We start from the raw sequence: 72089 nt of genomic DNA, 5'->3' as shown, positions 1-72089 counted from the left end.
TCTGAATACAGTCGAGTGGCAGAATACATAGATTAACTTTATTAACCCCTTATCACAAAAACACCCCAGGCATGTTAGGGATACGTATGATTTTGTGCATAAACTCAAAGATTTACAGGTTTTACCTTCAACACTCTTTTTTTTCCATAGACATAAGCTCATTATATAAAAACATAAATTCTAACCTGGGCCTACAGGTTATTAAAAGGGTATTTCAGATGTACCCAGACCCTACAAGGCCAGATAAAGAGATCTTGCAGTACCTGTAGGGGTAATTTTATTTATAAATATTTGCAAACATTGGAGTATTGGTGGAAGGAGGAGGAGAGACCACAGAACAGGGGTTATTTAAATTATATTTTTAACCCCCTACCCACTCTTTTCCTAAACCCAAACCCCTGAAATCCCAATGTTTAATATTTTTTTAACACCCCACCCACTTATCCCCTAAACCCACCTTTAAGGTCTTTTTGTTCCCAAAGAACATTAATTATCTTTATTTTAAATTTGTATTTTTTTGCCCTATCACCTTTTTTCTCCCCCACACCCCTCTTTTTTTAAAACCCAATTCATGACAGTCCAAAAAGAATGCCTCCCTATTTTAATTCTGACTTTTAACTTTGCCCGTCCTGTTTCTGTCCGTCTTTTTAAACCAGAGTTGAATGTTATAGAGATTTTTCTTATTATGATGGTGATTTGATTTTACATTTCTTTGTACATTTTATTTCCCTCATTTTATCCCAAATATTATGTTTTAAAGTGTACCTGTGCCTGAGCCAGCCTAGTTCAGTTCCCCTAACCTTAACCACTAGGAATCACTTTGCGATATTAGAGAACCAAAGGATATAGGTGAGTCGCTAAGTAATCAACAGGATGTAAAGAAACAATTCACTGTAAGCAAATCCTATTTTAACCAAGTATTTTAAATTATAGCAGGCAGCCACTGTGAGATATAAGCTGCCACTTCACCTTCTAGGCCCTACCTAACAGGGATGTTCAAACGGGTGACAAAGCTGACCACTTTCGTTAAACGCTCTTTGCCAGATGAAATCATTCTAGAACAGGTCAAACTGAATACATTAAATTAAATTATCAGGAACATGACCATTCTGAAGGAACATTATGACAGAGTTTTAGCTACAATACTATCTGAAGTAGGGAAATTTGAGATAGAAGAAAAGCCCTTATCAGAGCAGTGATTTGGGCAAAGTTGAGGTTCAGAAAGAAATTTACAAACACCTCAGTACAGACAATGAAGGAGATGTTCTCATCCGAAGCTGGAAAACAACTGGAGGGTGGGCCAAATGAATGCAGCATAGGCCAGATTCTTTCACCCCGGTAAGACCAGTAACTAGATCAGGGAAAGACTTATGCAACAGTGGTTAAGAGTAGTGGGGAGAAACTGAAATTGGAGACAGGAACTGACACCTAAACTAGAAACTGAACTGAATTCCCAATTTAAACACAGATAAACAGATAATTTTAGAAATTGATCCAATTCCTCTGGAAAAAAAACGGATGTTGTCTTAAACCACATACTTTAAAACAAAGTAATGATGAGTAATTTGTAATTTTGTTAGTAGGCCTTAACAATTGTTTGGGCAAACAAACGCCATTGACCACACTGAAACAACTTCAACTTTTACTTAGAATCTCTAAAATAAAAGTTCTGAATGCAGAATGTATGTAACTCAGATTTGAGGGAGAGGTTAAAATACTTATCCAAAAACTACGGTGGCCTGGAAGTGCAAAAAAATTACAATGGTAAATTGCTTATAAGATTAAAAACAAATGTACAAGTTTAACAAATTTACAATGAGTGAATACATTTACAAGTGTTTAAACACATTTACAATGAGTGAACAAATGTACAAGTTTTTTTTAACAAATGTAGAATTTTTAACAAATTTACAAGTGTTTAAACACATTTACAATGAGAGAACAAATTCAAACAAATTTACGTTTTTTACAGAAAGGGTAGTTACTAGGGATGGGCGAGTACAGCATTATCTGTATCTGTAAACCATATGAATTATCTGTATCTGTACTCGGAGTGGGTGTGGCCTACTCGGAAGTAGGCGGGGTTTGTCTTGAAATGGGCGGGGCTTTAACCGGTATGATATTTTAAGCATGCAATTAATATATGGGTTGATCAGAAATTGTTATATTTCTGTATCACTGATCATAAGAGGGAGAGAGAGTTTGTTTGTGTGTGTAGCTTAATTTGTAACATTATTTATTATTTATACCACTACTACCTTTATTTTTTATGAAATACAGCAAAAAAGTTTCAGAGAGAAAAAACTGACGAGAGAGAGAGAGAGAGAGAGAGAGAGAGAGAGAGAGAGAGAGAGAAGCTTAAATTAATTTGTAATATTTATATTATAGCTTAATAACTTTATTTTTGTATGTAATACAGCAAAGACGTGCCAGACACTCAGTGTCTGGTTACTGGTTAGAGACAGCTGAAGGTTTAAAAAAGAAAAAAATGATCCAACAGGCAGAGACGCGATGTGAGTTGCATTCACGTCTGAACGAACCCACGTTTACCAGAACTCTGCTGGTTAGTACGTATTAACGTTACAACCCGAAGTAAAAAGCTGAAGAAACCCTAAACGTTAATGGAAAAGAACCGTGAACCCGAGTGACTGAGGGAGAGAGACAGAAAGCTGTTCTGTGTGCGAGTGTGCAGAGCGGGACACAGTGGTTAGAGAAAGCTCCCAGCTGAAGTTTTTAAAAAAAGAAAAAAATCTCCGACAGGCAGAGACGCGATGCGCGTCGCATTCACGTCTGAATGAACCCACGTTTACCAGAACTCTGCTGGTTAGTACGTATTTGAACGTTACAACCCGAAGTAAAAAGCTAAAGAAACCCTAAACTTTAACGGAAAAGAACCGCGAACCCGAGTGACTGAGGGAGAGAGACAGAGAGCTTTTCTGTGTGTGAATGAGCAGAGCGGAGCTGCGGGACACACAGCAACACAATACATCTGTATTTGTGTAGGGGAGGGGCGGCGCTGTTACTACTAGCCTATCACAGAACGCTGACACAATCAGCTACCCAATGATGATTTTCATTTAATCCGAGCACAGATATTGACTCGTATTACTCGTATAATACTCGTACTCGGCAGAAGTGCTTTATCAGTACCAGATACTCGTTTCAGCCGAGTATCCGGCTCATCTCTAGTAGTTACAATATGCTGAGCCTCCGGTGGGAAGAAACCCGGAAGAATCGGATGTTGTGTGTTAGGCTGTACATCCTATTAAGGGAAAGAGAGTAATAATATATCCTTTCATTGCTTCCCGAGTGACTCAAAGGGATATTGGACCTTATTTTCAGGTAAGTGAAATAGCTTTAGTTAGCTTATGCTAGCTTTCCAAGTTGCACACAATTTGGATGGCAGTTATCAAAATAATTCACTGACTTTCTCATTAGATTACAGACAACACTAGAGGGTGCTCAAAACTTTTTTATCAGGACTGCATTGTTTGTTCGCTCCCGGGGTTACATAGACTGAAACGTGGAAGTGTGACGAGTTTGTTTACACGGTGCTGAAAACTCCAACCCAGGATTCCAACAACTCGTGTCAGTGTTTTTGTAAATTCATTAGATGTTCTTAGATGTAATTGCTTAGACAATCTTTTGTTTTCATCATAAGTCTTTTGTTTTCTTTGTAAGTGACAACTTATGTCTGTGATTTTTTTGTAAATTCAGGTTGTTTTATTTCTATAGGTTATGTAACATTTGTCAAACTCTTAAAAGTAGTACTAGTTGTTTAAAACAACACTGTAAAGTATGTTTTAGATTTACTTACTAAATCTTTCACAACGATACAGTGAGGATAGCAAAATGTTTGATGCTGTAAACTTGTAAATTAATCAGTATCATGGTGTACATAAAGTCTGCAACATAATAAAGATTGTTTAGGTTTTTATTTAGTAAACGTTTTAAACAAAGTGGAATGTCTGTTGTATGTAACAGCTTCGACACAATGAAACACATCAAAACAAGACAGGCTACGTTTGTTAAAACACGTAAATTAAGATGCAAACATCTACAACTTAGCAAAGTTTAAAATAGTTTGGACACGTAGCCTTTAAAATCAGTACCAATAGATTAAAACATCTATATAGTGGTAAAGGTTGTTTTGCAATGACTTAGTTTTAATATTTACAGCGAAGTGCTGTACCATTCCTTAAATGTCACTTCAGTCAGAGCAACTTTTTGACATGCACAATTGTTTACAGATTAGAGTAAACAGCTTGTGACTAAAATATGTCAACAAACACCTGCACACATGACATGTCATTTATACAACAGTTTATACAGTGTACTAGTTAAACATTATTAGGATATCTTGCTACTGTTTTTACTATAAAACTCATGTGCGTATATTTTTTAGTTTTCCAGATAGATGAAATCACTATGTTTTTTTTTTTAATGTTTCTAAACATTCAGGCTTGTGATATGATAAGAACTGTGTATTAGGTACAGGCAGGGAACTACACTGCAACCAAAATGGTCGCATATGCAACCTTTTGACCCGCCATTGCGACCCTAATTTTTAATGGGTCGCAAATGTATCACTGATTATTTTTGTAGCTACCTAATGTTTTAGACAATATGCTATGATTTACTATGAGCATTTATTAAAACAGAAATGTGTATTTTAAGAATACGTTTTATAACGTGCTCTGTGCCTTCAACACGTTGGCTTCATTATGCGTGAAAGCACGGCGTGTCTCTCCCTATGAGTGTGCGTTCCCGTGCTCTCTGTTTCTCAATGATGTGGGTGCGACGCGAAGCAAGCGCAGTGTCTTTTATGTTTCTGAACTTGAGCAGAGGTCTTTCTTCACTGAGGACGCAGGACCTGTATGGTTCCGGGTTTATATTTTAAATAGCCAGTCGGTCTGGTCAGGTCCTAGTTTAATTACTTTGGGTCCCAAGTCTGATTAATATTGTGTGTATAACCCGAGTCGATCGGAAAACGGCCATGAGCGCTACCGTGCTAAAGCTCGATTGCAGTTTCTGGTGCCTCCGGTTTTCTATGGCGATCACAACTGGCTCTGTTCTAAAACCATCTCTTTTCTAAAACCATATCTAAAAAGCTTGCACAGAGATTGTAGCAAAAAAACAATACTAATGTTAAGCCCATTGCACTGAACAAGCAAAGCTTAAGTTGACTCGGGATATAAAAAACGCAAAGCAATGTTAAGTCTGTCACCGGGACAGCAAGTAGACTTTTAAATCTGAAATAATGAGTGGATTAAGCTTTTTTTAATCGGCAAGAGAGAAATAGAAAGATAGGCACTTTTACTGCTTCTGCTCCTGCTCTATCTAATAGAAATTATAACCATTATAACATCAGTCACATTTACAATTTATAGACCTGCACTGTCTATTAATAAGTAGTATTGTATTATATTGAGTAAGTGTTTTTGTGATGCTTTGACAAACAGTGTCAGCTTTGTTAATGGCAAAGAAAGTTTGGGGTGGTTAGATTAATGAAATATAAATGTGAAATTAATATTAATTTTCAATAAATCAAAGTATTGTGTTGTGTCACACATTATTAGTTCTTCGTCACATGTATAGTAGACCATTATTTGTCAGTGGGTAATGATTGCCCTTTTCACTGGCTACCACCGCAAGTAAATTTCAGATCTGTGGGAAACACTGCAACGTTTAAGAAAACAAGGCGGCATGTGGTTTAAAAAGATGGCAAGTAAAATAAAAAAGCATATCTGTATGCAATAAAGTTTCATTATTGTTCATTATTATCCAGAGCGCCTTAATATAACTTGAAAAAAATATGTGCGACCAAATCATATTTTGCGCCAGTAACTGAAAAAGTTGGTAGCGCAAGTGCCACCAGTGGAAAAAAAGGTTAGTGTAGTTCCCTGGGTACAGGTACAGTTTGCTAGTTTACATAAAATCTTGAGCCCATATAAAAACTTTTATAAAGTTGGTGAGCCCATATAAAAAACTTGAATTAAAGTTGTTCTCTTTTGCAATATCATTTCTCTGAAATATCATTGTTATACTAATTTAGAACACGCACAACATATGTTTGATATAATTACGAACATAATATTCATGTTGTTTCCAAACAAATCAAAAGTGCTTGTCACACCAACGCTTACTCTTTGGGACACTTAAAAGCAGAGGTGGGGGGCTCGAGTCTGACTAGAGTCACATTTTTCAGGACTTGCTAGATTAAAGTATGAAAATTGTTGTTGTTAAGTAGTAAACGTATTCACGTTCAATTGCAGGACAGTATAGATTAAAAAAGAACCCCTTCACACACACACACACACATGCACTACAGGTGTGTGTACCAAAAAAACGGCACCACAGTGCAATCATATATAGGCAACTTGTAATCTGACATATTTTATTCAATAATAATAATAATAATCTCTGTCTTATTGGAGTTTAGCATAAGGAAGTTATTCTCTCTCACGCGAGTCAGACCGATCGCGCCATGCATATGCTTAAACTTTTATGTAGCCACGCAACAATAATTTCAGCATGCATTCACTGTATACAGCGGGACGTGATGATGATGTGATTTTTCGAACGGATTCTTAAAGGAACACACGCCCACATTTTGGGAACCCAGCTTACTCACCGCACCCCCCAGAGCCAGACAAGTCCATACACACCTCTCTCATCTCCGTGCGTGCTGTGGCTCTGTCTGACGCAGCCCCCGCTGGCTTGGCTTGGCACAAAGACTGGAAGTGGGTGGCTTTAGCTAGCATACTGCTCCCAATAAGTGACAAAATAACGCGATCATTTTCCTATTTATGTGTGTTGTGATTTGTATAGTCAAACCGTGTACAAATAACAAGGTGATATGAGACACAGCGATCTTTTAACAGTATACATACTGAGAACTATATTCTCTGAAGACGAAGCACTGCCGCATGGGCGGAGTGATCTGCTCGCAGCACACGAGAAGCCCCTGGTGAGGAGCAGAGAGTTCGGTCAGAATTGTGCGAATCACTCCGCCCATGCGGCAGTGCTTCGTCTTCAGAGAATATAGTTCTCAGTATGTATACTGTTAAAAGATCGCTGTGTCTCATATCACCTTGTTATTTGTACACGGTTTTTGACTATACAAATCAACACATAAATAGGAAAATGATCGCGTTATTTTGTCACTTATTGGAGCAGTATGCTAGCTAAAGCCACCCACTTCCAGTCTTTGTGCTAAGCTAAGCTAGCGGGGGGCTGCGTCAGACAGAGTTACAGCACGCACGGAGATGAGAGAGGTATGTATGGACTTATCTAACTCTGGGGGATACGGTGAATAAGCTAAATTCCCAAAATGTGGGCGTGTTCCTTTAAACCTAAAAATGCACCGCAATGCAAGTGATGCAAACCAAATGCAGCGTTCTATTGAAAATGAATGTATGTATTTCCGCAGTACCAAAATGGAATGAAGCAACTGAAACGTCTGACTGGGGTGTCACTCTTCCTCATGCCTCATGCACAGCACGTGTGCACACAGGTTGTTACCATAGCAAATAGGCTCACCCCAGAAATTATATATTATATGTTAAAAGCCTAATGGTAAATGCTGCAGGTGTAGAAATGTACATAAACCAGATATTTACTTTAATGTCAGGGCTAGATTACAGCATGAGACCTGTTGTGCATATTAATAAATTAAAGTGTTTAATTGTTGGCACTGGCACTTATAAACACTAAATGGGTAAAAAATTGAAATAAATAGGCTTATTTCTTGGAGCCAAATACCTCTGTTTTTTAGAAATAAAAGCCAAATGCCTTGAACATTTTACAGCCAAGTCATTTTCGTTATGCATTATTTGTTTTGGTTGTTTAAAAAACACACAAAAAAAATATCCGATTACTCGATTAATCGATCGATTCAGTGCTAGATTAATCGATTACAAAAAGAATCGATAGCTGCAGCCCTAAACCACAACGTCAACAACCATAAGGTAAGAAAGTCATCTCTTTATAGTCAGTTCTACTCTATAATGTTTACCAATGCAATACATTAACGTTAATCTTTCCTGTTTGTCATAATTTGGCCTTGGTTGCATATTATGCTTTTTCTTATTAGAAAAGTGACCATTATCATACGTCTCGTAAATATGTATTGGGGAATTTGGCTATAACAGTGGGGTAGCTCTATATTACATGTAGGATAATGTCTGTATTAAATGTGCACATTTTCAAGTGTTTGCAGACCTGCAAACTTGTCGCTTTTCGGCTACAATCGCCATTTTCTTGGTCAATTGGGTCATTCACGTGAATTGCGTAGAACAGGGAGAGTTTTTTTTTAGGTGGTGGGGGGGGGGGTCGGGAGCGCTGCCCCTTTATCTGAATGTCATGCGGGCTAGAATTGCCAAACATTATTGGATAATTCTTATAATTGGACACTTCTCTGGGGCCAATCGGAATATTAGCATTTGCTTTTCTCTGGGCAATCGGAATCTTAGGAATCTTAGCACTTCCTTCAGAATCTTGAAGACAGCGCAGTCCTTTGGATGAGAGACACACCTGGCTACCACGCGAGTCTGATGGACACTTTTAACGTGAATGAACCATCTTATTCAAGGTAAGTCAACTTTTTTGGACCAAAAACAACAACTTTTTGTTTGCTTGATTTAAATTAGCGTTAGCTACCGCTTATATTGTATTTTTAGGAACGAGTCTACGCCGAGTAATGAGTCTACGCCGAGTAATTGCATAAAGTTTGCCTATGCTTCGAGCAAAATGACTAATGTTAGCTAACTAAAGTAGCAGGACGATATGCTTCGAGCAAAATGACTTAATCGTTAGCTAACTTAGCAGGACGATTGTTAGCTAGGCTTATCGTTACCCGGGTGCTCTGCCCTGAGTTCCGATATATACGGCTACTACTCGAATTCTGAGCTAACGTTACCCTGAGTAACTTCATTACGGTGGCTGTGGTGCGCGCTTGCGCAGGCAGTCATTCGTGATGTGGGTAAATGTGACTGTTTACACAATAGCTGATGCGAGAGTAATGTTAAAGGGAAAACCCACCATTTTTCAACATTTTACCATGTTCCTACCTCAACTTAAACGAATTAATACATATCTATCTTTTTTTCAATGCATGCACGTAATCTTTGTACATCGCGTTGTGAATGTGTTAGGATTTAGCCTAGCCCCATTCATTCCTGGTGGCTGTATACCTGGTAAACAGTAATGTTTAACAACATAGGGCTGTTTAGACAAAACAATCTGGCGAGCGTGTTGTCCTAGGCTAATACACCAACAGCAAATTTCTGTATATAAAAGGGCTACATTTTGCATCAAAGTCTGTCAATTAAATCTTTACATTGTGTTGTCAGTTGAAATTTACATTATGAACACTAGCACTTTGAGATGTGTGTTATTCAATGCAAGGAGCCCTATTATGAACACTAGCACTTTGAGATTATTATAATTATTGAACAATGCAAGGAGCCCTTTATGGTAAGTGCATTCATTGATTATATCAGCCATACAGTATGGAGACACAGAAATTTTATGGTATATTAGTCCTATGCATGATCAGCCATACAGCAAGGTTAGACACGTTGTTAATTATCATATTAGTCCTATGTATGATAGTCAGGCAATGGTTCTGGGCACCAAGGGGCGTTACATTTTAATGATTTTTTTTTTACTTTCAGGGGGCACATGTGTGGGCACCAGGGGCGTCATGCACCATTTGTGCATATAAACCATACAATTTCTACACAGAGGAGGTTAACTACACATTACCGTACTGGGGATTTGGAAATGTTGTCAGAGTGTCTTAAACCACGTTTTAATTCCTAAATTTCTAGCCAAATGCAGCCAGGTTCAAGCAACAGCTAAGGTTGTGAGCGTACTGGGGACTGCAGCACCTGCCGCCAATGTTGTCAGAGTGTCTTACACGTTTTAATTCCTACGATAGCCAAATGCAAAACACTATCAAAACTCAGCTAAAGGTTGTGAGCGCGCAGACTGCAGCACCTGCCGCCGCCAGAATAAAGTAATGTACATTGACAATTTGGGCATATCAAAACTCTGAAAAGTGACATGGATGCAGCACAAAATTGATTAATGGACGCTTTGGGCATTTTAAACAGATTAAAAGATTAATGGACGCTTTTTTTATTTTTGAGGTTGCTTGCAAAATCCATTTGGCTCAAAAATCCGAGGGGGCACCTGCCCCCTCAGTTTCAATGGGCAATGACGCCTCTGCTGGGCACTCTGCTGGGCACTTTGGTGGAGCACTCACTGCCATTCACAATGGCCCGTCATCGTCAACCTTGCACAGATGCTGGCTGAGGACAAAGTGGCTCTGTCGCACGAAGCTTTCGCGAACATCAGCAAAATATATATATATTTTTTTATTTCTACCTCTTGTTATTTTGCTCATGATCATCCCTAGATCAGAAACTCTTGATGTGTAGACTAGAGAGAGAGTTGCGCTACTGTCTCTCACACTGTAGTCCATTAAAATACATTTGGCAAACAGAGCACAAAAAACAACAAAGTTTTTTTATGTGGAGGAGGGACTGTTATGCTGCGCCGTTTCGTCCTCCACATCTCAAGAGACGCGTTTCAAAAACAAGCGAACATAAAAGCTTTTTGTTCTTGACAGGGCACATACAAACAAAAATGATATCTACAGTATTCTTTTTCTAATAAAAACATTTGTTTATTTCTTAAATGTATATAGATTAGAGGCAGAAACCAGCCTGTGCTAAAGAGACAGTGACCTCAATTAACCTACTCAAGTCTGTGTTTCATTAATGTTAATCAAACAAAATCAAAATCAATTCTGTAGCTCTAAAAAAATATTGATATTTAATTCATACAATAAAGACTGTGTTATTATTCATTTGATTCGATTTTTTTTACCTAATGCTAATTTAAGACCTAATCGAAAAAAATGTAGGCCTACCCCTATTTATTTTAGTACTGTGACTTGACGTGAAACTTATCAGGACTCGACTTGACTTGGTTAGAGGGTAAACCCTTGACTTGACTTGCTTGATTTATCTGAATTGTGACTTGAGACTTGACCCAGACTTGATGGTTTAAGACCTGTTTGGACTTGACCATGTGTGACTTGTCCCCACCTCTGCTTAAAAGTAAAATGTTTCATCATTCTTGTAAATGTTAGCACCCCGACATGTTCTGAAGCTTTCTATAAAAATCTAGACTGAAATCAAACAACGTGTTTAAAAACGGAAGTAAAACAGGTTTGCACACTCTTATAGTAAAACATTTTGGTGATGATGATATAAACGAAGTAATAAATTGATGACATTAAGAAAAGAAGCCATAGGTTTTTCAATGTAAATGGGTTTTTTTATGAAACCAGAGCAAACACTCTGTGGGTAAGCCCTGAGCATGTAGATCTTAACAATCGTTACTTTGTAGATATTCTAGATAAATCAGAGAACAAGTTGAGACATTAAATCACAATGTGTTGTGCACATGAAATCCTGAAAACATAAAATCTAACAATTTCTGTTTGCAAAAATTAGTGTGATGAGTTAAACTAAAATAAACGAAAAACCTTTCGGAAAACTAAAAAGTGAATAATGTTTAATGATTCCCCTGTCATCTTTTGTGATCATGTCAGAAATTAATGATCTTAACAACACTTCTTAGCAGACAAATGTATTTAGGTTTACCTTTGTTTAGATTTAGAGTGGTGTGTACATGAAGCCAAAACTCCATCTGGAAAACGTAAAATCTGAACAATTTTGGAAACCACCTGTTGAAATCATGTTTGTTTTATAAAAAAATGTGTGTGTTGAACTATTCTTAAAATCATATGGACTAGTTGAAAGTCTTAAAAGCAAAAATGATCGCATAATTCAGTTTTAAAGCTCAGGATTCGTAAAGATATGGAGTATCTGATCTTTGTCTATGTGAGAAACATCAGGTAAAAACATTAACCGAATTAGGATCAGGTCATGCCTGTGGGGTTTAGCTTTTCATACTAATGCTGGTGACTTTATTTTTACACTGCTGAAAGACAAAAGAAATAGGCACATGTAATTTCTATTAATGTTTCATGTCTCTCTGTGCGGAATTGAGAAAACACATGAAGATAAAAAAGAACAATGTCACACATTGTCTGAACAAGATGTCTAAATGTTCTAATGACTGCATCTAATGGTAACATTACTGACATTAAGACAAAGAAATCATGTGTTTTTTATGAAATCGGAGCAGCACAACATCGATGCAGAAAACCACAGTGACAAAAACATTGTAATTACTAAAGCATAGTTTTTGTTAAAGTATACAATTGATGAACATGGATTGATTGTACAATCATTGTGACAAGTAAAAATAAAATGGATTAAAACTTTTGGAAAGCTAAAACGAATAATGTTCACTGTCGTCTTTAGCAGACATTGTATTTCAGTTTAGATACAATTGGGTTTATTGTGATATGGAACATGAATTCTAAACAACACATGGAAATGTAAAATCTGTCAATTTTGAAAATACGTCTGTTTGCAAAAATTAGTGTGATAAGTAAAAAATAAAATAAAATTTTTGGAAAACTGAAAATGACTAATGTTTGATGATTCAGTGTCGTCTTTTGTGAACATAATTTAAAAGATTATAAATTAAAAATCTTAGCAGACAATGTATTTAAATTTACCAATGTTTAGATACAATCGTGTTTAGTGTGCGGTGCACACGAAACAGAGATATTGTCTGGAAATGTAAAGACTGATCTAGTGGTACACTGCTGTCTTTAAGACAATAATGTTCAAGTTTTTGAATGTAAATGGATTGTTTTTATGAAAACGGACCCGCAAACATACAAGACGACCGCATACACATAGGTTTTGTTAAAGTATTCAAATTGTTGCTGATCATGTTTTGTTTGCACAATTAGCATGATGAGTAAAAAATTAAAAGCTTTTTAAAATCATCTTGGCTCTTTGAAAGTCTTAAAAGCAAAAATACTGTCATGATTCGATTTTAAAGTACCAGATTCAGAGAGACATGCAGCGTAACTGATGTGTCTGTGACAATAGCTAAGGATCTATGTCACAGAAAGACTAGATTTCACATACGCATTCATCTTATCACAATACCCATACTAATGCTGAAACAATCAGAAACAGCCATAGGTAAAATATCATTTCATATTTGCTTATTATGCAATGATACATGTTAACCTAAGCTGATCCCAACCTAACAGTCTGAGCAGGACCTGCTCCACTTCACAAACCCTGTGGCACTGGTCATTTGGGCCCCTACCACGTGATAATTACCAAACCACACACACACCTACATATCCCATGGGGGTCTGTGCTGCAAGTCGTAAAGCTATAGACAGTGATTCATCTTAAACCTAGCCTGATATCAGGTTAAGATGTTAAAATAGTATATTTTTATTTTATTTAGTAAAAAATTAAGGTTTACATAACCTATTTAAATGCAAGTACTTGATTGTAAGGTTATGTAGGAGGTACACCCTAGGTGATGTTGAGGTTATAGATAGTTTTAACACTCTGGGGTCGACTGCGGCGCGGGCGCCGCAAGCTCTTTATTTTTCATTCACTCCGCAAAGACTTAGATAACTCTGCTGATTTTGGACATACAGATATGATTTATAAATCATTTAAAACGTTAAAGTGTCTAGTAGAGATGAGCCGGATACTCGGCTGAAACGAGTATCCGGTACGGATAAAGCACTTCTGCCGAGTACGAGTATTATACGAGTAATACGTGTCAATATCTGTGCTCGGATTAAATGAAAATCATCATTGGGTAGCTGATTGTGTCAGAGTTCTGTGATAGGCTAGTAGTAAAAGCGCCCCTCCCCTTCACACATACAGATGCTCTGCTCACTCACACACAGAACAGCTCTCTCTCTGCAGCCCGCTTCACCTTTCAAAAATATAACATAATCTGGCCCACAGAAAGATTTATTATTATTCACTTTGTTTTATATTCGTTTGATTTTGTGATTTTAAACGTTCATGTGTTCGTTCACATGTCGCGTCTAACAACGCGTTAAAACGAATCAAAAGCATTACTTTCCAAAGTGCTCGGGAGCGGAAGTTGCGCTCCGTGTCATGGGTCGGGCTCCGTGTCATGGGTCCGCTCCGTTGTCATGGGTTACTCAGGAGAAGATTGAGCTGCGGTGGGGTTAGTTCACATCAAGTTACAGCATCTAATGGAGACACCGCATATGGAGGTAGTAATGCAACACATTTTAAACTACAGATAAGAAAAGAGCCATCAAAGTGCCCAGGTTAAGAAAAGAGAAAAAGATGAGGAGAAATGTACAGAGGATAAAAGTATGTATACTGCTACAATGAAGTATATAATGAAGTATAATATTATGTAGAGCTTGCCATACAATTACACATAGAGCAGTATTATTTTTTTTCTGTCCAACTAGCTTATGTAAAATTGACTACCCATTCAAAGTTATGGGGGATAACTTTCACTTATTAATATTTTCCCACATATAATAGAAAATTCATTAAAAACTGAAATAACAAAGAACATAATGAAGTCAATACTATGACTGCATATTAAAAAGATAAAACCACTGCTTATATATTTTCAAGTATTATTATACATTAAATAATAGAAATTAAACATGACATTTACAGAAATATTGTACTTTTTTTGAACGTTAAAATAGCTCTTTTTCTAATCCGCAATAAATATAACAATTTCTGATCAACCCATATATTAATTTCATGCTTAAAATAAAGGTTAAAGCCACGCCCATTTCAAGACAAACCCCGCCCACTTCCTGTCTAGGCCACACCCACTCCAAGTACAGATACAGATAATTCATATGGTTAACAGATACAGATACAGATAATGCCGTACTCGCTCATCCCTAGGTCTAGTTTTTTTTCTGTCCCACTCCCAATAAAAACAGAATCTTGTGCTTTTCGCAAAATTAAGAAAATAAACATGATGCGCGTTTTGTTGTCTCTCCCTCAGTGAAGTCCTTTCTCAAAAGCGTCAGAAAAATAAACTGTAACTTAACGAATACTTGTCATAGAAACAAAAGAAAAATGTCTACATAATGCTTGGAATGTCAGCTTTTTAAATGATGTAAGTGAGATCGAAAACATATATGGCCCTATTTTTAACGATCTAAGCGCATTGTCTAAAGCGTACAGCGCAACGTCTAAATGGGCGTGTCCGAATCCACTTTTGCTAATTTAACGACGGAAAAAATGGTTTGTGCGCCGAGCGCATGGTCGAAAAGGTTGGTCCTATTGTAATGGGAGTATTTTGGGCGTAACGTGCAGTAAACCAATGAGAGACTCAGCTCTCATCCCCTTTTAAAAGCAAGTTGCGCTGTCGCTAATGTCTAATCCCTATTTAGATGACAAACTTTGTAAAACTGAAAAAACTAAGCGGAGGAAGAAGATCCCCAGTTTAAGATTAATGTTAAATAATTGTGTTGTTTTTCACTTGTATTGAAATTGTTATTTTTTTATTAAAACCTTTAAAACCCGTTTTCTTTTAGTCATGGAAGTAAAAAGCAGGCTTGTAATTGCTTTAAATGTATGGCTATCCAATAATCATCAAAACATAAATTTACAAGTATGTAAGATAAGGTTTTGTACTCTAAAAATACTTTATTTGTAACAAACCCGTTTCAGCACTTTGGACAGTGTTTTTTAAGCAAAGAGTTTTTTTAAGCATTACTTAAAAATGTTTCTCATCTCACCATATCCGCAGGTACAGAGTCATCATATACAATAAATCCGTAAATTTATACAATAAAACAATTAAAAACAGATGCATTTGTTCAAAGCAAAGCATTTATTTACTTACCAGGCTGCAGGTGAAGCAGCTCTTTGCGCCTTCTAACGTCTCATAATTAGTCCTCATTTATGTCCAAGAGACTCAATAATAATCTTTTACATTCAATCCTTTAATCTTTCATATTTAAAAGCATTTTTGTGCTGCTGCGCATTCATGTACTTTGTGATAAGCAAAACCCGCATTGTCCTCCCTTTATAGGCGCATTTTACTAATGCGCTCTTTAAATAACATAAAAACACATTGCGCCATTGACTTTAGACTAGGTTTTTGTTGGTCAATGGCATAGTCCATTTTAGTTGCCTCAAAATAGCAACGCGCCAACAATGCGCCTGAAACACCCCTCGTTTTCAGACCAGAACGCCCCATGGGGCGCAAAAAGGGGGCGCAAAATGCATTTGCTATTTAAACAACGCGGCGCTAAACGTGAAAAATTAGGGTGGAAACTAGCGAAAGACACTTGCGTCGCGCATTGTGCCGAGTGTAAGATAGAGCCCATATTGTCATTCGGTGTAAACTGTATGAGAAGGAGGACAAGTACCGTCTCTCTCTTGTTACCTGATTATCTGTAATGAGATGAGATGGCCACACCCCCGCGCCTTTGAAGTGAAATGAGCAGAGACATCCATATGCATAACTCGTGCCTCCTGCAGTCAATGGATACGGAATTCACAATCCAGTCTCTCCATTCCTTGTTGTTTCATCCGAATGCACCAAACACGACATCTTTATCCTTATTAACTAGCGTATGGGTGTCAGTATCTCCCAGACGCGAGTGTTTTCTTTGTTCTTCCGTCAAACATTTCACGCAAGGGGGAACACACATTAACATACGAGTCAGGAAACTCGACGCAGTTTTTGGTATTCTTAGTATTCTATAAAATACGCGATTGCAAAACAATACAATCCTTATTTAGTCGCGTCTAAGCGCATATCTCAGCACAGCAAGTTTATATAACACAGGATCACTCGCGTGTGCACACATACTGCTTTCATGATCAACACGTGAGGTAGTAATGGCGGCGGCTGTAAACAAACATTGATAAGTTTTTTACACGCTTGTCCCTTGTTGTGTTTCTACTATAATGATTACAAAAACACAAATAAGAGTCCAGACAACGATAGGCAGTTTTTATTTTGAGCTGTTTACTGCACAAAAGTAAAACTCTCGCTGGCCAACCAAACACTACCCCTGTGTTCATTTTTTATGATGGCCAGAACAGTACCTTTACTATGATTACTATGGTTTTTAAAGGTATACTTGTGAAATTAATATAATATATTTCTATATACACACACATTATATATATAATTTTTTGTTATAAATTCCCAAGTAAACCTTATCATGATTTTACTACAGAGAAAGTTACATTCCTGTTGAACATCCCCCACAAGGCTCATTATGTGGCTCATTATGCAACTCTTTTGTTCCTCAGCTGTCAATCACAGATTATTCAGGAGCTATTCCACCTCCACGCATACAGCCTTTCTCAGGAAAATTGTCTTAGAAATTGTAAATCAATATATTGCTTTATGTGAATGAGTAGGCCAAATGATTTTCACATCATTTTGAAAAAAAAAACTCTAGACTACTAGATCCTGTTTTGAAAAGTCTTGGGAAAACATGAGTTTTGTGGACTTGTATCAGTGACTTAAAAAATGTAGCTTTTTCAAAAACCACGCATAAACATTTTTCTCTCAAAAATACATACATGTTAATCATATAATATTGTAGCCCAGTTTGTGCTGAACGCAGTGTTATGAGAATTTTGCCATTTAATGTGTTTTTAAGCAACTGAAAAAAGCACAAATGTCAGTGCATGTCAAAACTTCCCCAGGGCCCTAAAAACCCCTTAGACCCCAGAGGGTTAAAGATGGAAGCCCACAATCATGTTTAACAAGACCACATCTAGAGCAATATCGGTGCAACAGATCAGTGTCATAAAATAAGGAATGAGTTAACAATGGGTGAGAAAAGACAGATGGACCTGTCATTTTGTTATACTGTATGTATGTTTTTGTTCTAATGTGAACAAATTAAGTTTAAGAGGTAAACAGTGTAATGCAGGCACCGGATTAACACACGGGCCCTACTGGGCACTTGAGAGGGACATCTAGAGGTGAGTGAAAAGGATTACGTAATATAAAAGTCACACGTAGAAGACGGTTTACTCAAAAACAAATCGAGTGGATCAATAAAAATAAAGCACAAAAGAAAAGCTTTTCCTCACCCTGCCAGTCAGCAATTGTGAAGGAGAACGTTCATTTTCTTAAATGGCAAGAGTAAAAAACAAACTAAGAAGCAAAATGTGTCAAGGATGTCTAAATTCACTGTCTTTAATGGCCATTGAATGTGATCTTGTGAGGGAACTGGATTTTGATGATGTGGTGGAAGCGTTTTCTCTGAGGAAATCGAGAAAGATACCCCGCAGCCAAGGTAAATTCGAACCAACTTTTTTTTTTAAACCAACTTTTTTGTTCTAAGCTAGGGGCTGGACACACCAAAGATTTTACACCCACGGCCAGCGCATGCTTTCAATTGATTCCAATGGAAACTCAGCGTTTTTCAAATAAGCCAACAGCTGTTTTTTTTTTCCCGCTTTGAAAACCGGCGCTCTGGGTTTTATTCGCGCTCAGCGCTGAGCACCGAGAGTTCAAAAATATTCAACTTTGAGTGAAAAGCTCTGCTCGTCAATGGCAGTTCTCACACAGCCGTCCAATTACAGTGGAGGAGGGGCGGGACATTACCACACCAACCAACCGGCTCACAGCTGAAGTATCACAGGTAAAAGCGCTCAGGCTGAAAAACAGCTGGCATTCAGCATCCTCAAGGCATTTTCAGACGCGTTTAAAAGTTTTGGTGTGTTCAACCCAATGCCTGTGGTGAACGACAGTTACACATGAAATGAAATGTCTGCTAAATGTAGAAATGTAAAATTTATGGAATTTTCTCCTGTTATGATTTGGGAGAAATCAGAATCTTTTTGATTGAGTATGTTGTACAGTATGTTGTATGTTGACAGATACTAGTGAGATATAAATAAACCAATTTGTGGTGTGAAAGTACAGAATATTGTGTGCATTCTCTCCCCGCGTATTAGTGCCATTGTTAATCCTGTATGATGGGGCATACAGGCAGAGGTGAACCAACACTTGAGCCCTGTGCATATAGGTCCAACGCTGTTGCCCAAAAACTTGGTAAAGGGGGCCTTTGAGACATTCGAGCCCAGGGCACATCATCGCCATAATCCGTCCCCTGGTGTAATGTACGCATGTCTATAGACGTGAGTGGTGAAAATCACAATATAAAAATTATTTAAACCTTTTAAAAGACATATGATAACATAGCCACAAGTATCGCTGAGGCACAAACATTATACTCAAATGTGATTCTGATGTGATGCGTCCTATGTTCATGGTAACATTTTTTAAAGCAACATTTGTTGTCATTTACAAACGTTAGTGAAAAACCTAGATTATAATAACGTAATCTTTGATAAATAATATTTGCAAACATGTTATTGTTCCCTAAATGGATAATTAAAAAAAGGTATACGAATAAAAACACCTTTTTGGAAATATACATCCTGCATGTTGTTAAATGTTTAAGACTAGTATAATGAGAAACAAAATAATTGTGCCAAAAAAGCTCATTGTGTAATGCTGTGAAACAATGTCAGTTGCAATAACAAAGACATTAATGTCATTCAGGACTTTGTTGTTGGTAGTAGTGAAACTATCACCCCTGAAATTGCTGTACATTTGTTAAATGTATTTGTGGTAGTGGGTTTTTGGTTAAAACTGTAAGCCTGCTAAACATTTTATTAAATAATTCTTTATGCATTAAAGGTTTTATCCATATTACTGTCCTTGTCTAAATAATCAGCTCATTATATAAAACGTTGTAAACCCTTAAATATAAAATTAAAAATCACACGCGCACACACACCCAGACACGAGTGCGCGCGCACACACACACACACACACACACACGTTTCCATGTTTTGTGGGGACATTATTCTATTCCCCTTACCTACCCCATTCCCTAACCCCAACCATTACAGAAACCCCTCCTCCCTACTTCACATTTTCAAGAAACATCATTTTGTTTGATTTATAAGCTTGTTCCCCTCATCTAAAATGTCCCCACAAGGTCACAAAAATACTGGTATTCCCTATCTTTGTGGAGAAAAATTGGTTAACAACGAGAAACAAAATAATTGTGCCCAAAAAGCTCATTGTGTATGTCAGTAACACGGCAATGTGAAATCAGATATAAGTTTACCCAGACATATCTAAAATGTTTGATTCTTGATTGTGTAAAGAAACTTTTGATGTTACAAAACTAAAGTTTAGATCCAGCAGTATTTGTATTAATCAGAGACATGGTTCAAGAAACACTGAATCTAAAACGCGGACAGAATTACATTTATTGTCTAGACACGCATACATATTTGGGTTTAAGAAGACATTATAATGAAGTCAGACCAGAAGATGAGATTGGGTTTAGGCGATTAAACTTTTATTTTGTTTTAAATAAATAGGCTTTAGTCTAAAGAAAGTAGTATTGGCGACAGATCCGCTGAACACCCCGCTGTGAGACGCAGAGGCTGCGGGTGAGAAAGGAGGGTGAGAAAGACACACACACAACACACACACACACACACACACACACACACACACACACACACACACACACAGCTCATAAATATGACAGTCCAGAAACTGAACAACCAAAACAACAAACTTTTTTGATGACACATCAATAAATATGACAAACATTCGCGTGACAATAAAACGGACGCAAAAGGAAAACCAACGCTTTGATTGACAGGTCGTAAAAATGTGCTCAGTTTGACATGAGGGCTGTTATTTTAGTTTTATTCTGTAAAGATAAAGACTTGTTAATATTTAATGTTCATTTAACTTTGAACAAACTGTTGCCAGTAAATAACATGCATTTAAATCTACAGTAAGTTACTGGCAAACAGCTGACAGTAATTCTGTCATTTCTACATAATTTTTTAACAGTGCAGTATTAGGTGTTGATAGATAAAGTTTCATGAATGGTTTCAGGGTGAGGATCAGTTGAGGTATAAGCACATAATAATTCTGCACATTATACCTCTGAAGCTCTACTTGTGTGAACAATTATTGTCTGCAGGACACAGAGAATCTTCTCTGGCATCACGGGCAAAAAGTGCATGAGTTTTAACTCCTTACAACAAAATGCCAAAAGGCATCAAATAATTATACTTTGTGTTCCTACAGATATGTAGACACCATAAAGACTTTTAAAAAATGTCAAGAAAAAAAATCAACTAGAGAAATATACAAATACTGTAGATGCACACAAGCATATAAAAAAAAATTAATGACTGTACTTGACTTGTGTGTGTTGTATATTTAAATCTTTCTGTATGACAGACAATGTTTTTTTTTAAATGTCCATACACTGCAATTATATGGATTTAGATGCATTTTTGGTCACTTCTTTAACAATATAATTATTCAAATTGTACTGCTGTGGCTATTATCCTTATATTGGGGTGTTAAGATTATAATTTATATTCAACATTTGATAGGCCTATAACATTACCATATTATTAAATACATGTCATGAATGTAACAGAATTAATCAAATTTAATATACAAGTTGATTTTTCTTTGATTGTTAGACTGATAGTGGTTAGTAAAGTCAAATAAAATGTCAAAGAGTCAGCTGTAATATCACTACATTTACATTTCAGTGTTAGTGGAAGTCTAGTTAAGCAACAACTGATGCTTAGCCTGACAGTTAGCCTGCCCCGGACCAGGCTTGTTTTCAAGCATAAAGTTTCAATAGTAACCGGGGGTTAAACTAGTTCAAGTTTGTTTAATGAAACGAAATCCATTGGCAATGAGCCAGACTTAACAAAATAAGCCTGGCTTATTTTGTAATCTAGTTTTATTAATCAGTCCTCCGCTGGGCTTTGCTTAACCGAACAATAAGGGAATTGTGGTAGGCTTAAACGTTGATAGAAGGGTCAAGCAGTGTATACGTCATCTTAGACAAAAAAAAGTATCCGATGTTACTGCTTAAGAGATGGAGTCAGAAAAGAGACAGGTAGAGAGGTTGGGGTGATCTTTGAATACATGCTGTTGTATTTTCTGATTATCTGAACTTTTTTGGCTTAAGCAAATAAAGTAATTTCTGTTTTGCACCTGGAACCTTTGCTTCAGAATTTTTCTTATAAAGAATTAAGTGAAGACTTTTTTGCCACTACAGTACTCAGCAGAATCTAAAGCTTCTGTAATGACCTTTGATGGATTTCCAGCCCTCTCTATTGGAGATCAATGGCCGTTACAGTGTCAACACAATACATCACGTTTTACTTTCTCCATCCACTGCAACGCTACAATAATTGGCATCATCTCTGCAGTGAAAACTGACAGCTGATGAGGTAATCTTTTCCCATTGCTTACATTCAAATGTTGCTTTGTACATTCATGCCTACCATGTTTTCATAAACTTTGGATCAATCTGTATAATTATCTAAATAATTTAGCATCTTATTCTCAAAGGTTTATAAGTAATTATATCCATTTTCATTAAAAGTGTTTTAGCTGCAGCTCTGACCACAACACATCCATAATCTATAGTTGAACTCATTGAACCCCAAACAGTGAATGAATACAATGACCGGGTTTAAATAACCGGAGTTAATCAGGATAATGAGAAACAGGTGCAAACAAGGACACAGGTGAATGTAATCAATGAGTTCAATGGGTGCAATGAGTCCATGGGGACTATGGGAAATGTAGTGAGGATTGCAATTGAAAGTCTAAGAGGGAGTGCCCTCTGGTGAAGCATGAGGGCACTACACCTGATGGATGTTACGCACAGTGTGCCAGAACAGTCCACACAAACCAGCTTATTGGTTAGGAGGAAACACAGTGATAAAGCCAGTTAGTAGATATTGGGGGTAAATATGAGGCAGTGATATTGGACAAAGGTCATGGGGTAATTTGGCTAGGATGCCAGGGTTACACTAAACTCTTTTTGAATGACATCTCATGGATTTTGATGGCCCTTTAAAGTTATAGTCAGCTTGAACCAGAAGCTCCTTTACTTTACTAGTATTGCCACGTATTGCTGAAAAGAGTGTGGGTGCAGCTCCATCTCTTGCTTCATCTCTTTCACTACTGTGTGTTTTGTGGAATTTTTTAAATAAAATCATTTCTTTTCATTTTAACCCATTTTAATAACTTCTAGAATATACTCCACATTATAGTCCACATTGTGTATAAGTATTGTATGTTTATTTAAAAACAGATATGGAATAAATTGAAAATACATGGTAAATATATTTTCACCTGACTAAACTTAGTAAACCCAAAGCTTTGAAACATTGCTTTAGAACCTGTTTTAGATCAGTGAAGACCTCAAACAACAGTACATACAAAAAATGTATTATTTGAAAATGTAAATACTGGTGACAAGCAGAATTGTATTTAATACATGGATAAGGCATATTACACTTAGGCTACAGTTTTCCTTTTATTTTAAAAAAAGTAAACAGCTGTTATAACATTGTCTAATTGAGTTTGAATAAAGATTGTTTGCATTTTACCATCACTGGTAGATATTATCACTAGATAAATAATGCCAACTTTGTAAGTTTCTAACTTTCTAGAGTATAAGATGTGTCTATATGGTATATTTTTAGTCAAATAAAACAAAGTTTCTTAACTTTCTAATCATATTTCCCTCTCTCCTTATATCACTTTCAGTAATATTCAGTTTTGAATAGTCAACTCTGCTTCTCCGTACACATGTCTTTGAGCAGCACAGTCCAGACTGGCCATCAGTTTAGTAGAGCCAGCCCGCCGGGGGCTGAACGTCTCTGTCCAGGTTATAGAGGTACCTGGAGGAATCAGACTGAGAAGCACACAAAATACACATGTGAACATCTGACAGTACACTTAAAGTTGTCTTATTTTAGGTCTGATCAACACATGCTTTAAAAATAGTTTTGGTCCATGTCTGTTAGCTTTGAGACTATCAATATTTGACTGTTCTCCTAAATCTTGATGGATCATCTTTAACACATATTTAAGTGGTATGTGGTAGACTACAGAAATGCAATGTAAAGTGATTTATTGGCTTTGGAAAGTTTTTACAAAGTCCTATTTTAAAGCAAGACAGTCTGTGCAAAAGCCCCACTCGCAAGATATAAGAGGACATTAAAGCACTGCAATGTTTTTGTAAAATACGGACTTTTATTATGAAAGAGAGCATCACAAATCATCGGAAGAGAACAGATATTACCTTAAGCCCGGCACACACCAAAAGATAATGAGGTTGAATTTGGGCCTATTTTCCCACTTACGGCAATCCATCGACAAGTCACGATCGTCTTTTTGGTTTATTATCTTATCAGATTTTCCTTATTGTTTTATGCAGATACTGCCTAATGCTGCGTTTACACCAGCCGCGGTAGAGGCATGAAGCGCAAGTGATTTCAATGTGAAGACGCGCGTCTGGAGGTCTCGTGGCGCAGAAGACGAGTTGAAATATGTGAACTTAATGGAATTTCGCGCCGCGTTCTGTGGCGGCAGACCCGCCCAGAGTCACTCATTCAACCTGAAGGAACGCTTGATATTGTCCGTAAGCAGTCACCCGGAGCTATATGACACAAGTTCTTATTTCTATAGAGACAGGGATAAAAAGGACCTCGCTTGGAAGAGTGTCAGTGAGGACATCGGGCAACCTGGTAAGTTGTAATACACATTTCACTTTTGAGTCACCTCACTTTTATCAACCCGCGCCCTTTATTTTCCCCCTATACTAAGGTTACCAAATACAAACCGGTAACTCTCTCGATAAATGCCCAATAAACATCAGTCATCTTGCAAACGGACAACCGCATAGCACTTGCCCCTCCCACAAGAAGCGGATTTTGCCTCTGACATGCGTCAAATGCTTGCTTTTTCCGCGCGTCTACTTCGCTCTAGACGCGAATGCATTCAAACTGTTCAAGCGGCAAACTAGGAGTGGTAGATGCGATTTTGATGCCTGAAACGTGGTTGGTGTAAACGCAGCATTATTGTACATATTACACACTGGCTCTCCCCTCCAATGGTTGTCTTTATTTCCATTTATCAATAAATAATTTAAGTTGCTCCCTGCTTTCTGTGGTAACTTGTCTTTCTCTTTAGGAGAAAATTTTACAAAAAATATCACTCACTTGTGTTGTCCCCCAAAAAAGAATCCTTAAAATGTGAATGTCCCCCCTGTTAGTACCAAATAGCAACACCTAATATTTACTGCTATGATGTAAACTAAGGTCTACTGGCAATTTACAAAAGGGACTAGCCCTTGTTAAGTCCCGGACAAACATATTGTTGGACTAGGAAATATTTCAACACAGGTAGAAACTGTACTCTTAGGCAAGCTTTTTGATACAATTAAAAAGCTGATGTTTTACACATGAATACCTCAAATAACACACACAGTGTTCATGCTAGCTACCCCACAGATTTCACTGAAATCATTGTCATGAGAAATCACACCCTCTTTTTGGAGAGAACCACTTATTTTGATGGGGAAAGGCCTATAATAAGTTTCAAAATGTTGGTGTAAGCATATTTACCTGTAATGTTTGTGTTTGAATGGCAGAATTCCAGGACCTTCCATACGCACATCTACTTTCTCCAAATTGAACTTAAATGGGTTTGTGAACTCAACAGTCACATACATCTCCTCATTCACTCTTGGAGAACCTGTCACCTAAAGAGAAAAACCCAGAGAGATAGAGACACTAATAGATTGCATACTGTTTATACAAAGCGAGGAAAATAAGTATTTGAACAACTGCTATTTTGCAAGTTCTCCCATTTAGAAATCATGGAGGGATCTGAAACTGTCATCGCAGCTGCATGTCCACTGTGAGAGACACAATCCAAAAAAAATCCAGAAATCACAATATATGATTTTTTAAAACTATCCATTTGTATGATACAGCCGCAAATCAGCACCTGAACACCTGTCTATCAGCTAGAATTCTGACCCTCAAAGACCTGTTAGTCTGCCTTTAAAATGTCCACCTCCACTCCATTTATTATCCTAAATTAAATGCACCTATTTGAGGTCTTTAGCTGCATAAAGAAGACACCTGTCCACCCCATACAATCAGTAAGAATCCAACAACTAACATGGCCAAGACCAAAGAGCTGTCCAAAGCACTAGAGACAAACACTAGAGACAAAATTGAACACCTCCACAAGGCGAGAAAGGGCTACGGGAAAATTGCCAAGCAGCTTGGTGAAAAAAGGTCTCACCTCGTGGGAGGAGCTGGTCAATGACCTAAAAAGAACTGGGACCACCATTTCCAAGGTTACTGTTTGGTAATACACTAAGACGTCATGGTTTGAAATCATGAATGGCACGGAAGGTTCCCCTGCTTAAACCAGCACATGTCCAGGCCCGTCTTAAGTTTGCCAATAACTATTCAGATGATCCAGAGGAGTCTTGGGAGAAAGTCATGTGGTCACATGAGACCAAAATAGAACTTTTTGGTCATAATTCCACTAAATGTGTTTGTAGGAAGAAGAATGATGAGTACCATCCCAAGAAACCCATCTCTACTGTAAAGCATGGGGATGGTAGCATCATGCTTTGGGGGTGTTTTTCTGCACATGTGACAGGGCGACTGCACTGTATTAAGGAGAGGATGACTGGAGCCATATATTGCGAGATTTTATGGAACAACCTCCTTCCCTCAGTTAGAGCATTGAAGATGGGTCAAGGCTGGGTCTTCCAACATGACAATGACCCGAAGCACACAGCCAGGATAACCAATGAGTGGCTCTGTAAGAAGCATATCAAGGTTCTGGCGTGGCCTAGCCAGTCTCCAGACCTAAACCCAATAGAGAATCTGTGGAGGGAGCTCAAACTCTGTGTTTCTCAGCGACAGGCTAGAAACCTGACTGATCTAAAGAAGACCTGTGTGGAGGAGTGGGCCAAAATCCCTCCTGCAGTGTGTGCAAACCTGGTGAAAAACTACAGAAAACGTTTGACTTCTGTAATTGCAAACAAAGGCTACTGTATCAAATATTAACATTGACTTTCTCAGGTGTTCAAATACTTATTTGCAGCTGTATCATACAAATAAACAGTCAAAAAATCATACATTGTGACTTCTGGATTCCTCCTAGATTATGTCTCTCACAGTGGACATGCACATACGATGACAACCTCAGACCCCTCCACGATTACCAAGTGGGAGAACTCTTACTTATTTTCCTCACTGTAAGCTTATTCTAGATTAATGTATTCAGAGTCAAACAACTATAACAACTAAAACACTCTAATGCAGTTAATATTAGCATTAATTTTTCAGGTTCAAATAGCTTTATTATGTTCTAGGACCACTTTTGGAAAGTATGTTTTTCTACTAAGAAATGTAGCGATAATGAATCATGCCAGACCTTCACAATAAGTTTGGGCTTGTGCATGTTGATTAACTTCATTGAGGTGATGATCTGTCCGGTCTCTTTCACCTTCCCAGTGGTGATAATGTGTATGTTTCCCTGATCCACCAGTTTTTGCATGTAGTCCTCACTACGTACTGCCACCTTCTCTTCCTTGCCTAACAACAACAGGGGCAGCATTTAATGGGTGATGATTTTCAACTACCAATCACAGGACAGACGGACAGACACAGACCTATTCAAACACCACGTTTAACACTGAAAAGTTCTAAGAACGTTCCCAAAAACATCCTGACAACAGTTTTTTTAATGTTTTAAGAACATTTCTTGGTTGTCTGAACATGAGAAATGTTACATTATCATTGTCAAATGTTATGACACTGTCATGTTTTAATGTTCACACAATGTTTAAAACTGTTGCCTATACTTACTTTTTTTGCTTGCCATGTAAATAATAAAGAAACATTGTATTTTGTTATTTTAAAACTGTTAATGAAACATTATTTCTGAATGTTCAGTAAAAATATTGCACTACAAAACACAATTCACTTCTTAGGTTTAGATGCCACCATTAGGTGATCAGTGTTTGTTTTAGTTGGACTCCTATAACTTGCTAGTTTTTCCCTGGATGCTATAACTTTTTTGCGATAACAAGTGTGATTTTAGCACACAAAGAAGCTGGTAATTTAGTATGGTTGTTGTGGTTATTAACTGATTGTAACATCTAGTGAAGCGAGTTATTAATTTATTGTTTACTTTCCTTTCTAAAGATTTTTTCCATAAATAATGTGATACTACAGTATTTAGGGATTTTGAAAGAGTAAGCACATAAAAACTGATAAAAATATAACTGTTTTAAAATATGTTTCCTTATCATTTACATAACAAGCCAAAAAATATAAAATATAATAAAATGTAAATATAGAAAACAGTTGTTTAATGCTTAAAAATGATAGAATGTAACATTTCTCTACTGTCAGACAACCAAGAAACATTCTTATAACATAAAAAACTGGACACTTTTCATGTTGGCAGAACGTGCTTGGGAATGCTCGAAATGTTCATGGAACGTTCTTAGAACTTTTCTCTGTTAGATGGGACTGCAATACACCATAATATTTTACACTGTCCAATACATTTACTCACTCTGCAGTGGCTCTAATTTGACTTTGAGAGTTGTAAACACAACCTCTGCACTTGGGACTCCAGTGTAATACACAACAGTCCCGCTGACATACACATCTGCAGTGCGTCGCTGATTGCTGCGATTGGTAAACTGCAAAATGAGGTCGAATCCGTCCCCCACCCGAACTTCCAGACTAGGGATCTCCACATCCACGTCAGCCTGGGGAATAGAGGCTTTCTCCCTTTGACATCCAAATAACTCAGCCTTCTCCAGCACCTGGCGCTCCTCTGGGCTTCCTAAAAGAGAGGTGCATGAGAAAATAAAAGAAGCCCTTACTCCTCTTTAAGGTAAATCAGTTGGTCTGTTTTGAAGAAGTACTGTTAACAACATCTGGTCAATGGTAGTAATAAAATGAACCCATTTTCAGCACTCCAAAATCAAACTTCAGAGTTCAGTCATTTGTATTTAGGGATGTCCATGAGCTCCAGTTCCTCAAGCCTGACTTCGCAAAATCATTTTATCCAAGAAAAACTTTTAGTGTTAACTAATAGGAGTGATTTGATTTTCATTCATTCAATTTACAGAAATAATGCCAGCCAAAAAAAAAAAAAAATCAACTGGTACCTGTTATGAACTCTGTCTGTGTACCCTGTCTTGCACTCTTATTTTGAAGTCATTTCTGTGTCATCCATGTCTGTAGTTCTTTGTAGTTCTTTTGTTCATTGGTCCGTGTGATGATTGTTCCCCAGGTGTGTCTTGTTTTCCCTGATTACTCTGTGTATTTAAGCCTAGTGTTTCCAGTGTCTGATGTCGATCGTTATTTGATGTTATGGTGTTTTCGTGTTCCGTGTTCTTGGTTCCTTGTTGGACTTCCTGATATGTTTTTTGCTTGTTTGTTGTTATTTTTAATAAATATCACTGCATTTGGATCCGCATCCTGTCTTACCTGGATTTACCCGTAACAGAACGATCGACCATTAAGGATCCAGCAGCAATTCCTCGCTCCCCTGTGTGTTTTCCCTCGTGCTTCCAAGGTTTCCCTGTGTTTGGTCCGACCCCGCTCACAAGATGACTTCCGCCGTGTCTGAGCCGGTGCACAAGTCACCAGGTTATCCGGTTCATCCAGTGAAAGCCCGGGTCGGCCGCTTAATCTCCAGTGTGTTGGATTACCCGCTGATCACTGTCCGAGCGACCAGAATCCCTGGACCGCTCGTTCTCTCGAGTGAATCTTCGCCGAGTGAATCCCCGAGTGAATCCCCGAGTGAATCCCCGAGTGAGTCCTCGAGTTTGTCTTCGAGTGCGTCCTCGAGTGAATCCCCGAGTGAATCCCCGAGTGAGTCTTTCCCGAGTGAATCCCCGAGTGAATCTTTCCCGAGTGAATCTTTCCCGAGTGAATCTCCGAGTGAATCTTTCCCGAGTGAATCTTCCCTGTGTAAATCTCTGAGTGAATCTTCCCTGTGTAAATCCCTGAGTGAATCCTCCCGGAGCAAGTCACCGAGTGAATCATCGGCCAGCAGGTGTGTTACATCACATGAGACAGCTACAGAGCTCATGAAACTGTTTGTGCCCATTGATTCACTGAAGGCCTCGGAGCTCCCCAAACTTTTTAATCTGTGTGAATCGTCAATGTTAGCACTGGCATTGTGCTATGTTTTTTCAGTGTGTGGCTCACCAGTTCAACGGCAGGTCAACCAGACTCATGAACACGAGTCCTCTGAGCCGAGTGAATCTCCCGAGTCCTCCGAGCCGAGTGAATCTCCCGAGTCTTCTGAGCCGAGTGAATCTCCCGAGTCCTCTGAGCCGAGTGAATCTCCCGAGTCTTCTGAGCCGAGTGAATCTCCCGAGTCCTCTGAGCCGAGTGAATCTCCCGAGTCCTCTGAGCCGAGTGAATCTCCCGAGTCCTCTGAGCCGAGTGAATCTCCCGAGTCCTCTGAGCCGAGTGAATCTCCCGAGTCCTCTGAGCCGAGTGAATCTCCCGAGTCCTCTGAGCCGAGTGAGTCTACAGAGACCTCTGAGCCGAGTGAATCTCGGGAGTCCTCTCAGCCTAGTGGTTCTCGGGGGTCCTCTGAGGCGAGTGAATCTCCGGAGTCCTCTGAGGCGAGTGAGTCATCTGAGCCGAGTGAGTCATCTGAGCCGAGTGAGTCATCTGAGCCGAGTGAGTCATCTGAGCCGAGTGAGTCATCTGAGCCGAGTGAGTCATCTGAGCCGGGTGAGTCATCTGAGCCGGGTGAGTCATCTGAGCCGGGTGAGTCATCTGAGCCGGGTGAGTCATCTGAGCCGAGTGAGTCATCTGAGCCGGGTGAGTCATCTGAGCCGGGTGAGTCATCTGAGCCGGGTGAGTCATCTGAGCCGGGTGAGTCATCTGAGCCGAGTGAGTCATCTGAGCCCCATTGGTCAGCTAGTGTGGTCACCGCGATGCCCCAGAGACTCTTTGTCATCACCAAGACTATGGCCAGTGCTGAACTCTCTGCATGTCCTAAGAAGACTGTCCCCAAGCTCTTTGCCCTCACTGTCTGGTCTGAGATGTTAATATGTGAACTCACTGCCCTGTCTAACCAGGCCCAGAGGGCCTCTCTCTGTTCTCTTCTACCCAGGTTCATGATACCACCAGCACCACCCTGGTATCCAGTCCCTCTCTGGTCTCAGGCTCCGCCCTGGCTTCCCGCCCTGCCGGCTCCGCCCTGGCTTCCCGCCCTGCCGGCTCCGCCCTGGGTTCCCGCCCTGCCGGCTCCGCCCTGGGTTCCCGCCCTGCCGGCTCCGCCCTGGGTTCCCGCTCTGCCGGCTCCGCCCTGGTTGCCAGTTCTGCCGGCTCCTCCTTGGTCCCTGTCTCCGCCCGCGGCTCCTCCTTGGTCCCAGCCTCCGCCCGCGGCTCCGCCCTGGCTCCAGCCTCCGCCCGCGGCTCCGCCCTGGCTCCAGCCTCCGCCCGCGGCTCCGCCCTGGCTCCAGCCTCCGCCCGCGGCTCCGCCCTGGCTCCAGCCTCCGCCCGCGGCTCCGCCCTGGCTCCAGCCTCCGCCCGCGGCTCCGCCCTGGCTCCAGCCTCCGCCCGCGGCTCCGCCCTGGCTCCAGTCTCCGCCCGCGGCTCCGCCGTGGTCCCTGTCTTTGCCTACGGCTCCGCCCTGGCCCTTGGACTTTCATGGCCTTGGCCCACCATCCCTCCCCCGGGTCCACCTCCATGCCACCGCCCTCCTAGACTGTTGTACTTTGGGGTTTTCTGGGGGGCGTCTGGAAGCCGCCCTTTGAGGGGGGGCTATGTTATGAACTCTGTCTGTGTACCCTGTCTTGTACTCTGATTTTGAAGTCATGTCTGTGTCATCCATGTCTGTAGTTCTTTGTAGTTCTTTTGTTCATTGGTCCGTGTGATGATTGTTCCCCAGGTGTGTCTTGTTTTCCCTGATTACTCTGTGTATTTAAGCCTAGTGTTTCCAGTGTCTGATGTCGATCGTGATTTGATGTTATGGTGTTTTCGTGTTCCGTGTTCTTGGTTCCTTGTTGGACTTCCTGATATGTTTTTTGCTTGTTTGTTGTTATTTTTAATAAATATCACTGCATTTGGATCCGCATCCTGTCTTACCTGGATTTACCCGTAACAGTACCCTTATATCATTTTAACCTAAATTAAATAGATTTCTTTTAAATTCAAAGATTATTATTTCAGTGACTATTTATTATTATAAAACTGTTATTATATCAATACAATGTACTTAAATGGACGCGACAGACACAAGCTTAAAAAACCCACCTTAAAATGTTTCATAAAGTGGTCCATGCATTTTCAAAGTTTTCTGAAGCTACACAGTAGCTCTGCATTTGAATATATTTTCAACAGATTTATATTGATAATCTACCCCCAACTAAATAAATGCATTTTGATCTGTTACTGACACAAAGCAATCATATAGCTATATAATATGTGTTATTGTACATTTTGTCTTGTTAGAGCTTGGCAGTACGTCACCATGTGTTTTTAATTGGGTGGAAAACATATGCTCAATTATTTGCCTTTGGTGTTTCATAGAGAAATAATTTAGATTTTTCTTCCTTAATTAAGATCAGAACAGTGAAAACCTTGTTTAAAAAAAATATTGTTAAATATTAAAACCACCAGAAAACAATTGATCACAGGTGATAAGCCAACTTAACATTATCTCTCTAACCTTCAGGGAATTTGTACTGATTAGTGATGTCTCTGCGTCCATCATGCAGCACGGCTTTAGTCAACACCATGCGACCTACATGGTTGGGATTTACCCTCACTGGCACCAGAGTGCCATCTTTCTGTCTACGATAGAAGACCACATCACTGTTGACCTGGGGAGATAGATAATAATATATCAGGATTTCTATAATTAGAAATATATTTAAATAGACACATTTTACACTGTTGACCTCAGCAAATACAAAAGAGGCATCAAACGGGTAGCAGATCTGTCCGTGTTTAACAGCAGCAACGGATGCAGGTCCACACCTGTACATACCTTACAGAGGACAACCTTCTTTAAAACACAAAGCAGACACCATGACCACCATAAGATTTTTTAGTTTTTTGTGCAGGACTTACCATCACTTGTCTCCTGTGGCGTAGCATCTACAGCTTGCCATCCTCCAAAGCCGGGAGGCAGGTCAGCCCTGCTCATGTAACACTCATTCCAGCAATGATAATTCCTTCAGATGAAGAAACAGCAAGTTATGATGTAATATACTGTAAATACTAAGAAACCCTAATCTACTAAGATTTAATGAAGCTTATAATACCCATATTATGATAAGTAGATCACTTTTATCCACTTTAAAGGAGGCAATTCCCATGAAGCATCCTTAAATAGTAATCGCAACAGGCCAGGATCCAGCTCTAATGCTACGTACACACCAAACACGGGGCATCGTGGTACTCGCTTTAGATTACTTGCGGGATTTAACTTGTGTCATGCTAATTTTTGCGAACTTGAGCGAGGACCCATTTAAGGCGAATAGTATGTGTTTTTGCGGAAAACGCGCCGCCCATATCGCGTCATTTGCATCGCCCCACGTGAGGACGCGTCTGATCGCGTCTTTGCATTGACCTTGTATGTAATGTAGAGTTCTCAACGGGCCTGAAAATTAAAACCCGACCCGGACCATGGCTTTTAAAGCCCGGACCCGATGTAACCCGACACATCAACGTGAATTATCTGTCTGAACCCGACCCATGGCCCGACCGCGCCAACCCCCCCTTGCCTTTTTTTTCTCATACAGGCTATTATCATGACCAGCAGACGGGAATTCAAATCAAGCTTTAATGTTCACGCCATTTAACAATACAAACAACTGAAACAATAAACTTTAAATATAGGCTATATAAATATGTCTTAAAATCACACAATAATAAATAAAAAGAACTCAAACATGTACCCAGCCAGCGGCTTCTCCTCCTGTAGTAGAAAGCAACGGTGAATTCACCTGTGGCAAGTTTACTTTTCTCCATCTCTTCTTCTCCAGGCAACAGGCATGCACGCAGTGATAGCAGTAAGCTCCGGGGCGGATCCGCTCTGAAGCCGGCAGCACGGAGCGTAAAAGATTAAGCCCGAGGTCCGACCCGACTTGACTCATTTGCTTATATTTTTGACCCGAACCCGGCCCGAATCCGCGGGTCCCGTCGGGTTTGTCAGGCCGGATGACCCATTGAGAACGCTAATGTAATATACTTGCGCAAATCGTTGAACTCTCGTCTGGTGTGAACCCACAGTACGATGTTATTGGTGTTAATACTGAATATTTGCCAGGGTGAGCAAAGCTCAGGGTAGGCCAGACTCATCCAGGCTTTTTCTAAACTAATTTTAGTTATCTAATGTGATATATTCCCCTTTAAAAAAACTTCAACTTGATTTTATTATTTTGTTAAATAAATGGACCGTTACATTGCTCTCTATATAAGAGGAGTTGATGAAAGTATATTTTTTATATATTTTTATACATAAAGTTTGAAAATACCAGGGTAGCACTTTATTTTCCAGTACAATGGATACAATTGCAGAGATTAATGTGTCTCCTATAATACAGGCATCTCTCTGATCAGACCATCAGATCAAAGTTAATTTGCATTGCAACTCTCAGATTCAACCTCGTTGATGGCATCAGACAAACTCTCCCACTCTTTTTTTCTTTTGTTATTAATTCCAGAAGACAAAGTTTCAAATAAAATATTTTTATTTCTTGTTTCTACCCCTGATAGTAGCACATTAACTGGGATGTACAAAGAGAATATATGTGGGATCCTGCGTACGCAGAGATTTAAACATCTGATTTTCATTTACGGCGTTTTCCCTACGCAATGTTTTATTATGAATTTAATGTAAGCCTTTGAATTTGGAACGCTTCCTTGTATTTACTTTGGTCTTCAGTTATTATTTTTAATTGAATTCTGGTCTGGACTCCGGCTTGGCCACCCCAAATATTGATATTATTCTCTGCCAACCATTTCTTGACCACTTTTGCTGTGTGCTTTAGATCATTATCTTGCTGAAAGGACTACTTCGTGCCCATGTCAAGTTTTTCTGCATACTGTCTAATGTTTTGCATCAGAATCTTAATGTAGTCTTTTTTCATGATGCCATTTACTGTTACAAGGTTGTCTGTCCCATTGGCTAAAAAACACCCTCAAAGCGATATTTGTCCCGATCCTCCTCCACTGTGAGTGCGGAAAAACCTCAGAGAGCCGCGCTTCTATTGAAAACAATTGAAAACATCTGCCGGCATAAATGCTTTGGTGTGCACACTACCTTAGGGTTGAATGCTTTTTCAAACAAAAGCCACATCTCTGTCCAAACAACTCAATTTTGTCTAATCGGACCATAGAACTGGTGACAAAAAAAGGCTTTTTCGTTCTCCAGTTTAGGTTTTGCAAAGGAAAAATTAGCTTTTCTACACCTTTGCCCAGAAAGCAGACTCCTCTTTGGTTGATGTCCATGCAGGCCAGCCCTTGCAATGTCCTCTAGTGTCTCCCGTGAAATGTTGTTACCAGCATTATTTAAATTATTTAGGATGAATTTGCTTGTGATCCTTGGATTCTTCTTAGCCTCTTGCACTACCAGTCTGGCCAGTGTCAAGTCCTTTAAGATGTTCTACAGTGTGAAACTCTTGAACTTTTTAATAATGCTTTGCACAGTGGCCACTGGTCCTTTAAAACACTTGGAAATACTAGTGTAGTATACTATGTTTTCTTTGAGCATCCATGTGCAACCAAAGGTCCACACTAAACCCCTTGATTTTACCAATAACTTGCAATTGACCAGAAACTGACTAGCACACAAGTGTATCAGCTGTTCTGAATTTATAGTTGTTTTATGCTCAAGAACATACTAAAAGGTAACATACTAAAAGTAAACAGAATTTAAAATGATTGCATTTCCTAAGATTCTAGCCATAAGATCTAGGATATGAATACTGTAACCTCGGATTTCCTCCGCTGCTCCGCCGTCCGCCAATACCCACCAGTTCCGTATTTGTTGCAGAGCGGCTGCGTACTGAAGTGACGAGGATCCATGAGGTCTCGCAAATTCACATGATGGTCACGCGATACATAGTTCTGTCTCTGCCCATTATGCCGTTGAATTATGACATTTTTACAAACTAGCCCAGATCACAACAGGAGATCTCGCGTAGACAGAGCAGTACATCAAATCCATCAAAAATTCAAAAAATAAGAAGGCTGCTAAAACCATTTATTTATGCTCTATCTTTAATGTATTTTTTCGAAACTCCCCCTGGCTCTGTTCTTGTCTATTATTTGTTGTTTCTGTATTAACTCTTTCCCCGCCAGCATTTTTCATGATTTTCACAAAAGTTTAATGCCTTCCAGAAAATGCTCCTTTTTAAATATATAAACATACAATAAATGCATTAAAGCAACAGACCCTCTGCTTTCAAACAAAAAAATCAGTTTCATCCTACCTTCATGTGTTCTGTTTTTATCACCTCTCAAATATGTGTAAAACATACACGCACATACAGCTGTTTGCCCTAGGGCAATACTTCCGGGTTTTATAAGTTCTGGAATAGCGCCACCTGTTAACAGCGGTAATGCAGATTGACGAGATAACTCGTCAATGGCGGGGAAAGAGTTAATGACTTTATTTGTGTGTGTTTGTAATGTTTGTATTGCAAAGATTTAATAAAAAAAAACATGAGTTCTCGCGAATTCAGGTATGATCACGCGATAAAGTCATGGCTCCGGCATCCGCAAAAATAGAAGCTCTGCGTATTTGTGCCAGAGGGCTGCGGATGGCCGGAGCTGTGACGTATTCGGAGCACAGTCAGTGGAAATACACACATTGACTTGAATGGAAACCGATTGACTCCGCCGCCGTTCCGCAGCGGATCCGCAGTCGGTGGAAATCCGGGGTAATATTGGACATGGGACACTTTGTCAAAATGTAAAGGGGAAACAGCTAATACGAACAAAATGTCTTACAGTCATTGCCCACTTTCTTGTGTCATTTCCAGTCAGACGTTTCCCATTTACCAAATAAAAACCCCAATAGTTAAAAATTTGGCCTGAGTATTAATTATTTTCATCACAACTGTATGTACCAGGCAGGTAAGTACACGTAATGTAAAATAAAGTGCTACCAAACTGGGTTATAAATATAGTTCTTGGTGTGAACAAACTTATAATATGTTACCACTGATCAAGAACATATATTAATAAAGCTCAAATTAATAAACAGTAAAATTAATAAACAATTATAGTAATTGTTTGCTATAACTATTACTAAACATTAATTAAACAGGCCAGATGATAGTAAGAGATTTGTCAGATAATAGTAAGAGATTAGTAAGTGAAGGCACAAACCAGATGGAATCTTTGGTGCGTTCTCGGTCCACTTTTCCATTTTCATCTAGAATGATATCCATTTTCAAGTTGCCATCATTGTCATGGGCAGAGAAAAAGTTTGTCACTACCCTGCTGGGGATCCCAAGACAACGCAAGACTGAGGAGCGAAAAAGAGTAAACGATCATTCACAACTAATTAGTAATATCATACAGATCAATTACTTATTAAATCAGTTGTTTGAAGAAAGCATGTAAAGAGGCAACAGTAAGTTCTTACAGGTGTTAAAGACAGCAGCATAGACCCAGCACTGAGCGTAGCAGACAGGTGTGCCCCTGCTATTGGCATAATCCAGGAGGATCTCTACACTACCAGTCCATGAGGTTGGTGGAACCCCATACATGTAATCTCCACTCCAGTTTCCCACCAACACACCATCATCATCGCGAGAGTTTATCATGGTTAAGTGCAGAGGAGAACAAAAATCATGTAGGTTATGATGCATAAACAGCATAGATGCCTTCATTTCTAAACCCACCATGTCCTATATGTCAGATGTTTTAAACAAGATTCAAGCATATGTAGTGTTGCTGTAGCTACAGTTACTAATGCAATACATGCTAATAAAATGCACACCTTGTTTCATCTGTAAAATCCTTGAATATTCTAATTCAAATATATTTAATTTTTATTATATAGTTTTGTGGAGCAGAATTTTGGACTGCATTTTATACCCTGCGACCAACAAAGTGTCATACTCAGTCTTGCAGTACTGGCTGGCTAGGAAAAAACTTAGATTAACATGAGAGAGATGGATGTGTGTTATTGTGTATTCAGTATTTCATTATCTCACCATGGCAGAAGCTACGCGGGTAACTTTGATTACATCTCCACGGTTAGACAGCGGCATTTCTGCTTTATCCATAATGAACAAACAGGCATCCAGTACACCAAATTCAAACTGAAAGTGACAAAAATAGTTTGTTGAAGTATGAAATAGCTTTTTCCTATTCAGAAATATAAGAATTTGCTATATCTGTTTAAATATTATAAGAATATATTTGTTTAATATAACAAAATATTATACAAATTTTTCAATATTATAGCATTTTCAGTAAAAAAAAGAAACACACACACACACACACACACACACAAACAATTGCAAGTTATTGCAGAGTGATTTTATGTCCAATGAAGTCAAACTGACATTACCTGCAAAATCATACGCAGCAGATGAAGTTATAAAAATGATAATCATAATGTTGTGAGTCAGGTTAAGGTAATGAGACAATACAGATCACTTTTATGCACTTAACTGAAGGTTTTTTATATTGTAGATTTTAAAAAATATTATGGGCCAGATTTACTAACAGCTTGCGCCAGTGCAAACCATCATTTTGGCGTAAAATAACAAGTGTCGGGATTTACTAAAGACGTGCTGTGGATAATTATCCCTGAAAAGGTGTGTTCTATTCATACCTTTTCCCGGGAATCTCCTGTATTTCACACCTATCTCCCGCCCCCTCCCGTTTTGTTATTTCTCCCGGAAAACTCCCGTAATTTTAATGGCCCTACCTCGTTATATGAATAATCACATCAATATATTATTCCAAGGTTGTCCAGTTGCCAAATCTTGTATGAAACAAACTCACAAAATAGACACTTTATAAAATTTTGAACCCATTTTTGACCGCAACTTGGCAACCTACAACACGGATGCGCTGTTGATATCTGTGCAGGTAGACGAGGAAAGTTGAATAACTAGACCACGCGTTTGCTGCTGGATTGTGGGTCAACAGTGCTGCCATATTAGTGGTGGCAACCTTTTCGTTAATCTCAAAACAACTGGAGGTAAATGCCTCCGTGGCTTCGTCGTGGCAGTTTGGAGGTGTACAAACCGACTCCCTTTTCTTTTGCAGCAATTTTTGTGCGAGCACACCAGTGATCACCCCTGACCACTCGGTGAGTTTCACGTCTTTGTAAACGAAAGTTCAATGCACTTCAGGAAGGATTGCTCCAGTGCACCCACGCAGCCACTGTAAAGGTAGGAGCTGAAACACAAACACCCGAAAATTCTCGGGGCAGCCGCATATGTCGAAACTTCAGTCAAAACCGTTCTATTTCATCAAAAACTATCTGAAAACAGGGCTTTAAGTGTAAAACTTTTGACTGGAAAGGTTATTTAGATATAGGTGTCACATGTTAATGTTCTGTGAACTTTTAGTTTGTATTTTGGGTTCCTCTTTCCAGTCTTGAGTTTTGTGGTACTTTGTAGTTCATTTGTTCATTGGTTCCCTATTGATCGTCTCCCCAGATGTATCTGTTACCCATTTATATACAGTATATTGCCCTAATGTTTGAGTTGTCTTTTGTTAGTCATTCTTGGAGATGTTGGTGCTTGTCTTCATGTATGTTTATGTTTTACTGGCTGTTTCTGCTTAAGGTTTACCTTGTTTATTTTGTCAAAAATAGATGGAACACTACATTTGGATCAAGGGGCAACCTTCCGATCTCTCTGATGAAGCCAATACGGAAGTAACTTAAACTGCAATTCATCGACTGGGCGTTTGAGGCTGGCTCCAAAAGGGAGTCAATTTCCAAAGACCTCCATGTTAAAATGCCCAACTTTACAGTAGAAATTTATATGTTTACAGCCTGGGACAAAAAGTGTTTTTGGTCTATATAGCTAATTTTGCCCTTTATGACAACTGTGAGGGGGGGTGAATTATTTTTGTAACTCATCCATTTAAATGATATTAAAGGGACCATGGCACATGACTTTTTAAGATGTCAAATAAATCTTTCGTGCTGTTTGGGGTGTGTCCTTTTAAATGCAAATGAGCGGTTTGTTACAATTGAAACTCGTTTGTGCTGTGAATTATTTTCTCTTTCTTTTTCTCTGCACTAAATTTCAGTGCTGTGATTGGAAAGTGCAGATTAAGGGGTGGCATTATTATAATAAGAGCTCCTTATGATATCACAAGGAGAGCCAAATTTCAACGACCTATTTTTTCATGTGATTGTACAGAATGGTTTACAAAACTAAGTTACTGGGTTAATCTTTTTCACATTTTCTAGGTTGATAGAAGCACTGGAGACCAAATCATAGCACTTGAAAATAGTCAGATTTTCATGCCATGGCCCCTTTAAGCCTTAAACTTCTGCATAATTAAGGGCATGACCGCTTGAGTGACGGTTGAACAGCCACTGCTGTCACTAGAATCAAGCTAGGCGGGCGTGGTTTCAGCAACCAGCCACCTCAGCTTCACCCACACTCTGCCTCTTTACCCATTTTTGGTTTTCCGCGAGTGATTTGTGGTGATGCGCGGCCAAGATGGCAACCGCAGGCAACGCCTATTTTAAGCTTCAAAAACGATCTTTACAAACCAAAGGGTGACGTCACGAACACTAGGTCCTTATTTTTTTTACAGTGTATGGTTTGGATCCACTGCTACTGCCTGCCTGTTTATCAACACATTACAGTAGCCCTTGCTACATCTTCCCCAATTTTTCCAAAACTGCAAATTTTTATTTAACAAAACATTTAAATTTAACAAAAACAGCTCAAATTTAAACTGATACTTTACAAAATATACATGCCGTGAGGAATAATGTACACAATAAACATCTTTGATGTGATGAGTATATGGCACAAAACAGTAATCCAAGGGAACAACTTTACAAACAAGTGTGTCTATGGGTCATTGTCTAAATGTATGTCTTTTGTGTTCTGTGACCAAAAAGCAGTCTGGATCTTCATACCTGTCCGAAGTTCCAAGCACGTTCGGATATATCATCATATGCTCCATGGTAGATGATCCCCAGCTCATTTATAACACACTCCTCCCTCTCCTCCTCATCATCCAAGAACACAGGATCAGCTTTAACAGAAATATCAATTTGGTGTCAAATAAAAGAGTTTCTCGCCTGCACACAATTTGCATAGGTCAACTAGTGTTCTCTATCTTCACAAACTAAATTACTGAGCTTTGATAGTTTGATTACAGCAATGGAGATCATATACTTTACATATAAAGCCATTGTTAGCTTAAAAATATTGAATTTCAGACCTGGTGACCATGGGTTAAACAGAATATAGACATCTGTGCTGGTGTCTCTCCTGGTTCTGCGGATACCATAGGGGGTCACCACTCCGATGAATATCATGTACTTTCCCACAATGCACTCTGGTGAGGGTGTGATGCCCATGGTGACGATGTTGTCATTGCTCTCTATAATCCGACCTTGCCAAACACTCTTTTTTTCAGCAGTGGGGAATACCGGAATATAGGTACCCTTGCTGTACTGAGGGCTGGGCCCTAGTGGACAAAATAATAAAGTTTAACATTTAATATTAAAAGCTTAGGGTGTACACCTAGCGTGTATAACCGTACAGTTGCTGGAATGACTGTGTGCAATTTAAACAAGTTAATTTTGGCTTCCTTGTTTGTTAAATAGTCAAGTGAAATGTGGTTAGTTTCCTTAAATTATTAAATTTCATTGCATTGGTGTTGACTGGCTGTGATAAATATTATCAAGAAAGAAAGAAATGCCAAAACAAAAGCTGCATCTCAATCAGCTCCCTTGTTCAGTAGTCAGGTCACTAATCAGGGATTCACGCTGTATCAATTGCAATCCTTCCAGTTCACTGGAATGTTCGTTTCACAAAAAATTTCCACAATACAAAGCAAAAACCTGAGTATCGATGGTCCCTATGTTCCCTTACCGGAAGTCACGTAACCTTTTCTGATGCTCTCCAACTGAAATCGCACGAGCCACCTCAATAAACATCATGAAAACTTTTAACAAGAAAAACATTTTTTATTTATAATCTAAACACACATTGCTAGACAGGAAGGTACCACCTACTTAAATTTTAAATGTAACATTTCTCCAAATTCAAGTACAGATATGCGGGAGAAAAAAGTGTTTTTCATAATATATGAACTGTAACCAGACTCAGAAGAGGCGGCAACCATGAGTGATTTACATGTTAAGTCAATGCAAAGAAGCGAATAGGTATCCTGTGGCGCGGTAACTGCGAGTTGAAAAATCTGAACTTTGGTGGATTTTCTCCCCGCGTTAACGAATCAAAAGCTTGTTCTAGCAGTGACGTGATTACAGGAAGCGAGCAGAGGCAGAAAAACAAAACAACAATGGCGGACAATTATCATTGCTATATGAGAGATCTTCGTACTTTTACAGGAATTCAATAGATCTTGTTTGGAAAAAAGTGAGTGAGGAGGGCAAACAATCAGGTAAGTTTACTTAATTTGAGCTATATAAGCCCCTTCCATGATGCAAATTTATGTGTGAATGTCTCGAATGACTAGAATTTCAAGCGCGAATGAAGATTAAACATTTTTGCATTTTTGCCGCCTCTTCCGCATCTGGTGTGAATGCACAGTAACAAGTGTTTAAAAATTAAGTCAGAGAGATTACATTAAATCAGTTTTGCCGATTGTTGATAAATAACGACTTTTAATTGTCAATTAAACGCCCTTAAGCAGTCACATCACAGAAAATAAGTGTCCCAATGTGTGCCTGAACCTGTGTACACGATATTCTGATTCACGACCTCGGGAGCTGATTGAGAAGTTTTGACAATAAAGGGAAGTATGTCAAAGAGAAGGGAAAGTGATGATGGTGCCATACTATTGCATAAGACTAGCTTCTCTTGTGAAATTGTAGTGTCAAGTATACACTAAAAATGCACACTGAATTACTTTTACTGCTGTGCTAGGCAATTTATCTCCAAAATTATTCTTGTATATTCCAAAAAGGGTAGTTGAGTATTTAAATAGAACAAAGCTTCCCACAAACATTCTTTGAAAACATTAAGGCAGAGTCTTTTCTACATATTGGAAATAAACTTGACTTAATTCGAGACTAAGAGGTCTAAATTGAAGATTTATAACTAATCAAATAAAATGAAACAGACTGTTCTTTTTCAAGATTTCAACTAGTGTTTTACCAAGTTTTCCTTGCTATTTAATGACAGAACAGTGTGTGTTTGTCTATAGAAGCAGGTCACTTTGTGGTACCAGACCAAACAAAAATATTCAGTTTCAATCTTACTTACCGATGACAAACTCAACAGCAAACTTGTCTTCGGCTGGTTTGTAGGGCCGATCAAACGTGATCTTTATATGAAACTCCTGAGCTCGACGTACAATGAGGAAGTCACTGCCATACAAGTGGGTGTGATGTCCCTGTTTGTTTATCTCTTGAGGATGTTTAAGCATATCAACATCCCAGATATCAAGAAAGTCTAAGGAAAAAAAACTATTGTCAAAATAGTAATTCACTTAAAACATTACAGGTTTACAAGACGTGATCTTAACTAGATGGAGCAGTGTGTTAGCTCATGAGTCATGGGTTTCACATATAAAATGTTCACCTTGAATGTGTTATACATTAAATTGCTTTAGATCAAAGTGTCTGCATTTTTTTAAATTGAAAATAAAACCCTTGCTAGTAAAACAAGTCTCACAGTTAAATAATCTACAAAAACAGTGCCCCTCTGTTTCATCCTGTTATCTCTGAAGGTTTGAAAAAGGAGGATAATGCAAGAAGTAATGTCACTACAGGAGAAAATGCTGTTTTCCTGCAATAAATGCAATCACTCTTTTCAGAATGGAGGTCTTTGCCATCTGGTGGAAACTGCAGATTCAGAGGAAATTGTCTTTTGTAATTCTTCTGCTTTTTCAGGTTTGCTATGATATTGCCTAATACCACTTTTGTTTTATTAACTCTCCCACTCTTTATTTTATAATAATTTTTCATATAAATGTAAATACTTTTTTGCGTGAGGTGCATGGTGGTAAAAAAACGTAACTGCAGTTAGTAGACTACCTTTGGGTGTATGCATGTTTGTGAATTGAGCTTTGCAATTGACTCGCCATCTGTCTAGAGTGTTTCTTTTCTATCTATTATTTAATCACACAGAATCCTATACACAAACAAACATTTAACCTTTGAGAGGAGGGGGTCCTCTGGGAAGTAACATGAAGGGCTCGAATTCCTCTACGTTCCCCTCTTCTTTATTTGAGGTGGCTTTGGGTCCCGCACTGCGTCCACGGTGGGACACCCTCTTAGGGCGTACGACCGGTGTGGCAGCAGGGGTAGGGTTATCGTGAGCCTCTTGATCTGCCATGGCAGGTACTGGTCACTTCAGTTTCTAGATAAACACATCAGAATACAGAAAAAAAGTTTTAAAATAAAACTGAATTATGCATATTTATTAGGCATCATTCAAAAGCATGTTTTGTGCATGTTTTTATGTGCAAACAAGAGTGTTGTTTTTATTATAGACTATATAAACGTGTAAGTGAATGTATAATGTAGACATTTAAGCAAATCTGTTCCATCTTTAATGCATTTTAAACCTCAACCAGTTTCACATTCCTGTTTCTTGGCATTTAAATGTGGAAAATATTGCTAATGCAACTTTTATACATGCTGAAAAAATATGTCACCACAGTCACATCAACATCTAATTGATGGATTACATATCAGCCATCTACCAAAATTAGGTTGAAATTTAGGGACATGTAAACCACACTGGACTTGAGTAATAATACTAACACAATGAAGCTTCTGTTTTCCTTTAGACCAGGCTTCCCTAACTTCAGTTGGCAAACCTCTGGTGGTTGGCAGGGGAATTGCAGAGGGTTCGTAAAAGTTAATTAAAATATATCAACATATATATATATATATATATATATATATATATATATATATATATATATATATAATTCAATCATAAAATGTAAATAATTCGCTTTAAAATAAAAATATAAATAAAATGCCCACTAACAAAACTATATATTTTATTTGTTGAATTTGCATGTCATGTTATCATTACACAACACTAGAATATGTCAGAAACTGGGAACTCATGCAAAATAGACAGATATGTTTTATGTACCATTAAAAAAAATTGCCAGATAAAGGTCCAGTAACAGGTAATAATAACTATATATGTAAAATACTACAGATAAAAAATATAAAACCGATAAAAAAAATGGTTTTTGAGGTTAAACATTTAATTAAATTATTGACATTTTTATTTAAAATCTCAGGGGGCACTTCAAGTAAATAATTTAGGTTAAAGCGTTCGGCACCTACCCACTGATGTTTATAGTTTCCACACATAACTGGCAATGTGAGCACACAGATGGAAACAATTTAATAGAGATGTTTTTTTTCTTAAAGATGTTTGTTGGGGGATTGTGGACGTAGATTAAAAAAACAAAACAATACTTGACACATTATACAAAATTGATTTTGCATGCAAAACACACAAATGCATTTGCTAAAACAAAGCAATCTTCAATAAAACCCACTACAGACTTCACAATATCTTAATAATAAGTAAACAGAAAGATTATTAAAGAGCAACATTATACGTACTGAACATGAAAAATGTGTAAAAAAAAGAGACAATGTTTAGCATTTAATGTTCTCTTCATAGAAATAGAAATTTTTCAAATACATTTATTATACTATTATATTGCTTTATGAATGCATTTTATTTACATGTTTTATATTTATGTCATGGTGTACTAACCTTATTTGCAGTTAGAAAGACTTGTCAATCGTCTGCAGAGGCAGAAACTGGAATCTGGGGTTTGAAAGCACTTCAGGACTACTGCCTGGTTCACATATATATGGGGCAAAAAACCCTGGTGTGTGTGTGTGTTTGTGTGTAGCATTACACATGTAAAGCCTAATGGTTGGAGTGTCTGTGTATGCAAATTACAAAGACATTGTAAAAGTTGGTAGGCGTGTCCACCAAAAGCATCTGTCATCAGTTTACACTTAGGCGTGTATGTGTGAGATTAGAGTGGAAGTGCAAAAATGTGTTTGTGCAAAGATAGTATGTGTCTTAAATAAAACTGGAGGCTTAAAGATATCTAAAATCTGATAATCTGGTTAAATAAAGAGACAAGTGTGGAATTTACCATGTCCATCTTTTCTGTCTAAAAAGCAAGTGCTAACAAAATCAGCTATCCCGCTGAAAAGACCAGCGTTAATATTCATGTTAGTCCATGCTGATTTGTGGTGGTTTGAGTTGTTTTGGTGCTGGTTTACCCGCTATTCTTCAACAAAATGTAGCTTGTTGACTAGGCAAGTATTGTTGGTTATGCTACATTAGATGCCAGGTGAGAAAACCAATAAACATTCATCAGCTATGAGCTTACAGCTCAACAATGCATCCACTAAAAAAATAACTAAAAACCTTGGTAACACTTTACTTGAATGGGTGTTCATAATACTGACGTGACACCTTCATAATCATGACATAACACGTGTCAAGAACATGAAGGAGATTTTATGCACGTTTATTCAATTATGTCATTATTTATGTCATTCCTTCAACGTTTGATCAATTGTGCATAATGACATGTGCAACAAATGGATATAGGGTTTTAAACTCATAGACTTGCATCATTTAAAGTTCAGAAGCTCTTTTTAAAATATTTTGGGTCAACCTCTGACAGAGATTTAAAGCTGAAACTTATCAAATCCTATCAGAGGTCCAGAATGTCATTGAAACACACCAGTGGCTTTGCTGTCATCAGTATTAAACATGTTACACCTCGAAGTAAACCTCGATCTCCCACATAACAAATCACAATTTAACCCCTGTATATAAATACCCAACCAACCCCCCCCCCCCCAAGCTGTATACCTAGGGGAAACACTGTGTGTGTTCCCAGGGATTGAACCCACAACCCCATTGAAACAAAATAAATTAGCATGAGAAGCAAACATATGTATTATTTGGTAGCTATGATTTTATTGTACTTTGGTATGGGTCTTCGGGGCAGTTTTAGTCATTGCTAAAGAGATCCTATATAGGATTTATTTTAAGAGGAAAAGGCTGTTCAAAGCCTTAGGTGCTTTGGGAGAATGTGAGTCACAGTCATGAGCTCACCTTTAGATTGCACAGCAGCTCTGGAAAACATAGGAGACTTTCTTTCACCATGAACTTTGATGCATGGTATAATACAAGTTCTTGTCACACTGCATTTTATTTTAGAAAAGAGGGTGTAGGCAGTCCACAGCTCATAAATGGGCTTTTCATGAAACATCTGTGGTCATCAGAAAACTTGACATAAACGTGTGACAGGTTTGCCAAAACGTGGTTTGCTCTGCCAGAACTGGGTGAAAGTTTTGTGTTAATATTTACACTGCAAGTTAACAAAATGTGAATAAAGGTTGGCAGTTTCTTTTAGTGGCTGTATTTGTTTTTTATGACTGTTTTGGGATTTTTGTGCACAGAATTATCATCAGTGTTTATCAATGGATGTTATTGCAAAGAAATAACTTTCTCAACCTTTGAATAACTTTCCTCTAATCACTGACATCACCACATAAGGAAAAGAATTATCACCACACAAGGTTTTGATTAATGCTAACAAATAACAAAGAGCAATTTTGCTATAATTTTAAACTGTTATAGTAAACGCTTTTCTTATCCTATGCCACTTTTCTAAATACTGATTTATTTTTTATGTAACAAAATTAATAGGAAATAGCAGAACCTACAGTATAAAACTGGTCTAAAGGGTTATTTGGACCTTGAACCTCTATGTCTGGCCTAACAGACTCCCTAAAAGTAAAAGGTGCTGTAGAATGTTAAACTGTATTTACCTAGACATAAATAAATACTAAAGGGCGATTTATAGTCGTGCGTAGGTTCTACGCCGTAGCTCTGCGCAGCCTGACGCGCACCTCGCAAAATTTTTAACAGCGCATCATTTCTATGCGGACCGCAAGCGCTGTGATTGGTCCACCAGAACCCCTCCCGTCAGGTAAAAAAAAAACTGTGTCATAGGTATTTCCATTTGCTACGGTGAAAACAAAGAATCGCCAAGTTGAGGAGTGATTTAACTCAAACTGCAACAAAAGTCACTGTTTATTTACTTCCATCATTGCTGGTTTTCTCAAATTATACACAAGTTGCTGTTTCTTCTTCGTTTGTGGCTTAACTTGCAAAGCTTCTTCTTCTTTGGCGTTCGCGCTGCAACTGTGGTTACACGCGTGGTTACTGCCTACCAGCGGCCTGCGCGGATGTTTGCACGTCGACGTGGACGACAATGCAAAAGTATAAATGAAAACCGACGCGGAACCTACGCCGTCGCGGCTACTCCGTAGGACCTACGCACGACTATAATGAGCCCTTAACAGTTCTGTACATGCTAATGATATATTGTGAGCCTTAAACAGGATTGTTTTTTCCTTATGTAAACCGTGTGCATGCAAAAGACCGCTGGAAACAGGTAAATCTCAATATTACACAAATTATGACCCTTACAGCCAAGATGTACACCCCCAACATTAAGTACAATGTTGTAACAATGCCTAAAACAAAGCTGTGACTGTTGAGTTGGTGTTATATGCTAGATAATTCTATATGCTGGTGTTTAGGCTAAAATTCTACTATTGATGTAACAGCTACGTTTTGCAGGTCCATACTATAATAAAAAACACAAACTTACCACTCAGAAATGTCCATTAACAGTTTCCAAACAATTGATTGTTCATTAAATTCCTTATCTTCGTCTGATACATGCTCAAACGTAAGGTTTTTCTGCACACACACAGCGCTACTGAAATGAAATGTTATAAGAAACAGCCAAACAGAGCAAAGTAGAGCTCAACATTATTAGTCATGACCCTTTCAAATAAGGTAATAATAGACAATTTCAAAGGCAAATCCTAGAGTTGTGAATGGACATGTAAAACCATCTCTTGGATAATTTTTGCACTTAATAGAGCCACATACCTCTATGTATCAATTTAACATATTTCAATTCAGTCTTTGGCACGTTTAATGAGTCCTGCTTTAAAGCTTTTTCCATGATACATACTACAAACACACATTAAGGTGTAAATGTATTCTGGCAAGACCCTTTAATGATGCTTTATACCTTTTATAAAATGAAGAATGTTATTTTTATGCTGCTTTTACACCAGCCGTGGTAGAGGCGTCAAGCGAGAGTGATTTCAATTTGAAGATGGGTTGACGTGCATATATGGAGGTCTCGCGGCGCGGTAAATGCGATTCCACCTCATTCGCACGTCTACCCTGCTGAAAAAACAGCATACCAGCAAGACCAGCATATGTTGTGTTTTGGTGCTGATTTGCTAGTGATCACCAGTTTATGTTCTGAACTACATGGCATTATGAAAGTGAATTAGAATGTAAATGACAGGCCATGTTGACCTGAAGCAGGAATGAAATTGACAAGCCATCATTTTATTTTGATCAGACATTTAATCTGACAAAAAGAAAAGTTTTTGTTTGACAACTGAGCTTTAATTATATAATGTGAAACAATATGATGGTATGTGTGTTGGTGCCTATATAAAATGAACATTTTGACCACAGAGCTCCCTTCTAAATTTCCGCTATACCCATGCACCCATGGTGTTTCCTGTGTGAGTTTCAGAAAACCACAGGTTAGTCACGTGACCAAACTTCCACCTTCAGAATTGCTTTCTGCTCTACCGTTGTTGCGTGCAATAGGAGGAAGTGAACAGATATATGTGGAAGTTACTGTGGGGTTAAATTATGTTGTTAAAAATATAACGAAAGGATAAAGTAGTACCGAAAATTAACTGGCAAAGATGGAAACACACAGAGGAAGTCCTTTCTTCTCCGGTAAGCAAACATCATTCTAAATCTTAAAGCAGATGGATGATAGCAAACTGTGCTTGACCAAGCACTCCTTGCAGTGACAACTTAAAAATGTATGTATTTAAATGCATTGGTTAACAAAAGTGGCAATAGTGTATAATATGGCTTTTCTCAGAACAAATGTCACTTTTCACATTTCGAGTCTTTGCCAACCGATGCAGAAGGGTTTATGTAAAAGATAATCAGTCAATAATACAAAAATAACCAACTGCCTATATCACCATGCTTATTACATTGCTAACTGACAATAAATTAATGCATGGAGATAAAATATTGATCAGATATAGGAGTGAATATGATTGGATATGAAAGTTAAATATGAGAACAGCTGGTGTATGATACACAATGTTCATATTCATACTATTTGACAACTGAATTCACAATCACAAAACAGGAAACAACCCAGCAAGAAATTTTGCGTTTGAAAGACATCTAATAGCCATCCAAACACAGTCCAGATGTCTGTCAGTGAAAATTTAAGACGTTTAACCATAAGGCAGAAATTAATTAAATGTTCATATTCATACTATTTGACAACTGAATTCATATTCACAAAACAGGGAATAACTCAGCAAGCAATTTTGCGTTTGAAAGTCCAGATGTCTGTCAGTCAAAATTTAAGACATTTAACCATAAGGCAGAAATTAATTAAATAAATAAATTAAACCTTGTAATTACTGTAGTCATTGCTTACATGATGGAATATCATACAGTATCTCAAAGCCAGACTATCTTGAGTCTATAGTTAACCCAGATGATGAAATAACAGCTTTTGCTTGCTGAGAAGGAAGTCGGATGGGACTGTATTTGTATTATTATAATTTTAAATCAAACAGCATTTGTAGTTTAGACTTTTTTACACAATTCAGTTACATTTACACATTTGTAAGTGTGGCATTCGTTTCCAAATATTTTTGAGGGTCACTGTACCAGACTTTTCTATAAAAACAACACTCTCAATAGAGAGTATATGTGACTCCGCCTGTAAAAAGCCTTTCAAAGTAAAACATTTTTATTATTTACAGTTTTCTGAATAAAATCATCCTACATATTGTAAAAAACCTGTAAAAATCTAACCTTAATGCTCCAAATCTCATAGTTAGATTAAAATTTTGCCTGAATTTCCCAGACAAGATCACATACAGTATTTTGATGTATGTTTGGGGATGATAAAACGATAAAAACAACTCTGTGCATAGGACACAATTTAGAAATTTAAAATAGACATCATACATTAAAACAATTAATATGTTTCTGTCACAGATGGAAGACATCAGATGGTTAGAGCCACTGGGCAAAGTCTTAGTCCCCAGCCTGTATCTCTTCCTGAACTACGATTGGTTTTACTAGGCCGCAAAGGTGCTGGAAAGAGCTCTGCAGGCAATACTATTTTAGGCCTGCCAGGAGGGTTTGAGACAGGAAAACCAACTGAGGAGTGTGTAAAGAGACGTGCCGAAGTAGCTGGAAAACGCGTTACAGTTGTGGACACGCCTGGCTGGGAATGGTATTATCCAGTGAACGGCACTCCTGGATGGGTAAGAAGAGAAACAATGCGAAGCATATCTTTGTGTCCACCTGGACCTCACGCTATCCTTTTAGTGGTCCGATCTTGTACTTCAGTGACAGCAGACTATCATAAACAGATTGAAGAGTACCTGGAACTTTTGGGCAAGACAGTGTGGGATCACACATTTGTGTTGTTCACATGAGGGGACGAACTGGGCTCAGTTCCCATTGAGGAGAGAATTAAAAATGGAGGCAAGGCCTTCCAAAGTCTTCTGCAAAGGTGTGGAAACAGATTCCATGTTCTGGAAAATAAAAGGCGTATTGATGATGGAACTCAGTTGAAGGAACTAATGAGGAAGATGGACAAACTAGTTGAAGAGAGAGGTGGGAGACATTTTGAGATAGACCTTCTTCATCTGGAACTGGAGGGTGATAGCAAAAGGAGGGCACGAGAGAGAAGGAAGAAACAGAGGCTGATGGAGGCGCAGACTCAGAGAGGAACCATCAGATCAGTGTTGACAAGTAAGTTGATTTCAAACTTTTTTATTGTCCTGTACTTCATAGCTTTAAGCACCTTCTCAGGTTTTATTATGGGGTATTTTCAGTAATTTTGGTTTTAATATGTAAAAACACTCAATGCACCCTAAAAAAGTTGGGACAAAGCACAGATATTTTTGTTGACTCATTTGCATATTTATTTTTTGTCCTAATCATTGTTGCATATCTTTGTCCAATGACTGTTTGAAATCGGACACAACATGCAAATGTTGAATGTCTTCTGTAATGATGCTTAGCCATTCAAAAAAAAACATTTTTTACATTTTTTTTTGTGTTTAGTAGTGTTCAGATCATTGTTTTACTATAGGATGAAGCCAGTAATTTTTTCAGCACTTGCTGTTTTTCTTTCTTTTTGATTGGCGTGTGTTATAAGTCAGGCCTTATTCTGCAAAAATATGTAGCCCAGCCATCACTGGGAATGTACTATTTATAAAAATTTCAGCTTTGTTCCGAAAGAGTTTATATTTGCTCCTAAAGTTCATATTAGCATGGGCATAGATCACGTAGGGGCATGTCCTCCGCACTTTTCAAATGGCCTTCCATGTTTTTTTGTTTGTTACTTAGATTTGAGTGAAGTAGCATTTACCCAATCACAACTGAGCAAAGCATCTTTTATGCACACGTGTCTGTTTGAGCTTCAAATACTTCTAGGCATTTTGCAGCTTAATTAGATTAACAAAAATATAAAATTTTACCAACCGCTGGTTTGCTTAGAAGACGTTTATGTTTGGGTAGTTTTCCAGCTCAACAAAACAGCATGTGGTAAGCCATCTTTTTACTATCACTCTGACACTTGTGAGTTTAATATTCATCCACTAGGTGTCTTTATGCAGGGGTCAGTAGTGGCACTCTGGGCTTTTGAAGTTAAGGGCCAATATAATTTTTCTGTCTTAACCCTTCCCCTTTGTCTTCGTCTTCCCCTTGCCCCTTGAAACCGAGTGAAGGGGAAGGGTTAAGACAGATCGTTCCTCTAAAAAATGAGACACCACTCGATTACCGTTTGCATCACCTTCCCTTTTTTAACCTTCGCTAACTGGCTGCTATATCAACAGACAAGCGTTGACATAAACAAAGAAGATGCTGTCGTCTCAGGTTGTGGTATTGATTGCCTGAGCTGAGCTCAACAAATAGCGCATAACTTAGCTGCTAGCTAGCGGCTTAACTAGCGATTCAAAACAAAAATATTACAATTATAACTGCTTGAACATTTTATTAAAAGTATCATAAAACATGAGTGTCATAATATAATATCAATTAAACTGCTGAAAATAACGTTACTTTCATTTGTGCGACTCCTTCACAGTTTGACGTTTAGCCATAAAACATCTTGATGCCTAGCCTGGTTAGCCAGACCTACATCAAGATGTAAGGTCTGGCAACTCTTCACACAAACGGCTCAATGCAAGGGGCAGGATATAAGGTTGTCCCTCAAAATGCCTCTGTACGCACTAGGATAGCGCTATGACCAATCAGAGCAACGAAGAAGGTGACGTATGAGTCCCCTGCGTTTCCCCACCAGTGGAGCTAATTGGTATATTAAACTTTTACCGTAACCAGTCGGCAAAACTCCAAACACATCTTTCTTGCTTAAAAAGGACTTCAGTAGGGTTATTTGCTCTTCTCTCAAAGAAAAACATAAGTCTAAGTCCTCCAGAGTCGCGGCCAAAGCCGCTTCAAAAGAAAGCTGTTCGCCAACAGCAGCAGCCATTCTTTGTTTCAAGTAGGAGCTGTCGCAGGCAGCTCTGTCGTCATCATGTTAAGCCCGCCCCACAGACGCTACACACGATGTGATTGGCCTGACCAAATTTTGGTTTTTGGAGCTGTTAAGTGTATTGTGAGTGCCTAGACTAAACCCTGGCAGCAAATATATTTTGCGGCCGCTAGGGTGCGTCTAGATTTCTAGGCTACTTGATGCCGGCTCTCCTGAGAAATTCCTACGTTAATGTTTACCCCTCTCTTTCAAGTGTGGTCCTTATCACACTTTGTTTCAAGAGCTATGTATCCAAACGCCTTGGCCCTAGCCCTTGATCAAAATGAGAATTGAGACGCCACTTGCCTCACATGAACGCGCAAAACCGAGGGGTAGGGGTAAGACAGAGAAATGAGACGCACCCTAAATTTGACTATTCTTTTTGTTTGTTCATTTTGGGTGGCAGCAATTAACAGCGAACAAATTTGACCCCGTGGGTTCTTAAAGGGCACCTATTTCATTGCTAAAAAACAATCATGTTTTGTGTATTTGGTATAATACAATGTGTTTGTGTGGTTTATGGTTAAAAAACACATTATTTTCCACATACCGTACATTTTTGTTGCTCCAGACTCCTGAAATGCACGGATTTGTACAAAACTCATTGATTTGAAAAGCACTGTGTCCCTGATTGGCCAGCTAATCTGTACATTGTGATTGGCCTGAATACCGGAAGTGTGATGCTCCTTGTTTGATTACAATGCAGTGCTAACTAGGGTTGCCACCTGTCCCGGTTTTACCGGGATTGTCCTTCTTTTTGATAACCTGTCCCGGGAAATGTATCAACTCTCCCGGGACACTGAATGTCCCGGTTTTCGAAAAGCTATGTTAATATGAAATTTAGCGCGCACACGGCAGAGAGGGAGACCTTGTGTCTGTGTTTGCCTCATTTAGCGCATGTAAGACAGAGAGCATCCTGATTGGCCTGTTTCAGGACATCAACCAATCAATTGTCAGTGTGGGCGGGCTTTTATCTCTTCTCCCGAACCAAACTAATCAGTGTATCTAGAAACAGGAGCGCCATGGCAGAGGGAGAGTGCTCCAAAAGCGAAAATATAAGACACATTTTACACCAGACTACACGAAAGTGTATCCCTGTCTTAAAAGAGTTAAAATCTTGCATGGTGTAGAGTTTGTAACAGTGACTTCAGCTTTTCCCATGGCGGGTTAAATGATTGTAAAATACATGTTGAGGTGAGTTCAACAAGTTTAATTTTATGTGCATGCTAGTTGCTATTTAGACCTGTTTAAAGTTGCAATGGAATATAAATAAAAACAGTTTACATAAATAGTATAAGCAGCTTTAATAAATTGTAAACCTGATTTACATATTTTAACATAATGTACAAATAATTGGGTAACACTTTACAATAAGGTTCATTAGTTAACACTTGAACTAATAATAAACTGCACTTATAGCATAAAGCAATTTTTTATCTTTGTTAATGTTAATAATACATTTATTTAAATCTTGTTAACATTAGTTAATGCACTGTGAACTAACATGAATAAACCATGAACAGCTGTATTTTTATTTACTAACCTTATCAAAGATTAACAAATACAGTAACAAATGTACTGCTCACGGTTAGTTCATGTTAGTTAATACATTAACTAATGTTAACAAATAAGAATTGAAAAAAAAGAGAATTGTAAAGTGTTGCCAATAATTGCATAGGCCTATAGAAATATTATGCTATGGGGGTGGGGGGGCTTGTGAGCAAACCAATTGGCCGGGTCATCGATATGTCCAGGTTTTTTATCAGACATGGGTGGCAACCCTAGTGCTAACAGGAGTTACAGGCTGAGTCTGAAGTAGGAGGAATTATGATAATGTCGGTCTTTCTACATCCCCAATCCCAGGAAGTAAACTGTTGCCTACAATCCGTGTGTTTGTTGTAGTCCTCGCGTCATTGTTTACTTTGTATGTACCTTTTGCATATCATTAACATGTAAGAAATGTAAACTTGTGAATCAGACCATAGGTCCCCTTTAATGCTTCAGACAGCAAGCAAAGATCAAGTTATCTTGTGCTTAAACAAAAAGCTATCTAAAAAAAAGTAATTATCCGTATATGTCTAAAGTTTAATGTAAGCAGTTGAGAAATTAAACACATAGTATCCTATTGGATCCTACTTCCTCTCAAAGTGAAAGTGTGCTAACATACGCTTTTTAATGTTAATCAAACAATGGCCAATAAAAAATCATTTGTCTTGACTTTTATAACTGCAAAAAGGTTTAATCTATACTTAGTTTCAACTATACAGAATAAGATTATACAGAATTTGATTATGTTTCTACAGGCCAACCTGAAAAACATAAAAAGCACTGTTTATTTGTATGCTTGTTATATTATAATTATTTGGACAATTGGTCATAATTTGTTACATTTCTTATTGGTTTTCTATTACTGACAATTTTCTTGTCTTTAAAAAATGGATATACAATCATACATGAATGAACAATATTTGAAATCACTTAAACAAACACGCCCCTACCCCAATAGAATCTGGACCTTCTTTTGATAGACCAGCCCCACACATATGTAACCAATGTCGGTTAGTAGACATGCCCCTTACTGCTGATTGGCTACAAGTGTGTTTTGGTATTCGGCCAGACTACCTTTCCCAAAGTGTTTTTTAAAAATCGTGCCCCCTGCCTTATACATACTGCCAAAATATTATGATTTTTTTAAGGATCTTAATATAAATTATATCCTAACAATGATGTCTATAGGAAACAAAATCTTTATTTATAAATAACATCTTAATATAGCTTTGCATTGTTTCTTTGTTAGATGACAGTCCTCAAGTTGAAGATCTGGATGAGAAGAATCTTTTCTCCAGGGGTTCACGGCGTTTTCCAGAGCTGAGACTGATTTTGGTGGGAGAGAGGGAGACCGGAAAAAGCTCTGCTGGGAATGCCATTCTCGGTGGGCCGAGATACTTTCAAAGTGGAGAGGCCACAGAGGAATGCTCAAGACAGCAGGCAGAGGTCTCTCATAGACTGGTCACTGTGGTGGATGTGCCCGGATGGGAGGGTGGACCAGAGGGAACAACTCCAGAGAGAGTAAAGCGCGAGATTGGATTGAGTGTGACGCTTTGTCCTCCAGGACCTCATGCCTTTCTTCTGGCATTAAGAGTGGATGCTATTGTCAAAGCTCCAGCAGTCCGGGAGCACCTTGAGCTTCTGGGAGAGACTGTTTGGAGACATACACTTCTTCTTTTCACAAGAGGTGACCAACTACGTCAGGGAGTAACTATTGAGCAGCACATCCAAGGAGGAGGCAAGGATCTTCACTGGTTGATGGAAAAATGTTCAAACAGGTTCCATGTCATCAGCAGCACATCTTGTTTGCAAGGTCAAAATCCCACAACACAGATAACTGGACTTCTTGAGAAGATTGAAAAAATGGTAGCAGGAAATCGGTGTGAGGCCTTCTTGCCACTAGTACATGAGATTCAAGAGTTAGGAAGACAAAAGAATGAGAAATTCCAGCTGAAGGTTAAAGAGCTTACAGAGAAGCTTCAACGGCAGGAGGAAGAACTGAAAAAGATGAAGGAGAGAGAAGTCAGGAGTATTCGATGGTTTTTTGAAAGACGCAAAAAAGACAAAGTACAGTCCCCTGGAAAGACAGAGAGGGAAGAGATGCCTTATAGGGGCGAAGATGACAGAAAAAGCGTAATGGGTGAACTTGAGGAGAAGATGGCATGGTTAACAGAAGACAGGGAGAGAGAGATACAAGAGCTCACCACAGAAATAAGCAGAGTCATGGCGGCTCTCAATCAAAAACATAAAGAAAAAGAGAGACTGGAAATGAGTTTAGAAGAACGAGATTTAGAGAGGGAAGAACTTAAAGAGAAGGTGGATGATCTTCAAATTAAACTGCTAGAACTAGAGCGCATGTGTGTTGTGAAAGAGCAAGAAAGAAAAGAGAAAGAGTCAGAATTTGAACGTGTTTACCAGACTGAGGTAAATGAATTAAGAAACAAACTGGTAGATGCAGAAAACAGGAACGATACGTTGAGCAGAAAAGCTGAAGAGACTCAAAAGGAAATAGATGCCTACCATAGGTATCAAGAAGAGTCCACACAAAAACAGCAAGAGATGGAGAGCAAACTGAAAGAAAAGGACAAAAAAATAGAAAGTAGTCTCATAGAAATTCGGGAGATGGCATTAAAGACAGAGAGCAGGGAAAGAGAACAATGTGAATTATGGAGGGAAATGGATAAAAATAGAGAGAAAGACATTGACAAACTAAGAGAAGTGATAAAAATGATGACAAAAGAGATGGAACAGCTACAGATGTCTTACCAAGAGCAAGTAAAAATGACACAAGCAGAGAGAGAAATGCATGGAAACGTCACAGAGAAATACAACACACTGCAAAATAAACTTGTAGGGAAAGATGAAGAAATAGCTGCTATACGGCAGGAGCAAGAGCACACAAAAAAAGAGAAAGAAGAGGAGCTGCATCGAAATGTTGCAACACAAGAAAAACTACAGAAAAAAGAAGAGGAAATAAACACAATGAAACAAAGACATCTGGAAAAAGACAAAGAAATAGAGACATTGAGACAAAACATTGATGAGAAACAAAAAGCCATAGAAAAACTGAAAGAAATTGTCCAGGATAATAATGAAGAATGTTCATCTAAACTCAAACAATTACATGAAGAATTTAAGATTAAAGAAGCCGAAATACACAAATTAATTCAAAGTCAAATGGAAAAGGACAGAGAAATTGATACACTTAGGCAAAATATGTTCGACAAACAGAGTGACATAGACAACTTGAAAGACATCATTCAGAAAAATATTGAAGAAAGTGCAAGTCAACTAAAGCATTTAGAGGAACAGTTGATAACAAAAGAACAGGAAATTACCAAATTAGGACAAACAGACCTGGAGAAGAAGAAGGAGATTGACATAATGAGACAAAACATAAATGAAAAACAAAGAGACATAGAAACAGTAAAAGACATTCTCAGGGCAAATACAGAAGAATGTGCAGCTAAACTAAAACATCTACAGGATGAAATTCAAGTAAAAGATGATGAAATAGACAAATTAAGACACAGAGATCTGGAGAAGGGCAGAGAGATGAACACACTGCATGAAAATATTCAAGAAAAACAGAAAGCTATTGAAAAGTTAAAAGTGAATGCAGAAGAGTATGCTGCTAAATTACAACATTTAGAGGAAGAGTCGGAAGTAAAGATTGAGGCCTACAAAAGAAAGAACAAATTGATGGAAGAGGAACTGGAAAGAATCAAGAATCAGATTGAGGAAAATGGCAGACTGGCAATTGAGAATACAGAGAACATAATCAACCAGTTAAAACAACAACACACAGACACTGAAAGAAACATGGAGGAGCTAAAACAGCAGAACAAAGAAGACCAAGAAAGAAACAACATTCTACAAAACACCATCACAGAACTGGAGAAAAAATGTCAAGAGCTGACGTCTAAGTGTGAAAGCTATGAGAACGCTTTACAAGCTCAGAGAGAGGCAGAGAATAGAAGAGAAGATGAGATCAAAGAGATGATTAGCCAGTATGAGACACAGAAGACCAAAGATGACCTGTCTCTCCAACAAATGAAAGGGCTAGAACAAGAAATGGATGAGTTAAAACAGGTGCTGGAAGAACTTTATAAGAAGGAAAAACAGAAAGAGAAGGAAATAAATGAGATGAAAGTATATTATGAGAATAAATCAATGGAACAAAAAGAACAAGACATTCAAGCACTGGGGAGAGAAGAGGAACTTCACAGAAGAGAGCAGGAGGTCAAAAAAAGAGAAGACAACTTGGAGGACCGTTTGAAGGAACTAGAACAAAACAAACAAGACCTGGTAAAAAGAAAGGATGCAATTAATAGGAAAGAAAATGAGCTTATGGACGAAAAGCAGGATTTGGACAAAAGAACGTACATAATTAGGGACAAGGAGGAAAAACTGGAAAATGAGTGTCTGAGCTATAAACATATGGCAGCAGATCTGGAAGATATTAAAAAGGAGGTTGAGAAAAGACACTATGAGCTTACAGACAGGGAGGAAAAGTTAGAAGTAAAAGAGCAACAGATAAAATGTGAAAAAGCAGAGCTAGAAACAGCCTGGAAAAAACTAGAGACCAATCAAAAGGAAATGAAAGATCAGACTGAAAAACACGAGAAACATTTGGAAAACCTGAGGCAACAGCTGGAAATGAGAGAACATGAACTTTCGGAAACCGAGAGGATTTTTGTAAAAGAACAACACAGGCTTAAAGAAGAAGAAAAATCTTTGGAGTTGCTCAAAGTAAATTTGGAAATGAAAGAAAATGAACTTAAAAAACAAGAGCGTCAGCTAATCGATGCAAACCAGCTGTGGGAAGTAAAGATCCAGGAGTTCTCAAACAGCTCACAGGAAGTTGAAAACAACAAACATGACATTGAGAAATTGCAAGCTGAGCTGAGTAATAAGGAACATGAGCTGCTGCAAAAAATAAATGGATTGCAAAAAAAAGAGCAAGAGCTTGTTCAAAGAGAGCAGGACGTTGCACTAAAACACAAAATGCTTACAGCGCAAAATCAAGATGTGGAACAGCGAGAGAAGTTACTTAAGAGCATTAAGGAGGAATTAGCAAGTAGGGAGCAAGAGCTGATAAAAGGTGAAGAAGCACTTTGCCAAAGAGAGCACAAACTGAAAACCAAAGAAATCCATTTGGACAAAAGACAGGAAGTTATGCAAAACAAGGAAGAACAGCTGCAAAGCGAGAGACAACTGAATAAAAACATGCTACAGAGTCTTAAGGAACAGCAGGATAGTTTGAAAGACAAACAACACTGTTTAGATATCAAAGAAATAAAATTGTGCCACCTGAAAACTGAGCTCACTATCAGACATGATGACATAACTGAAAAAGAGCAATTCCTGCAGAACCGAGAACTAGATCTAAAGGAAAAAGCAAGTGATTTTGAAAGAAAAACACAAACGCTAGAAGTCCTAAAAAAAACACTAGAACGAAAAGAAAAAGAAGTAGAGGAAAGTAAAAACCAACTGGAGCTCAAAACTAGGGACTTAAGTAATGAGGCAGACCATCTGAAAAAGCAGCGAGAGGAACTTGAAAAGTGGGAGAAATATTTATATAACACAGAGCTCAAACTGATGCACAAAAAGCCTTTCTCTGGGTATCAAAGATGGACAAACTGCACTGAATTGAATGTGAAACAGGAAAAAGAAGATCATATTTATAGATTACACCAGGATGTTGATGGAGATGCAAAAGACACAAGTAGTGAAGCCATTAGAAGACAAGGAGAGGGTGAACAGCAAATCCACTTGGAAAATGCTAACAACATATTGGTAAAGAGCTGGAATGGCAATGGAACACTGAAGGACAAGCAAAAAAATAAAAAGAAAGAGCTTAGTGACTGTTCTGGTGAAGACGACTTTGAATCTTCAAGCACCAGTTATCAACTAACCAAAGGCATTGACTGTCCTGTGTCTGAGCTAAGACTAATGCTTTTAGGAGACACATGGTCTTCACATCACACAGCGATACACATCTTACTTGGGCCTGAAACAGATGGAGGTGATTCTTGGAGAGGAGAGATATCCGGCAGGAAACTTACTATGGTGGCTCCTCAAGGACTGAAATGGCGATCTGGAAATGATCGTCAAGGCACGTTTGAAAAACATATCTTTGAAAGTGTGCCCCTGTGTCAGCCAGGACCACATGCCTTCATCTTGTTAATACCCGCTTATGTATCCTTTACTGGTCAGTACAGGCGTGCACTGGAACATACCATGTCAGTTTTAGGAGAGGGGGCATGGGGACATACTATTGTTCTGTTTACTTGGGGCGAGACATTAGGTGAAAGTTGCCAGCAGCATGTAAAGAGAAATGGGGACTTGGAGTGGCTGGTAAGAAAGTGTGATAACAGATGCTACCTGCTTGATAACAGACACCAGGAATCTCACATTGTAAAGTTGCTGGAGAAAGTTGGGGAGATGTTGGCAGGAAAAAATGGACAATACTACAAAATGGACTAAAAGAGTTTGAAAAATTAAATCTGAGCCGATCTGTCTGTGAATATTTAATTTCTGATATGGTCTTTGCAATATGCTAGGGAAGCTCAGACCTATGATATTTTTAAAGCTTAAAAATGCTTTTTAAAAGTAGCATGTTTTGTAAATGTTTTATTTTTATTTTTGTATTACCTCTTTGTGTACACTCTAATGTGGCATTCACACCAGACGCAAAAGAGGCGGCAAGCGCGAGTGATTTACATGTTAAGTCAATGCAAAGACACGAATAGGCAATCTGCGGCGTTGTGCAAATGGTGTGGAATGCGTTCAACTTGCGCGGTTTCACGTGACAATGCTCAATTCGCGTGGAACATGAAATCTGACCTTGGGTGGATATTAGCGCTGCGTTATCCAATAAGGAGCTTGCTCTAGTAGTCACCTGATTACAGGGAGCGTGCGGAGTCTCAAAAGCCCATGACACGAATTTCCGTGTGAATGTCTTGAATGAGTAGAATTTCACCCAATGAAGCGAGTAAACTCAAAATGTTCAAGCGTTCAACGACGTGTGAATAGTGCGTTTTTTGCCGCCTCTATCACGACTGGTGTGAACGCACATTAAAACAATTTAGTGCTAAATAGCACTAAAAACTCGATATCGTAATGGAACCATTTTTAGTGCTATATTGCACCTATACAGCGCCCATAAAGAACCATCCGTGGGTGATATAGCATCAAATATGGTTCTACACAGGTGCTGCATAGGTGCTATAAAGCACTTAAAATGGTTCCCCTATGATTACGAGCCAGTGAACCACTTTGTGCTAATTAACACAGTTTGTTTTTAGAGTGTACAGTAGATGCTGCTTTTAGAGGCGCTTTATAAAATAAAGTTTACTATAATTATTATTGTTTGGTAGATTTTGAAAGTGGCTTTGGATTTTAGCCTTGTTTTAGTTCAAGTTGTCCAGATATTTCCTTGTGTTTTTTATTAGCATGAATAAATAAATAATACCATTAACTGGTTGATACAGAGGTGATGCACAAAGTAGATAAAAAAGTAATAGTCTGATGTCTGCTAAAGTGGGCCATTGGGTAAAAAGGGCTATTTAAGGTTACAACGAGCTGTTTAAGGTTACAACATAATTGCTCTCCCATGTTTTCCTCTGAAAATATATATAGTTGCAATCTGTTGCCACAACTGTGATTGATCTGTGAATTAAAGTGATTTCATTGATATACAGTACATCTGCTAAGGTGGGTGTGGCAGGACTTCAAAGGTCTCGAACCTTTTTGTGAGCAAGGGCTACCACAATAAATAAAACAATCTGGAGGGCTATTTTTTATATAGTCTACTTTTTTTCTTGTTGCTTTTATTTTATTTTACTTGTTGATGTGTTTTATCATTGTTTAAAATGATAACACACATAAAAAAACCAAACTAATATAAAAATAAATATGTAATAATTAATAAATATTAAAATTGAGGCTATTAATAGAATGTGCTTTGGCATGCAACCCACACACTCTGTGTGGGCAACCTGAGCACCATGTTGGAGACCACTGCAGTAGATCATATAGATAATACTCATGTTACGGGTCATAACTTTATGTGTAAATAATTTGTGTCTAGTATCTTTTATTAAATATAATGTTTAATTTACATAAAATGAACTTTATTTAATGCATAAGTAAAGAGGATTTTTTTGTGGGGGCCCATTTTACTTAGAAAGGGTACAAAAGCTGAGGCCGTACCCTTTCGAAAAGTACAACTTAAAGAGTGTACCTAAATTGTGCATTTTAGGAACTTTCATTAAAGGCACTGTCCCAGTGACAGTTTTGTATCTAATTTGTTACAGCTTATCTTGATAACAATATTTCATACTACTCGTTAATACGAAAAGAAAACAAAAATCTATACATGCAAAATCTATACATTCCAAAAGCGTTTTTATGTTAAACAAGTCGATTAATGGTGTCATGACATTCATTACAGTTACTATTTAATGAACTGTATGAATTGTGGTGTAATGCAGACACTTACCACACGGTGGTGGCCTTGTATTAGTTGCTTGTATATCAAAAAACTTAAGAGATGGTAATTGATTTTAGAGATAAAGATCAAACGGCTATACACCCTACAATATTTAATGGAGAACAGATACAATTGGTAACATATAGTAAACTTAAGTGGGACGTTTGGACTGACCAAGTAAGTTTCCAGGACAGGGATTAGACTAGTCATAGACTAAAATAAATACAAGACATGTCCAAACTGAAAACAACTTGCACTGACATATCTTAAAATACATCAGTGCTCTTTGTTTTGCTTCAAAATGCATACAAGTAATGTTTTTAGGAAGGCATCTTTGTTTAAACTACTTATATTTCCTAATTAAACTAAGGCCTAGTCCTGGTTTAAGATAATTCCAGTAGAACGTCCCATTGCAACACCAGCGCCCAGCAGCAGCCCTACGAATCCGCCATTATGGAATGAAAGCGACACGGGAGTCAACTAGAAGTGATGGCAATATCAGCTACTTTGTACATTAAAAGATCAATATAATGTTTTGGCTCCATATACATACACATATACACACATATACATCTGAATTGCTCGAAATGGATTAAGTAAAAAAAAAACACAGTTTTAGGATAACAGACAGAGCATCATGCATAAGATTATCATGTTTGTAGCGGGACATAGGGGATTAATATGTACAAAATATATGTCATACCTAGTGGAGTTGGTAACTAATAATAATAGTAAATGTGTAAAGTAGCATAAAATAGAATTACATAATAAAGCAAGAAAAAACTACCTCAAATTTGTATCTATTTAATGATTGGATTCCACAGCTGATAACAACATCATCACAACACATACATACAAGACAATACAGCATTTCGTGTAGGTGTAGCAAGTGAACAAAAGTTTTATTTAAGAAACGTACTATTGCGCTTTTGATTTGGCTGTGAGATTCGCTGAGAATGAATTGGCTGTGAGAATTTTCATTCCAAAATGGCGGCCGCGCTACTGAAGCGCCACCTGTGACTGTTGCCAAAAATGAATGAGAGTTTCCCCTCTTGTGCTTCTATACTCTTTGCTGATATTTTGGTACCGTATGGCAATGCCTCCGAGGCCCAGAAGACTATAGAGTGTATATATAAAGGAAGAGTGTTACATTTTTTTGTATGTGTGTGCTGCAAAAATACTTCCCCTACAGGGATAAATAAATTCTACTACTACTACTACTACAGAAAATGTATAAATTATTGTGTAATGCAGACACTTACCACATGGTGGTGCCCTTTTATAAGTTGTTTGCTTAGTTACTTGACAAATGTTCTTTTCATGGAGTCTTTTCTTCTGAGACAATTTAGTTATTGATCATCAAATATGAGGAGAAAGGTTCAGATCTCAGTTTAAAATTGTGATACAGTGTCATATGAATCAGATGTATCAAATGAACTGTAATATAAATCAAAGAAATAAAAAATTGTGTGTATTGATATAGACAAGATATAAAAACATTATATTATTTAAATGTAACACAGATTAAGGCTTATCCGTTGATTCTGTGTAACATAAGATTTTCCATTAGTACCACAGAGTGGCATCCTGCTGAGCTTTCACTGTGATTCTGACAGGTAAATTATCATTTTTGAAAGAGGTGGCCTGGCGGCTTCTTTTGAAAATAAAACCCTTTCCATTGTGTGAAAACAGACATGTTTATGGTCCCCACTCAGAGAAAGCGATGCTTTAATATAATGTGAGCCCCAAAATGAGTCTGATATTCCACCATTATGCAAAAAGAACACTCATATAAATTGTTGAAGTCCCTAAAGTCAAATTTAAACTGTCAGCAGGGGGTCTATTTTTAGTTCTTTTAAAATAATCCATATTTTTGTTATGACATGAAGTTTTTCCCAGACCAGAATTTAGAGAATATACATTTAATTTGGAGAGAAAAATATGCAATCAGGAAGACTGTCTCAGTCCATTAGTCCTTTCATTTGTCCATTCATTATTAGTTTAGATTTTCTGGTTATTATATGCACTATAGACTTTTAAGTTAATGATCATGCACAGCTATCCTAACATCATTTATTTGCATCCCACCAGTTCAAAGTCAAATTATTGTACAGACTATTCTTTCACTAAACATATGGGGTTTTTTTGCAATTACATGGGGCTATGTCTTTAATGATAAAGCCTATTCACAATTCTTAGTACCCTAAATTTACTATAATTACTGCACCCAAATTTGCCTATTTCTCTTTAATTCCTTCTTGGTCTGATCAGGTGATGGTGTTATGTGTAAGCTTACTTGTTCTATTCTTTTTGCCAATTCTAATAATGCTGAATGGTTTTAAATGTATTGTTGATACCCAATTTGTTTTGGTAGACCTAAAAATTAAAAAGAGATTATAAACTATTGTTGGTTCCACAGTAGGTTTAATAGTTTAATAGTAGGTTTAATAGTAAGTTTATAGTTATAATACAATAAATAATTCTACAAACTGCATTTTCTTTCACTAAAATCAATTGTAACACTTTACATAACTTGTAAAACTTAAAAAGCTGTTTTAAAAACTCTTAAAATTTCCAGCGTGCCCTCTGTGTGAATCCAAACACGTTTCATAACGAAGTCTGGGAATACTCCCGTAAAGGGGATGTAACATTGCAGTAACATTTACGGAACGTGTCCTATTTGAGCAAAATGCAAAAACAAAGCTGTAGGGGTCGTATTGTAGTAAGGATGCACACGTGTGTCATTTCAACAAGAAATTATCGTTTAGCTCTTTGACATGCGGTTTTAAATGCATATCACTACGGCCCTTATCACTATTTGTGCTGAAATGAAGATTCTTCACAAGCATAATAAAACAAGTCAAGCGCTAGTTCATGATCAAATCAAAAAATAACTAAGACGTTTCTCAAGAGCGCAATCACGGATAATAAGCTAACTGAAAACGCTGCAGACAAAATCCACAAAGTGCAAAAAAACAATACACATAAAAATGTATGTCTTTTTGTCGGTCTAACGCAATTATTGCTAAATTATGCTTATATTCCTAAAAATAAAGGTGCTAAAGTATGCCATAGAAGAACAATTTTGGCTGTGTAATACCACAAATTCTTAAAGCATTTCATCTGCTTGGTTGACATTTTTAAAGGAGACCTGGGCCTGTAGCAGAATGGTAGTTGAACAAAGTCTAGGTTACAGGATTAGTTTTGATTTTTCAAAACCAAACTGATGCAATCAGGGATAATTGGTACCATGAAGCAACTTATCAACTTTCTTTATCAACCCCGGCTTTGATCCCTAAGATATTATTACTCCTCTGGCGCGTGGACACAAAAGAGTGATGTCGGAACTGAACAAATAATCTGGATGGAATACCAACATAGAGAGAGCTAGAGCAGTGTATTTTTCAGGGGATGAGCAGGAGGTAATAATGCAGAAGTATTAGAGAATATTGTTAAAGAAAGATTGCTGATTGCGTTAATGAGACAGTTGAACAATTACTTTCCATAATGTAAAATTATGTATGATGTTTTTTATTTTATTGAAGAATTATTATATATTACATATATTGGGGAAAATAAGTATTTGACACATCTGCATTTTTTATCAGTAAGGGGATTTTTAAGTGAGCTATTGACAAAATTTCCACCAGATGTAGCCATCAAGCCAAATATTGAATTCATACAAAGAAATCAGAACATTTAAGTATACAAGTTGAGTCATAATAAATAAAGTGAAATGACACAGGGAATAAGTATTGAACACACTTTATTTTAATACTTTGTAGAAAAGCCTTTGTTGGTGATTACAGCTTCTAGACACCTCTTGTATGGAGAGACCAGCCGTCAGGTTTGAAGGTTTCTTGGGCCTCTTTTATAAACTTTGATCTTCAGTTATCCTGGCCCTTGTCCCTGTAGGATTTTGCATAACCTGTCCCAGAAACTGAGGCCTCTACCTCAATGGGCTTTAGAAGAAATATGAACAAGGTAAAACACTTTAGATAAATAGAAAGACATGTCATTATGTGATTTGATTAACATCCAGAAAACTTGTATTGGTTATGTTTGTGGTGAAATTATGTTTCAGGTGGAAATGGACACTCTTAAGTGCCAAAAACATGCCTTTAGGATGCCAAAGGTCATCTCAATCTTGACCCTGGTTTTAATGAGGGCTACATTGAAGCGGTTTTGTGGCCTTGTCTGAGGGTCAGGATACAGGGTTAGCAAAAACCTCTGCCATGCATAACCCCTGTCTCCTACCAACAAGCCATCAAAAATCCCTGTCATAGAACATAAAATGGGAAAATTGTGTAGGATTTGCTGTCACAATTAACTTGGAAACTTAAAATGTTTTGTACTGTACTAAATGTAACTTACTCAAACCGCTGACACAACACAGACTCGTGGAAAATGTGTGAGTCATGCACTAACCCAGGCCATTTATCATCCAAGCTTGTGATTATACATTCATGATTACAAGTCATCTGCAGATTAAATGTACAGTAAATTATATTCATATCTGTTAATGTTACCATTTATTTAAAAACATTTAAGTAATCAAAGTGAAATCTGCTTTTCAAGTGAATGTAGACCAGGAGTCTCCAACATGTCCCTCGTGAGCTACTAGTAGCTTATGTCTTAACTAGTTCGCCATTTAACTTTTTCTCTCCATTGAGTTATTTCATGAATAGATCTCGTCAATCCATATTTCCGCTATTATGCAGTAGGTGGTACTATTATCCATCTTTAAGAAACAATCCAGCATTTATGAAACCTACCCATATCTGAGAGGTGATAAAAAAGAACAAATAAAGATAGCATGAAACAGGTTTATGTTGTTTTAAAGGGTTTGTTCTTTCATTTTGATATATTGTAGGTTCATATTTAAAGAAACGTGAGTGGACGTTGTTTCATTTGATATATTGTAGGCTCATATTTAAAGAAAAGTGAGTGGACGTGAGTGATACAGCTCAGTTGGCTATAGTGGTGGCAAAATGTGACTTCATGAACCACTGACACTTCGCAGCCCACTGCTCCACCCAAAGGTTTATTACCTGAAGCTTCATTCAGCATTGCTAGTGACACCTACCTACTGTTCAAAGAAAAAGCAGACCAATGCTGCTTCTTTTAAAACATCCGCTGGTTTTAATGATGAACGCATTTTATGTGAATGTGAAAAGCTGCGTGTTGAACTGTATGAACTTAAGAACATTGTTTTTAAACTGGAGAAGGATTTTAAAGACTCTGTTGAAAGTCATTTTAACAGTGAAGTGTGTTTTAAGCCACTGTGGATTTTAAATTATGTAAGCTGGAGGAATCTGTGAAGGATGCTGTTGCCACACTGGAGAGCGAGGTGGTCGAGTGTTTTAAAAGGAGAAACACACAGTGGGCGAAACAGCTTGAGAAAAATTGAGCTCCAGAAACCACTGTTTCTCCTCCTGCATCGATTGCCAGCCCAGTGCCTCCTGGATCTCCTCTGGTATTCCTCCTACCAACAGTCCCACCATCTCAACTACTTCATGGACAGTAAACAGAGCCACGGACGGAAAACACTGTGCCACAGTACCAGCAGGGACAGATTTTAACTTCACCTTCTTCAGAAACGAACTTTGCAGCATGCAGACTAGTGATAATACCTCCAGGGAGTTACCATCTCTCCACCCACGCGCCAGAGCAACAACAGGATGAGAAGCCATCAGGGCCTGCTGTATCGTCAGATCCAGAAGGACAATGACCAGGGCAGGATACAGCTCATCATCCCTTAAGCCTGGTCCAGTTGAAGATACAGCACCTCTATTCAAGGACTGAGGAGAGGCATCACTGCCGGGCTAAAGACTCTCCTCAGGATCCTGTAGGTGGCCTGTGGCCTACAATCCGCAAAGATGTTTGGGCATTCATCAGAAACTGCGAGTCATGTGGTGTAGAGAACGAGGAGTATGTTGTTACCAACTCCTATAAGAAACCACCAGCCAACATCCTCAACCATCAGACCCACAAGCTGGAAAGAAGGAAATGCCAGGGGGGGTGGCATGCCAGCAGAGCTGGTATTAAGAGGACACTGGGAAAAAAGGGGCCAGTGTTACTTTTTCTTTGTGTGTGTAAGGTGGAACCATTACTAGTTGTAGTGCTATATAGTGCTTATGGGACAGGGGATACAATGGAGAAAATGAATAATGTGGGTATTGTCATCACACTGTGGTCATTATTTCAATCCGTAGTGACCACACGCTCGGTGTCATACTCCAGCACCAGTACGACACCAAGCATGTGGTCACTATGGATTAAAATTAGACTCAAAATTATTAAAAAATACTGTACATGCACAGTTGTCTGTGAACTAGATGCATGTTATAAATGTATTTTACTATCCACAAACAAATGTCTTGGGATTTGAATATGTAAAACTCTGAATTTATATGAATGTGTACTGATTTGTATTTAAATATCATAATGTGCGCATACAAAAAAAAGGAGATATGCATTTGTGGATCAGATGACATGCATGCATTTATCACATTCTGTTTCTTTGGATTTTGAGACTTGCATTTAGCAAGTCTCGCATAAACTTGACTTAGAATAACATTACTAAGCATACTACTATATAAGAACTTATGCTGTATTAAGAAAATGTGATATCTGTATTGAAAAGAACAACAATAAAAAAGATAATAAACATAAATACATCACAGTATGGTGTTGTACAGCATTTGAAAAATTATGTGTATTATTGTGGATGTATATAATTGATGTCACGGAGTGACTTCGATGGGGCGGAACCAAAAGGAGGCGGAAAGAGGTTCTGCCCGGACCCATTAGTAGAAACACTGTCACTTCCGGGTTTCCCGGGGATCCCCGCAATCACTCAGAACAACATGCAGCTGCGCCGTTGTCGTGGCGAATGGCGATTGGGTGAGTCACGCTGGGTAGGGAGTATATAAGTGAGAGTTGAGAGTAACCAGGAAGTGTTCGTTTTGCGTGGAAGAAGATCACTGGGAGCAGTCACGGGCCGAGTCGTTGTGTAAGGAGATCACAGTGGGCGAGTGTTGCAGACCTGCAAACAGGAAAACATTGTTAGAGAGGATAACGGGGTGAACATTACAATCAGTTAAGCTGTTTATGAACATTGGATTATCGCTACATGTGGACAGAGATGGGCATAAATACATGGAAATGTATTTCAAATACAAATACAAAATACTCTGTCGAAAAATGTATTTAAATACAAATACAGTATTTTGTATTTTGAAAATACACAAAATACACGTGAAATTGGCGATTCAGTGCGAGTATCCCTATTAGGCTGGAATCTATCTGGGTCTATTTCTGAATGCCAAAAACTATTTAGATGTGCAACTGCTTAGAAACTTTAACTTTATTTTACGTAACTCTTGCTTTCCCCTGCCCTGCAGGAAATAAAAAACTAGAAAAAAAACTTGGTTTAATACTGACATGACACCTTCATAATCATAACATGACATGGGTCATGAACATGAAGAAGATTTTATGCACATTTATGACAACTGCCATTAAGTGTCATTTACTTAATTATGTAATTTTTAATGGAAATATGACATGTTTGAGATATCTTCTATTTATTGACACATAAACCAATACAACACAACTTGTTATAAATCATAAACAATAATTATCAAACTTAAGAAACTACCTAGCTTTGTGGGTTAACATTACATTAAACTGTGATTTAAATGTCATTAAGTGTTGATACTATGTCAAATATTATTAATACTCGGTCAAATAAACATTATGAACTGCGTATTAACACTTAATGACATTTTAATGACAATTTCAAGTTGTATCACTGGTAAAAAGTGGTCAGTTATGTTGTCTTGGTTATGTCAAGTTGTCGTGACAAGTTATGATATATGGGTCAACGTCAAGCCGTCACAACAAAGACATCTCAAACAATGTCATCTTTGCATTAAAAATGACATAATTGAACAAATGACACTTAATGGCAGTTGTCATAAACATCCATAAAATCTTCTTCATATTCATGACACGTGTGATGTCATGATGATTATGAATGTGTCATGTCAGCCTTATATAAAGTGATGTTTTATAAAAACTTTTTCAAAACTTTTTCATGTGTCATCGACCCACAACCTAAACAGTTTATATGCGAAGAAATCCAGGTATTTACTTCTCACGAGACGAGTGTTTGACAAATTATTCTGCAAACTACTTTCTCTCATCGCTGCTTTTTGATGGTTTTGAGAACAATTACTCACGAGTCGCCCTTTTTCATTTCACAGAATTATACAACGGAGAGCCCGCAG

The 72089-nt window shown here is 38.1% G+C and overlaps 2 protein-coding genes across 2 annotated transcripts; one reads left to right on the top strand and one right to left on the bottom strand.

Moving 5' to 3' along the window:
* Positions 1 to 23084: 23084 nt before the first annotated feature.
* Positions 23085 to 45957, bottom strand: f13a1b (coagulation factor XIII, A1 polypeptide b). The gene is made up of 15 exons (XM_073859308.1): positions 45797 to 45957; positions 44200 to 44404; positions 43307 to 43495; positions 41295 to 41543; positions 40987 to 41105; positions 38083 to 38185; positions 37504 to 37686; positions 37245 to 37383; positions 32976 to 33079; positions 32804 to 32892; positions 32572 to 32725; positions 28438 to 28713; positions 27289 to 27449; positions 25452 to 25588; positions 23085 to 23737 (listed from the first exon to the last, which is right to left on the bottom strand). The coding sequence occupies exons 2-15, from the start codon at positions 44378 to 44380 to the stop codon at positions 23596 to 23598; spliced, it is 2226 nt and encodes a 741-aa protein (XP_073715409.1). The 5' UTR covers positions 44381 to 44404; positions 45797 to 45957; the 3' UTR covers positions 23085 to 23595.
* Positions 45958 to 51213: 5256 nt separating this feature from the next.
* LOC129433116 (uncharacterized) lies at positions 51214 to 62781 on the top strand. Its single transcript, XM_073858809.1, has 3 exons — positions 51214 to 51604; positions 51647 to 51964; positions 56548 to 62781. The coding sequence occupies exons 1-3, from the start codon at positions 51214 to 51216 to the stop codon at positions 61785 to 61787; spliced, it is 5949 nt and encodes a 1982-aa protein (XP_073714910.1). The 3' UTR covers positions 61788 to 62781.
* Positions 62782 to 72089: the final 9308 nt, after the last annotated feature.

This window comes from Misgurnus anguillicaudatus, chromosome 21 (assembly GCF_027580225.2).
Source record: "Misgurnus anguillicaudatus chromosome 21, ASM2758022v2, whole genome shotgun sequence".
NCBI lineage: Eukaryota > Metazoa > Chordata > Actinopteri > Cypriniformes > Cobitidae > Misgurnus > Misgurnus anguillicaudatus.
This window is presented reverse-complemented; position numbering and strand designations above follow the sequence as displayed.

What these genes read in the sequence shown, in the direction of transcription:
- f13a1b (XM_073859308.1), bottom strand. Translation starts at nt 44,380, where the DNA reads ATGGCAGATCAAGAGGCTCACGATAACCCTACCCCTGCTGCCACACCG. An exon ending in TGCTGTTGAGTTTGTCATCG is followed by an intron (nt 41,544 to 43,306) that starts GTAAGTAAGATT and finishes TTTGTCCACTAG; the next exon opens with GGCCCAGCCCTCAGTACAGC. An exon ending in CAAATTAGAGCCACTGCAGA is followed by an intron (nt 27,450 to 28,437) that starts GTGAGTAAATGT and finishes TGTTGTTGTTAG; the next exon opens with GCAAGGAAGAGAAGGTGGCA.
- LOC129433116 (XM_073858809.1), top strand. Translation starts at nt 51,214, where the DNA reads ATGGTTAGAGCCACTGGGCAAAGTCTTAGTCCCCAGCCTGTATCTCTT. An exon ending in AGAGTACCTGGAACTTTTGG is followed by an intron (nt 51,605 to 51,646) that starts GCAAGACAGTGT and finishes TGTTCACATGAG; the next exon opens with GGGACGAACTGGGCTCAGTT. An exon ending in CATCAGATCAGTGTTGACAA is followed by an intron (nt 51,965 to 56,547) that starts GTAAGTTGATTT and finishes TTTCTTTGTTAG; the next exon opens with ATGACAGTCCTCAAGTTGAA.